At 38.0% G+C, this 72,089-nt stretch overlaps 1 pseudogene; it reads right to left on the reverse strand.

Annotated features, from left to right (window-relative positions):
• Positions 1-18,169: 18,169 nt before the first annotated feature.
• Positions 18,170-36,439, reverse strand: LOC149139532 (GATA transcription factor 12-like; annotated as a pseudogene).
• Between the last annotated feature and the right edge of the window lie 35,650 nt (positions 36,440-72,089).

A 72,089-nucleotide genomic window follows, 5' to 3' on the forward strand; every position in this document is an offset into this window, starting at 1 on the left:
TTCGCTTTCAATTTTTCTTGCCCATCTGAATTCCTTCTCCAATGAATTAGGTTCCCAAAGACGAACCTCATGTTGAATGTTTTCCTTTAAAGTACTTATGAAGACATCAATCCTTTGCTTCTCTAGAATATCATTTACCCTTATATTCAATTTTTGAAAGCCCTCAATGTGCTCTGTGATTGAACACTTTTGTTTGAGATTTATCAATTGGCTAAAGAAGGTGTTTCTCTTTGTATCCTCATAATGTGCTATCATTTCCTCTGTGAAAATTGACCACGTAACAAGTGGTTTACGAGAACAAAGCCCTTTATACCATAAAAATTTATCTGGTTATAAATATGAAGATACAATACCTACCTTTTGTAACAATTGCACCTCATGTAGATCAAAATATTGCTCCATCTGTAGTATCCAATTTAGCAGATCCTTGCCATCAAACTTCCTCATATCGTCTTTTCTTGATTTTAGGAGCTCGATCTTGAAACAACTATAACTCTGTAATTTTGGCTCTTCCAATCTGAAATTGTGACTTGTAGTAGCCCTCTGTGTCCTCTTTCTAATGCCACTAGTCTGATCGAAATTGGATTCTCCAAGAAAGAGTTATGCATAATCTCCCAAGATGACCTGATTATATAACTTTTCAGAAGAGTGAACTTTTATGAAGTGCCACGTGTCACTGTTTTGACCTTTGGATCTAAAAAATATACATAGGAAAATACAGTCTATCCTCTTTCTGCAACTTTTGATGAAAATTCAATCTGATGCTCAGAGTGAAAGTTATGACGATTTTCCCAAGCTAGCCTATTTAAGATGTAATTCGGGAGCTTGCAAAAACCCTAACTTCCTCAGATCATATATCTTAAAATATAGCGAGACAAGCTCTGAAATTTGGACCTAAGGTACAGACCGCTTCCTTCTCAACTGAGTTCTTTTTGTAACTTCTAAAACTTCATAGCAAAAATGTTATAGCGAAAATTCCACGATGGCCTATTTGGGGCAGTGAAACCCTAGAATCCACAACTCTCATACCAAATGTTATGAAACCAACTCACAAAAATATGGAAAATATAGATCAATTCCTTAGAAATAAGCCTCTTCGAGGGGGAAACCTCCTTTACATTACACAAATGAACAATTATCAGATGATACAAATGACAAGACCTCCTTTCTATATATAGGAGTCTAAGGGGTCATAATATAATCTGAGCTGACATAACAATAATAAGTAAGGGGACAATAATAACAATAGTGGGTTTCTATGGGGCACAATAATAAGAATATGGGGATTACATGGGCACAACAATATAATAACAGGGCTGTACTAATAACAATAAGGGGTTATACTAGTAGTATAGGGACCTGACACAATACCATGGGCCAATACCATGGCTTATAAATACCACATGCCAAAAAACCATAACTTATTTCAAAATTAAAATATTTTACAAGTAATTTATTTTGATTTAATTTATAACATTTTTAAACTAAATCTAAGAGAAAAAATGTTATAATTACTTTTGAGGTATATCTAAACCCCTCATCCTCACCACTACTAACAATATTCACATAGAGATTAAATGGAAATTTTAATAAATTAAAAAATGAGAATAATTTTATATATACAGATGTGAAGTTTATATAATATAAATAATATTATAAATAACTAGGATAGATGCATCTTAACCAAGGATCCAAGCGAAGTGAGAAAGAAAAGAGATTCATAATGATAGAGAAAAGATAGTGCATGATTCTTTTAAGTTTTTTATTATTGTATTTTCATTAACATGATTGATCCAAAATATAGGTTTAATATCTTACAACCAATTATGTTTGTTTTATTTATTTATAATTTAGATACTTTCTTAAATACAATAAAATGGGATCATATTTTAGAAAGAGAGTGAGATGGAAAGGGGAATAGAGAGGGGGAGAGAGACATAGAGGTGGGAGAGACACTGAAAGAGATAAAGGAGGAGAGAGAGGAGGGGGAGAGAGGGAGGGAGAGAGATGGATTTGGAGCAGGATAGAGAGGGAGTGGCAAGGGAGAGATGAAGACTGAATGAGGGAGAGAGGAGACGAGGGAAGAGAGAGAAAAAGAGAGGATAAAGATAGGGAAAGAACGGGAAGGGAGAGACAAGGAGACATAGATATGGAGGGAGGAGGGCGGGGGAGAGAGAGAATGAGAGAGGGAGGGAGATAGTGACAGAGTTGGAGGGTGGAGAGAGAGAGAGAGTGTATGATGGGGGAGAGATGGAGGGAGGTGGGAAAGAAGGGGAGAGAGAGGAAGGAAAAAGAGAGAGAGGACTTGAGAGAGAGGAGAGAAAGAGGGGGAGAGAGAGATGGAGAGTCAATGAAGGAAGGAGAAGAGCAAGAGAGAGAGAGAGAGATAGAGAAGGCAAAGAGAGAGAGGGATTGGAAGAGGGAGGGATGGAAAGATAGATAGATATGGAGAGAGAGTGTGTATGTTTTCAGGGTGAGAAGGAGAGATAGGGGGAGATAGAGATATAGATGGGGCAGGGGAGAGGGTAGAAGAGAGAGGAAAAGAGAGGGAGGGAAGAAGAGAGATAGATGGGAGATATAGATATAAATGGAGGGGGTAGAGAGAGAGAGGGAGAGAGAGAGAGAGAGAGATAAGGGGAAGAGATAGAGAGGGGGAGGAAGAGAGAGAGATAGATAGATATGGGGGGGCGAGAGAGAGAGAGAGAAAAAGAGAGAGAGAGAGAGAGAGATGTGTTTAGGGGGTTGAGATAGAAAGACAAATTAGGAGAGATGGAGGGAGTTATAGATATAGATGGTAGGGGGAGAGTGGAAAGAAGAAAAAGATAGAGAAATGGAGGGAGAGGCAGATAGAGAGAGATGGGAGAGAGAGGGAGGGGAAGAGAGAGAATGAGAGGGGAAGGGAGATAGACACATAATGGAAGGTGGAGAGGGAGGGAAGAAGAAAGAGACACATAGAGACAAATATAGAAGTTAGATCTAGAAAGTCATGAATATTTTGGATTTTCACTAGAATAGATGTATTGATTTCAATGTAGTTGTTGATTTCTAATCCTATTTGATCACATCACTATATGCATTGATTTCAGTGTAGATGTTGATTTATAATCCTATTTAATACCTCACACGAGATCCATTGATTTCAGTGTCGATGTTGATTTCTACTCCTATTTGATTGGTTGCACATGATGCATTGGTTTAAGTGTAGATATTGATTTCTAATCCTATATGATCGCTTGCACTAGATGCATTGATTTTAGTGTAGATGTCAATTTCTAATCCTATTTAATACCTTACACTAGATGCATTTATTTTCGCGTAGATGTTGATTTCTACTCATATTTGATTGCTTTCATTAGATGTATTGGCTTCAATGTAGATATTTATTTCTAATCCTATTTGATTGCATGAGCTAGATGCATTGATTTCGGTATAGATGTTGATTTATAATCCTATTTGATTGTTTGCACTAGATGCATTTATTTAAGTGTAGATGTTGATTTCTAATTTGATGCAACTAGATGTATGATATACATTAATTTCAGTGTAAGTAGATTAATAGTGTGCATTGATTTCAGGGTAATCACATCTCCTCCTCCTCCATTTATATCTCTATCTCCCATTGTCTCTCCTTGTCTATCTCACCCCCTAAATATGCACACACTCTCTCCATATCTATCTATTTCTCTCTCCCTTCCTCCCTTTCCCCTCCCTCTCTCTCTCTTTAACATTTCACTCTCCATATTTATATCTCTTCCTCCCTCCTTGTATGTGCCTCTCTCTTCTTCCTCTCCCCCCGCATCTATATCTCTATCTCCAGTTGTCTCTCCTTGTCACCCACAAATCATACACACTCTCTCTCTTAGTGTAAGCACATAAAAATTATTCATAACGTGAATTGACTTATGTGTTACAGTAATTCAACCATAAATACAATACTTGAATTTTCATCTTAAATAAAATATTCTAACTCAAAAAGTTTTCTTCTTGAAACTATAAACTATTTATAATTGGCTACATTCTTAGTATTCCCATTTTCCATCATTCAACATTGTTAATTACTTTACATTCAAAGACGGTAATAGAAAATAACTACCATTGAAAATTATTTGGGGTTTAACACTCCATAAGTCACAATGATTGACTTTGGAGAAAACTGCTATTAATATTGGAGAGCAACAAAGTGTTGCTCGAGTTAAATATTTGAAGTGTTGTTTGCTACAGTAGCTTGAGTTAAACATTTGAATGGTCTATGATTCCAACTACTCTTTTCATATGATCCATATGAGAAAATGAAAAAACTAATATGTGCGACAATATGAATAGTAGAAGAAAATAAAAAACTAATAGGTGTGAAAATATGAATAGTAGAAGAAAATAACTAATAGGTGTGACAATATGAACAGTAGAAGAAAATAGTTTCAGATTGATCGCAAAGATTGTTTGTAATTGAATATATTCTTATTATTCACATTTTCTATTGATCACAATGAACATGGTTTGTAATTTACCATATTTTTATTATTCACATTTTCTATCAATCAAAATTGTTACATTGATATTTGCACTCAAAAATTTTATTTCATCATTCAAGTTACTACATCTCTCTCATCTCAACAAACTGAGCTAACTAAGAAAATTTTAAATTAAATTGACCAAATTAATCTTAGACATATTTAGCATATTTAAAATGATCAAAATAATTAGATGTTCAACAAATTTTATATTACCACACACGACTGAAACCAACCTACATCCATATTAAAACCAAATCTATCATGCATCGAGAGGGATCAAGATTGATCTAGGCTAGTTAAAGAGACATTATATATTGTTTTGGTCGGCTTGACCCATAAAAGATTTGAAATTTGAACCTAATAATTTACATAATACTTCTTAACATGGTGATGGCCAATTAAGATGCCCCACTAGCTAAAAAAAATTATTGAATACTAAATAACATATAACTAAATTTTTACTAAAAAATCATAATTATTAAATAATGTTTAAACATCATTGCGGGGAGACGCTCTCTAGCCTAGCATGGTAGAGATTTGTAATGTCCTCTACTGTCATGTCTTGTCACATTTTGACTTAGTCAAATTACATAAAAAAATTAACCTCGCATTTTGACTTAGTCAAATTACATAAAAAAATTAACCTTACATGAAAACATTTTTACTTGGTCAATATAAAACGAAATTAATAAAAAAATAATTTCATGGTACTGACGCATGGTATTAATATGGAATCTAGCCTATTTTAAAGGAGGCAAATTAAATGAAGTTAGATCCATTTTCACTCAAAAAAAATGGTTTGCATCTCAATAAGTTTGATCTTCTTAACATTTGGTAGATTATTTCGAAATTAAGATAAATCTAAACCAATATATATTTATTTTTATATTAAAACCAAATATAAAATCAATCATATCTAAATATCAAAAACTATTTTTAAAATAAATATACACGTTTTATGTGTGGGGCTATGTAAATTTAATCCCGTAAAGCCATGAAAGCCAGTTGAATTTGACAACATTGTCTGCGACGCAGGCCGGTAATAAATGATTAAAAGAAAAGGTCATAATTTGCTGAAAATGATAAAAGAACCTAAGTCTACGATTTCTAGTTTTAATGCATTAGAGCAAAAGAAGCAATGAAATTATTACCCTATTTGATTTTTATTAGTGCCACGTCGGTTAGACACTTGAAAAGCTCTGACATGTGTGCTACCGTTAAATATCTAAAAAAAAGTCCGCTGGTGAAATCTACCCTAGGATTGCATTTGTAATCCCATCCCATCGTCAAACATGAATAATTTTCCCATGCAACGGTAAATTAGAATGGATCAATTTACAAGTTCGATCAATCTAGAGATGACGTGGATCGATTTTAAATTGTGGTAATTGCAGAGGGTTTAATACGTTTGACATATTTAGTTTGATATACACTATATAAGGAAACTCCTATTTCATAGACCATAGAAAAGTAAATGCTCCCTGACATGCCAGGCATTTAGCTCTTGCCCTCTCTCTCCAGGCTGCTATCTCGATTTGCGTGCTGTCACTCAGAGGGCGAAAGCTAAATGCCTGGCATGTCAGGGAGCATTTACTTTTCTATGGTCTATGAAATAAGAGTTGCCCACTATATAATAGTGGTAATTCCCATCCTCTAATTTTTGAACTCTGTTCTGATAAGGATGGGAATTACACGTGACGTTCAGAATTGTCAAGGGAGTGAAATTATGAGTTGTGTTATTGTTTTTCATGTATATATGTATGTGTTAAAAAAAATTAGTTAAAAGATAATGTGAGAGTAATATAGAATTTTAATTGTTTTTATTTAGATGTTTTTTTATTGATTTTTTTCTTAATTATTAATATATATTGGTTATAAACATAAAAAGAAAAAAAGAAAAATTAGTAATATATATTCACCATAAACATAAAAAAAATTAAAATTATCATAAGCATATAATGTTTCATTTTCAGAGCCCTTCCTAATTAAGCTTCCTTTGAGACCATGATTAATATAAAAATAATTGTGTTTTAGATTTTAAAAAATAGAAATCCATTAAACATTAAAATTTTTCCAATCTTTTAAGCTATCTATGAATATCCACCAAACTTCAAAGTTTTTCCCTCCAAATTATTTACTTAATTTAAAATGAATGCGCATCAATATAATGTGAGTTTAATGTGATTGACCATCATTATAATATTAAAGAACTTTAAATGAAATTTATTCTTTTTATCTTATCATTATCATTAAAATGTAATTCACTACCACCCTTAATCATCACTATTTTTTTTCCCTTACAACTTAGAACCAAATTTAAAATATTATCTTATAATAATTTAAAAAAAAATTACAAATGTCAATATTATTTCAAGAATTTTTAAATAAAATTAAAAATTTTATATCTTTGAAAATTATATTATTCTAAACTAATTATATATCCACATTTATAAAAATAAATGTAATTGATATAAATTTAATTTTTTATTATTTAAAAACAAAATTAAATAAAAAATAAGTCAAAACTTTGAATGATTTATCTCGAGCAAACCCACCCACTGACATACCCTCTTAAACCTCATGAGGACGAAATCTACCCTTCTAAATGTATCGTTCTTAGTCAACTTTGGCCAATTTTTTTGCAGCGAAAAATTTCAAGCAAATTGGCTCTAGTGATCCTAAGCACAGGGGGTCATTCAAGCAATCAGAATCCCCATGCAATGATATAGAAACAGAGACTTAAAATGATGAGAAAAGGACACACTCCAGAAACCTTAAAGGTGCAATGTTTGGAGAATCCACTAACATAGAGAAAACGGTGTGCAGAACACTCTAGTGTTAATAAAGTGGCCAATGTACATTGCACCCTTTAGATATTTTGCCATTCCAAAGTCCTTTCTGTTGCTTTTGCCCATTTTACTCTTAGGTTTAAAGCAAGTGTATCTTATTGATGAGCCAACAATGAGGTATGATTTGAAGTTATTTCAATTTATTTGAATCTAATGGAAATTATGTGCTTGGTACAGGAAAGCATGAAATGACCTGTTGGGTGGTTGAAACCAACTACAAGAATTAGCAATAGCAACAAAATGAATTGGAACATGCAGAAATATGCTAGTAAAGCACTTGTGGAGCAGGGCCATTGTGGGATATTGGTACCTAAAAGTGTCCATTGATTTCCATGAGCATGCTATGACCGGTATGATGGTTTGAGACATGTATATGCCTTGGTTGTTTGAATTTCTAATGCGAGGAAGCCTTTCCAAGGGATGGATTGCCCGAGATGAGGGTGCTAGTGGAACTTGGAAGGTGTGTGACTGCATGAAAGGGGTTGACCAAATTGTCTGAGGTGTTATGTAGTAGAGAAGGAAAGGTCGGGGATGGAATTATTTTGGTCATTAGCATTCCCAGATGGAATAATATGCACGTTGGGAGTGTGCGCTAGAACAATGAGCTAGTAAATGTTCACTGAGAGGACAAGTGGCACAAGATTGTAGCGCTGGACATTAGATGCAGTTTGAATTTGGCAATGGATTCTGGACTTCCTGGAAAGGAGGTGAATCCTAGTATCACATTGAGGGTGGAGGTGTGAGCCTCTAGATTCCCTTGTTGTAGATGGAGGCATCACATCATTTTATTTGTTGGTTGAGCAAATGTGCATATGTGTATATTATTGTAAACACTGTATCGAGTTGGTTTATAAAGCTCCACGGACAATATGGTTATTGGATAGTTGAGAAAATGTGTATGTGTGTATATGTGGTTATTATTGTAAATACCATAATAAGTTGTGTTATAAAGATCTAGTAAACGGTATGTTTGTCATGTTTTAATAGATGATCATTTTAAATACTACAACGAGCTTCATTACAAAGCTCCATAGGAAGTATGTTTTGTTTTCAGCTGTCTTGCTAGTTATAGGTGTCATTGAACACCAAGGATGGTGTTACCAAAGGGGGAGGGTTTTGTAACAACCTTGGTTAAAAATCCACGTAAAAATATATAAGGCCACGGCCATGGGAAACGTATTCCAAGCTGAATGGTGGGAAAAACATCCTAGTGGATTTTCATTTAGTTATTATGGCTAAGAAACTTAGCAAAGGCAATGGAAAAGGCTTTGGAAAGGCATGAGGCATTAATTAACATTTTATTTATGAAAATAATGGAAACTAGGAGAAAAGGAAGGTGAAAGATCATAGGTTGCATGTGAGGAGGAAATTGAAAGAAAATAATAAAATAGAGGACTCATTTATCAAAATATTTATGAGGATCAGTGGGCAGGCTTGGTCAGAGTAACCTTTTGTTAGTTCAGTTTCGGAGCTCTCTCATTATTTTCTCTCTCATACTCATGGATACTTGGATTTTTCATGGAGCACTCTCGGATGGTGTGGAATACTTGGACTTTTAGAGTAAGAAGGCAAAGGAAGAGCAGGAAAGCACAAGAGGACATCAGGATCAACAACTACAACGTGTTTTTCTTGCAAGTACCGAGTTGCATGTATTTTTTCCTCACTAGTTTTGGCATGCATGAGATATGCATGTGGTTTGTTGGTCATGATTTATCATTGACATGGAGGATGGCCAAGATTGATAGTAGATTTTCCTAGCCTTGCCATTTCCTAGATAACTATGGAAATTGTGGATTCATTTTATTGTTTTGTTTTGGTTGGCTCTCATGTTTCCTTAGATATGGTTGAGTTACTAGTTCCTGGAGCCTTGGTTGGACAAACCCTTTGGAACCCTATAATAGCTTGGGTTGAGTTATTAGTCCTGGAGCCTTGGTTGGAAAAATGCTCTAGAGCCCTTGGTGGGTTGAGTTACTAGTCTTGAAGCCTTGGTTGGACAAATGCTCTAGAGCCCGCTAAAAGTTGTGGGTTGAGTTACCAGTCCTGGAGCCTTGGTTGGAACAAATGTTCTGGAGCACTGGAAGGATTGGATAGAAACCAATTTGAAAATGGTTTTATGATGTCCAACCATGAGGTGGAATCACTGTTTGATGGGTTGAGGTGGTTGGCCTCTAGAATCCCCAGATGTTTTTGGATTGATGTGTTCTATGAGATCCCACATTCATGCTTGGAATATGGCATGGGGGTGAATGAATGAAGAGATATTTGGCTCAGCCATTCTATGGTCGGGTGGAATGTGGTAGTCCCATACATGGTTGGTTTTTGCATCCTTAATATGAGGTTATTTCTGTTTGTTATCTCATGAGTATTATATTGGTTTATATGTGGGTTATATGGCTATTGTATCCTTGGAATTTTTGTTGTTATTATGCTGGTTATGAATATGTATTGTGACAGTGGCTATGTATGGATCCCATCATGTTTTCAGTTGTACATGAATGAACATTGTATCTATGGTATAATGGATAAAAATTAAACTAGTGTGACAAGGAAACAATGCGTCATAATGAATCTCAGATAAGTATGAGACCCCTATGCTTAGATATGTTATTTACACCTATAGATTACATATTCGTGATATGTTTGACAAAATGCCTGTCATGGCTAGTAGGGGTCCAATCAAGGTATTATTTAAGCAATTTCATTAGTAATGTTATTTCCATGCTATTTTACTGTTCCGAAGGTGTCATTTAATTATGGGCAATGACTTGGGCTTTGGGCTTGAAAATGTGGCTTAAATCTCGGTGATGCTGTCACAAAAATGAGAAAATTAGTCCATGGTCACTGGATTTTAGGCCTGTGAGAACGCCCATAGGTCCCTTATTAGGGGAATTTTGAGGTCTAAAATGGGCTTCCTAAGGAAATTATAAAATAATAGTGGAAATACTAAAATAATATTAGATTACATCATTAAATTTTAAAGGGGAAAAAGAAAAAACTATTTTTCCAACTCGTATTTTAAACTTATCTCCCTATGGGTTTACTCAAATATTAAGCGACAACACTCAGTGGATGCAGAATTTGATTCTCATCTAAGGAGTACCAATGTTGCATACTTTTGATGGACCTTGCTACACGAAAAGTGAGAAATATGTGAAAAACGTGATTACAATTACATTTTTTCATGTATTTCTCATTTTTCGTGTAGCAGGATCCATCGAAAGTATGCAACATGTGTACTCCTTGGATGATGAATTAAATTATATTTGCATCCAAAAAGCATTCCCACTCAAAATTTGTGTAAAACCTTGGAAATAAGTTGAAAATACGAGTTGAAAAAGTAGTTTTATTATTTTTACTTTTTTACTCCAAAAATGGTGAATCATCCCCCATGGTTGACATCATTATCTTGAATCCTATTGGTTCTTATAAAGTTTATTTTGGTTGTACATTTTTCTTAGGAGGCCCATTTTAGACCTCAAAATTCTCCTAATGGGATGCTGACATTCCCATATCATGAGAGTGTCCAAAGGTCAAGTGGTTCAAAATCTCAGTGGGTCCTAAGGGCTGGTTGGAAAAAAGGTTGGAATGGTTCTTGAGGGTCCTAATGTTTTTATTGAAGTTTTGTATGGTGTGTTTCCACCAGTTCCACTTCCTTAACACGACTTAGGAGGTTGAATCATATCATAGTGACCTATCGTTGCATGTTTACCCCAATTTGTCGGTTGCTTGGGTAGATGTGGGAGGAGCATGCTACAGTGGTGTTGTGGTTTCTTACTGCATTATGAATGACCAATCACTATAACAAACTAACACCTCAACTTACTAATTGGTATTATTACAATAAGGCACATGGTTAAACTAAGAAGCTAGATTCTCACTTCAATTTTCCATTTCTGTACAATTTGTTTCTAAGGGAAGTTCCTTCCCCTTTAGAAGCTATCATGATCCCTTTGGGGTCAAAGCCAAAATGACTAGCCCTAAGTTGATGCTCCTATATCATACTCTCCAGGTGGAAAAAGATACGACCTCCTTGTCATACGTCTCTATTTTCTTGATCGTCCTAGATCACACACAAAATGTTGTTGTTGGCTATGTGTCCTGTTATGTTGTTGCTCCATTCCTAACTTCAGGCTGCTAGGATATCTCAAAATTAATTTTGCAGTATGCCAGTTGCTTTGTTGAGGCAATCTTGCACAGTCAGTTGCACCTTGCTGCTGGCTGTCTTTTTCTTTTGGTCGTGCACTTGTTAGGTCCCTATACTACTAGTGTAACTGCTTATTGTTATTAGTACAACCCCCTTATTATATTGTTGTGCCCATGTAGTCCCCATATTGTTATTATTGTGCCCTTACATTATTATTATTAGGTAAGATCTGATTATATGATGACCCCTTAGACTCCTATATATAGAAAGGAGGTATTGTCATTTGTATCATCCAAGAATTGTTCATTTGTGTAATGTAAAGAAGGTTTCCCCCTCGAAGAGGCTTATTTTGAAGGTGTTTATCTATCTTTTCTATCTTTTTGTGAGCTGGTTTCATAACATTTGCTATTAGAACTTTGGATTCTAGGGTTTCGCTACTCCAAATAGGTCATCGTGGAATTTTTGCTATAACGTTTTTTTTTTTTTTTTTCCTGTGACGTTTTAGAAGCTAAAAAAAAATCCCATTTGAGACCTAATCTCTCTGAATCTTGGGTATAAATTTTAGATCCTGTCTCACTATATTTACGACAATATGACCTGAGGAAGTTAGGGTTTTGGTAAGCTCCAGAATTCCATCTCAAACAAGTCATTGTGGAATTTTCTATATAATTGTTTTTCTACATAGTTTCAGAATCTAAAATTAGAACCCATTTGATCTGAAAACGTGGTGAATCTCGGGCCCAAATTTCAGGTCTTGTTTCGCTATATTTGTGGAGATACAGTCCAAGACATTTAGGGTTTCTGCAGGCTCCCAAATTACATACCAAACAGGTGACCTTGGGAAAATCGTCATAACTCTCTCTCTGAGCATCTGATTCAAATTTCGTAAAAATTCATAGAAAGACGATGGACTTTAGTTTGTTGGGTATCAGTTTCAAAACCTAAGGTCAAAAAAGTGACATGTGGAATGTCGTACAAGTTTGCTCTACTAAACCAATCTATAATTAAGTCATCTCGAGAAATTGGGCATAACGCTTTCTTTGGGAATCCAATTGCGATCAAACTTGCCGGTTTAGAAAGAGGACTCATAGGGATATCACAGGCCGATATTTCAGAACTTAAAGATATGAAATTACAGAGTTACAATGGTTTCAAGATCAAGCTCATAAAATCAAGAAAAGGCGATATGAGGAAGTTTGATGGCAAAGATCCGTTAAATTGGATATTACAGATGGATAAATATTTTGATCTACATGAGGTGAAATTGTTACAAAAGGTACATATGACATCTTTATATTTAGAACCGAATCAATTTTTTTGTTATAAAGGGCTTTGCTCTCATAAACCACTTGTCACGCGGTCAATTTTCACGGAGGAAATGATAGCACATTATGAGGATACAAAGAGAAACACCTTCTTTAGCTAGTTGATAAATCTTAAACAAAAGGGTTCAATGGAAGAGCACATTGAGGACTTTCAAAAATTGAATATAAGGGTAAATGATATTCTAGAGAAGCAAAGGATTGATGTCTTCATAGGAACTTTAAAGGATAACATTCAACATGAGGTTCGTCTTTGGGAACCTGATTCATTGGAGAAGGCATTCCGGTTGGCAAGAAAAATTGAATTTTTTTTTTATGGAAATAAGGAATCCCACCAATCACGACTATAATTATGGAAGTGTTTTTTATCCTAGCCTTCCACAACCTACAAGGTTTACACCACAACAATTGGAAGAAAAAAGAGAAAAAGGTCTTTGTTACAATTGTGATAGAAAATACACTAAAGGTCATAAGTGTGCTGAGAAGAAATTATTTTACATAGATTATGAAGAGGAGGAAGAAAAGGATCAAGAAACATCAAAATAAGAGGATATACACCAGGAACCAACCCCAGAGAGAGAAGAAATGAATCCGACCATATCTTGTAAAACATTGGCAAGAATTACCACTCCTCAAACTCTCAAGATAGAAGGACATATCAAGAAGAAAAAGGTTCAAGAAGTGAAAGATCACATTGAGAAAGAAGAAATGAATCCGGCCATATCTTGTAATGCATTGGCTGGATTTACCACTCCTTAAACTATCAAGATAGATGGACATATCAAGAAGAAAAATTTTCAAGAAGTGAAAGATCACATCGACCATCAAGAAATGAATCTGACCATATCTTGTGATGCATTGGAAGAAATTTCCGCTCCTCAAACTCTCAAGATAGAAGGACATATCAGGAAGGGAAAGATTCAATTAGTGAAAGATCACATCGAGAATCAACAACAAGTTCTCCAACTTTTAAAGGATAATGCCACTTTGGTGCGGAATCGAATGAAACAACAGGCAGATCAACATTGTAGTGAATGAAGTTTTGATGTAGACAATTGTGTATTTTTACAGCTACATCTCAAGCAAGCTATTTATGAAAAGGAAATGTTGGTAATACTACATGCACTTAAGAAATGGCGACCTTACCTAATCAGAATACACTTCAAGGTAAAAATGGATCATGATAGTCTTAAATACTTTTTAGAACAAATATTATCTTTAGAAGAACAGAAAAAATGGGTCACAAATATGTTGGGTTATGACTTTGAAATCATCTACAAAAAAGGGAAACAAAATGTTGTTGCAGATGCACTCTCAAGAAAGGATAAGGATGTGGAAGCATTGTTTTGTGTTATTTCTATTATCCAACCAGATTGGACAAATGAAGCAAGGGATGAATGGAAGAAGGGTGAATAAGTGTGGTCACTCATTCAAAAGCTGCAGAAGATCCCAGTTCAAACAATATTGCCAGAACATGACGAGGAAGGAAAAATCGTATTGGAACCTGAAGCAGTCACAGAAACAAGAACCCGGCAGCTACAAAATCGATCAATTTCAAAGTATCTCATCAAGTGGAAGAACTTACCCACTGAAGATTCCACATGGGAGGACAAGCATTTTATATAGAAGCATCAAGAACCACTCAAGCATTGAGGACAACTTTTTGAAGGAGAGGGGCATGGTAGGTCCCTATACTACTAGTGTAACCCCTTATTCTTATTAGTACAACCCCCTTATTATATTGTTGTGCCCATGTAGTCCCCATATTGTTATTATTGTGCCCCATAGAAGCCCATTATTGTTATTATTGTTCTCTTACACTATTATTGTTAGGTCAGCTCTGATTATATTATGACCCCTTAGACTCCTATATATAGAAAGGAGGTCTTGTCATTTGTATCATCCAAGAATTGTTCATTTGTGTACTATAAAGGAGGTTGCTCCCTTGAAGAGGCTTATTTTGAAGGCGTTTATCTATGTTTTCTATCTTTTTGTGAGCTGGTTTCATAACAACACTCTTATGGGCACTTTTTTGCATCAACATTCTTATCTCCTCAACCTCCATGTCTAATATTCCCTCTTGGTGGAACATGATGTTTCTTATTTGATGGTTCAAACATTTGGTACCAGATTCTTCAAATATTGCAAGGCTTCATTCTCCACCTCATCATATGGCTTCCATTCTTCAATGTAAAAAATGGCAGTCTTTCCTATAGATACACCATGGAAAATAGATTTCCATCTTTTGTACATTGAATGAATCCATATCAAGAGGGGGAGGGGTATTCTATGGCTCGGAGAAGGACAAAGTGTTTAGGTACTCATGGGGTCTTCATCATATGACAACTAATCAAGCAAAGATATATGGTCTCTATTAGGGACTTTTGTTAGTCAAAGAACATTGGGTGGACACACATATGGTTATGGGATATTCTCTCCTAATCGTGCATCATGTAGTCAAAGGCTGCCTCCCAAAGTAGAAACCTATGGAAAACATTATGAAAAGAAAAAGGAAAATTACAAAAGATCCATCTTATCTCTTGATATACCAAGCCGCAAAAGGGATCACTCTAAAAGAGGTTTGCATCACAATAGATGTGATCCCTCTAGGCATCTGGTATATGGTATTATAACAAAGGATAATCACTTTTTCCTTTACCTCAATTTTTTTAATTATTAATTTAATTTTATCTGTGTAGGTATGTCCATATTCAACATAGAGTTTACACTTCTTCTTTCAAAAAAAATAGAAATAAAATTATTTAAATAAATAAAATATTAATATAATAAAACAAAAAACAATATAAGTGTTTGGTTTGTTTAAATAAAAGTATAATAAAACATCAATAATCTCACTCTGAGTGTGCATACTAAGAGAATGATAAAAATATTTCACCCTCACACTCAACATAATCTTATATCTACTTTATAGAGGAATAAAGTAGTTAAAAGTTTTAAAAGAGCTATATAATACATTATATAAAGCAATTGAAAAATTACAAGTGGTATCTCTATATATATTCCAATGATCAAATATGTTAACATTTTATTCAAATTTTGCACTCTAAAAGAAATTTTCATCCCTAGTCAAAATGTTTAAATAATAAAACAAAACAGGATACGACAACATCTCTTCCATACTAGCTAGAAAGTACCTCTAGGTGCAACAAAAACATCTTTAATTATAACTTTTTTAAAATTATTTTTACAAAATTAGAAAAAAAAATATTGCTTAATATTAAATATTTATAACTATTTTATTAAAATTTCATAATTATAAAATTTAAAAAAACCTATATATTTACTTTTATATTGAAACAAGATATAAAATTGGTGATATATAAATATCAAAAACTATTTTTGAAATAAATATACATGTGTGATGTGTGTGGATGTGAATTTAATTCCATAAAATCCAGTGAGAAATTCATGCTTACTATAATAAGCATGTAAGAGTTGAGTTTAATACTTTTGTCTACCCCGTAGGACTGGCGTGGATGTGAATTTAATTCCATAAAGCCAGTGAAGAAATTCACTCTTACTATAATAAGCATGTAAGAGTTGAGTTTAATACTTTTGTCTGCCCCATAGGCCATCCCTATCTGATTAAAGGAAAAAAAGAAAAGGCAATAATTTATTTAAAACAAGATGGGTTGCACAGCAACAAGTCCTTGCCCTAGTTATTTATTTTAAATTGCTAATTGTCCTAGTTATTTTAATTGCTAAAAGAAAAAATGGGATGGGGTCTCAAGTCCCTTCCATAGTTATTTATTTTAAATTGCTAATTGTTCTAGTTATTTTAATTGCTAAAAGAACAAAGGGGATGGGGTCTCAAGAAATCTATGTTTTTAGGCAAGCCTTAGCTAACTGTTGCCACTGGCACTCTGCATTTAAACAAGTTGTCTGTTGCCACTGGCACTCTATGTTTAAACAAGCTGACTGTTGCCACTGGTACTCTGCGTTTAAAACCAATCAGATAAAACTCTACGTTTAAAACCAATAAGATAAAACCTGAAAAGGTGTGTAATGATAACAAATAATGCATAGCTTACAATAATGCACACTAATCCCTATTGTTAAGCATTCATGGTAAGTAGGAGCTCATTTTATTTACTCACCACCTCCTATTACATGCTCTATTAATGCATTTGCAAGCATGGTCCAAGCAAAGAATGATACTTCCAGAGCTTAAACAGAGTATTTGATATTTGAAAGAAATTAGACAATGATTAGAAATTAGTGGAAATGTTGATTACATATCTAGGCAACTACATTTTTTTCGTAGAAACTTCCAAACTATTTGTATTTATTCGAGCCTGGTTCACATGCCAATTGATAAGAGGTGTTCCAATGTTACATGTGGGAAAAGTATGAAGCCCAGGTACTCTTGAGCATTGTATGAATCAATGGATTATCCCTGGGAATCCCCACACTCCTAGTGAAATCACTAATCTTGCAAAGGGCTTTTGTGTAGAAAGAAAATGTATCTTGAAACGCACAGAGTTGGAGTGGATTGGTAATAACTAAATGACATCGACAGGATTGCAGTTTCATCCAAAATATAGCTCTTTCAAACTTTGATCATAAATGTTAAATTAATAAGTTGTCCTTTCGAATTTGGAGTATAACTTAATACATGGCATAGTATAATCATAATTCAAATTGCCACGTTGAATTGATCCTTACTGCTTAATTGGGAGCCTTACTATCATTAAGATATTTTTTGTTTTTACTTATAATGTTCAAGGTGATAGAAAAATAGGGAGCATTCTCTTGTCAATTATCAGTTGGCTCATTAGGCAATGGCACTGGACAGATACCCATTTCAAAAATGTCTATTTCTTAGTCTCATTTGAAAATACTAGCTTTAACATGAAATATTGTATGTATCTCATATTGAAATCAAATGCATAAATGTATTACAAGGTGTCGCTGCCCCATTATTTATAGCTGGTAAAATATGGACAGCAAGTGCTTTGTTAAGGTTCTGCTACTATTCTGGGGCTCAAAGAACATCTAGAAAGATTCTATTTTCTTTAAAGGCAGTCATTAGCCACATTGTAAGGTTGTAAGGTGAGTAACTAGGTGGCAGAACAACAATATTCTACGACAGAACAATAGGAGAATACTATTCAGGCTGAGAAAAATTAGATCTTGCTCAAATCCTGAAGGTAGGAGTTGTAGCAGGCTTAGGATCTACTATCAACATATGCTCAAAATCATTTGGTTGTGCATATCCTACATCAGTTGTAGCATGACGGTCATGTCAATCATTTGTAGCATGACATTCATGTCAATCTTGGGACCAAAATTGTCAAATGGTAGACCTAAGAGAGACGATTAGCAATGCTGCAAGACGCCCATAGCTCCAAGGTAGCAGGGCATTTCGGAGTACACAAGACATTGATTCATCTGCAACGTCACTACTACTGGCTGAAGATGGAGATGGAGCATGATTTCAGTCGTTTCGTCAAAGGTTGCATACTCTCTGTGGCTAACATATAAATCAAGGGCCCGATGGAACCGAATTCGAAAAGGTAACAATTTTCTCCATTGAGGTGTCTGTGTTCTATCACAGTGCATACATTTCCTGATTTGAGTCTGTTGATCTTGCTCTCTTCTTGTTTTCTTAACTAATCTTGGCAGGTTTCTTTGCAGGGAAGTAGGATTCTGCAAAGAATTCTGAATCTGAAGATAGCATAGAAGAAGTGGGTCCATTCTCTAATGCACTGGTTGATGAAGCAGGTGAGACTATGCGGGAAGACCAGTTACAAGCAGGGGCTCTTGACCTTTTTCTTCATGCACGCCCTGGCACTGGAGTTTCTAGAATGAATCTTGGGGTTTTCCATGAGCTAGAGCTAGTGTCCAAGCCAGACAATGTACTGGTGCTCCGAATTGGGTTTGTTGTATGGGTCTTCTCTTCTTCTTTGTCTGTTCTGACATCTCCAAAGTTCGGAGGAAAGATTTTTTTGGGCAGTTGTTCGGTTGAAAATGAGTCCTCCCCGAAATTGCAAAGCCATTCTAGCTCTGCCGAAGAAGGGGTTGAATCGACAGCGACAGATGTTTGAGGAGCAAGACTCTCCGAACTGGTTGCAGATGGAACTCGTTAAGTAACACAAGTGTTTGCTCTCAGACTAGGATCAGTATCACCGTCCCTCTGTGGCTGTTCAACTTCTTCTGTAGAGGCAGGGTTTCCAGAAATGTTTGGAGTAACCGGAATCTCGGATGTTGTTGGAACACTTGTTCTAACTTTAATAGGAGATTTCGAACCGGTTAAACGAGTTCGCTTTGTCCGTACTGTTTTCGATTCCGGAGACAAAGACGGTTGACTCGTAAGCCTCCGCGAACGACGGGGTTTCAATTGACTTTCTTCCACGATTGCGGATTACTCGATCAACTAAAATACAAAAGGGGAAAGTGTGTTTCCGAATTAAATGAATTTTTAGACGCTTTAGACACAACTTGTTTTTTCAATTTTAAAGAGTCGAGAAAAAACAAAAGATGACTCTAGTTTCCTTCGATGTTTTAACGAGCCCGAAGTGACAAATTCTCGGATGGAACTTTTCCGTTAAGGAGTCTAAAAAGGAACGAAAGGGACTGCTCTGGAGTTCTAGGTAGAGGGTGTGCCAAACCAATCGCAAAACCGCAGAATACTTTTTAGGGTACGGGCAGTCAATCTTCCCGAATGCTGTGTTCAGTGCATTGCGATCAGTAGGGCAGCCGACACGGTTTCCTATGGATAAAGGTTTTATGCCTATAGGGGTCTCCCAATATATACTCGACGGTACGTGGGAGCACAATCCGTACTGGCACTTATTGTCTCTCAGGAGGAATCACCCAACCATCAGTGAGGCAACAGTTACCAGGTTTTACGACGCCGGAACACGTCTCTAGCCTAAACCACTATGTTGTGCGTTAAGTTACAAAGCGTTGTTAAGTTCATTCAATTTATTTTAGGTTGATCTTTCTTAGAAGTTTGCCTTTTTGAATCACCACAAGATGTAGATACAATTCCTAAATGCAGTCTAAAGATGATAAGCAAGCTTTTATATCTTTTCAACAATGAAAATCCTAGCTACAAGGGGAAAAGAAAGACACAATCTTTTCTCAAAGAGCATAGAGAACACTGTAAATGCACTTTTCCTAAATCAATCCATACAAACTGTCAAAATGCAAATGCACATATGCATGTATTTGTTTTCACTTTCTTAATATTGATGCCTAAAAAGAAAGCTGTTGTACAAATTTGAATTCGATTTCAAGTGAAAACACAAACAAGTTTCTTTTTGAAATCAAAAAGACGATTACGACACTTTATGATTTTGAAGTAAACACTTGTTTCGACACTAGAAATTCATAAATTCAAACCAAAAGACAAAAGTAAAAGCGTAATCAACTATGAACAACAAACAAACTCACTCCTAAGATCAAAACGACACTTACGACAGGTCTAGATCTAAGGGCGACAGTATGACTAGTTTACTTTTGTAATGGGAAACTAAAAATGATGTAACAAATACAAAAAAACAAATACAGTTTCTTTTATACAACTGAGGCGGAATTAAGGCAAAGAAAAGGGGTTTCAGATAGGTACACACACTGATAACAGGCTGCAAAAAACAGAGATAAAACTGAGCAAAAAGAAGCAAAGAACCACAGCTGCACAAGGCAAAGGCTGATCAGTGCACCCCTTGCACAGAGAAACTGAATTGCAGTGCAGGTAGCCCTCTCGGGACTTGCGTTGAAATGCAGAACCTCTTCACAGAGCCTGCGCTGAAGCAGAAACGAGAATTGTCTCCGGGTTCTGGGTCACGGTTTGCAGTTTGATCTAAGGTTTTTGGCCGGATAAAAGCTATCAATAAGGTACAATTAGAGGGATGATTTAAAGGAGGACTAAGAGCTATCACAAAGGGCAATTAGCACATTTGTGGATCAGCTGTTCAGATCATAAATAGGCCTAGTGAATGGACTAGAGTAGCAGATCTCTACTTTGCATTTGTAAATGGCAAATGCAGTTCGATTCGGCACTCCTAAGTTTATGAGAAGAACAACAATAGAAATACAAATAAACTAACTAGATACGTTCCCCAGTGGAGTCGCCAATTTGTTGTTGGGAAAAGTATCCATTCAGAATGCCCCTATCCCACTCTAAGGTGTGATAGTGCCTTAGCAACAAACAAGGAAAACTACTTGAGTATTCTTCTTTATGAAATGTAAATGAAGAGGAAGGACGTAACTAACCTGTGTCTTTCGCTAGTTTGTTGATCCAATCACTCCTCTCTTCACTAGCTCCCAGCTCCCTGCTCCCTTACCGGCCCAGCTTCACCGAATTCCTGCAAGATCACAGAAGAGAGAAACTACACGAAGATATAGATTTACATTCATAAAAAGCTTAGGATCAGATTAAGCTAAACATGCAAATATAACAAAACATCATTGATACACAACATGTAGGAGAAACTCAAATAGTTTTATTGATATGATAAGAAAGTCCAAGAGGAGATACAACCAAGTGAGTCCCGATCCAGCATCTACCTCCCAGCAAAGGAATCCCTTCCTCACCTCCAACAAAGCATAAATCACCCAATGCACTAATCTTAATCTCAAACCAACAGCAATTCTCTGCAAAGTACAAAATTCTAGCCTCTGGATCTCTGGGATGAGGGATCCATATATAGATGTAAGCAGAGAGGATGAGTCAGCTTACGTTTTGACTTGTGGCTTCTCTCTATCAGTTCTTGCTTCCACTTGGAGGCTGAGAGCCTCTTACTCATCACTGGTTGAATTCATTGAGGCAAGTGTCATTGAGGAAGATTCTGGAAGCTTCCAGTGTCTGTACACCTCGCGGAATGACACTGCCATTTGGCATTTCTCGCTCAGCACACCCTGGTAGTGCATTTAGGTGCGTTGCAACGCACCTAGCTAGTGTACTGGGGTGCATTGCAACGCAGGCAGCTAGTAGAGCATCTGAATTGATCCTGATTTGACTAGTTCTGAGTGGTTTTTGGTGGAGAACTTCTGGGTGAAGCTGTCATTGGTTGACCTTGTTCCTTTAGGGGTAGGAACAACACTTTTAGGGATGTTGGATCCCTTGGATTATGGACATTTCATGCTCAATGCTATAAGGCACAAAAATGTCTATAACAGTTGCCCCCTAAAGTATGAGGCCGTTTATCGGGTGAAATGCTTTATTAGGAGGATCCGAAGTTCTTTCAATGCTGGGAGGAGACCTGTAATAAGATACAGTACAATACATTATTTTTCATACTGTTTTCATGATCTAGCTGAGGCGGGCATTCCCATGCTTAGCTTTATAAATTCATTTTTGTGTACATAGGACAGACAATCGTCTGATGGTAGACTGATGATCTTGATGAAATCATCATCCTTTTGGTAGGATGATTATCTGTTCTGTAATGCTGTACATTTCCATGTCTTTATTTTTCCTGAATATATATCACAGCCCGGATGGATGAAACTAGATCCGGGGTCTTCAATCTCGTCCGATCTTCACTCTAAGTACAAGTCGATCCATGTGAGAAATGTTCTGAAGTCGAACATGGAAAGACATCGCTTGATTACCAGTCAATGATGTAAACTGTTAACAAGCGCGAGAGGAATCACCGATAATGATAATGACCCTCAAGGTACTGCATTACAATTCACGTGGTGTGAATAAAGGACTTGGCGTTGAACACCACGCAAAATCTTCCGGTCGAAGGTCATTGATGTATACCTGTTGCCGGAAGTGAGAAACTTGCCATTAAGGCATGCAAGCTTCAAAGTACTGAAGGGGGTGTTCCTAGATCAACTTCTTGGATAATGAGCTGATGTCGACAAGAAGTGATCCGTCAAAGGAGGGCCTTGGTGTATCCCACATCAATGACACGGAACGGAGCAAATGATTTTGATGGAGGTGAAAACGATCTGATGATATATGGTTCAGGGTGGCGGTCATGAAAGGATGAAGTATAATGTATGGTAGTGGATGGGACACGGTTGACTTCTCTGGATGACTTCTCTTGAACATATCGGTGACACTTGTGTGATGGATTGGTAGCATTTACCCCAAAGGTGGATGGTATGGCGAGACCATGGTGATGTGACCGGTGAATGAAACAACCCAACCCGACTCAGGCACGGAGTGGAAGTGTCATGTTCAAGAGCGACTTGCTACCAATAAAGGTTCTTTGAGTTTCTTCCCAATTTTTCCCCAGTCATTGCTGACCAGTACCTCTTTATTTTTGTCAAGCTTGAGGAGGATAACATATGCTTGTTCTATAATTTGCCCTTCGGGCAAACCCATCGCTATGTTTTAATGAGCCTAGCGATAGTGAAACTTGTTCTCGTCTAAAGACAAGTTTGTCGCTATTAATCTTTTTAACGAGTCTAACGACAAAGATAACTCGGTCCTTTTCATTTTTAGAGAGTCTGAAAAGGTACGTAAAGATAACTCCGGAAGTCCTTTATCATCATCTAATCCCTTAAGTCCGAAAAAGTATAAAACAATACAGAAGGGATGAATTTTCGATAGTTTTAACGAGCCGAACAAAGCAAGCGCTCGATCTTTTTGTGCAATAATCCCTCAGGTCCAAAAAGATTAAAATCTAGAGGAGGGATAGCACTTCCGGTCGCTTTAACGAGCTGGAAGGCCAAAACTTGGCAATCTTTTCATATTTTACGAGTCAGATGAAAAGAGCTTAAAGAAGACTCGTCTTTTGAGGAACGAGTGATAAGACGAGTAGCAGCTGATTCCAGGTAAGGGTTGGAATTTCTCAATCACGGCAGTGTCACAAGGATGGCTTAGTGAAATCACTCTTCGCAGTTGTTCCTCAAAATGGGTAAACAATCAAATGGAGGTGAATGATCGGCCAATGGAAAAGTGGAGGTGACGGTGCAAACACGACCAAGGCTTTAATGGCTGATAATGTTACATTCACGGTGGTTATTTACCAGAGGATAGTTCATTTTTTAACGAGCTTAAACGCGGGTTGAAACACTTGCTCGGTCTTATGTTTATTTTTTAACGAGCATGAACTATGTGCTAAAACTGCTCGATAACATGGTCTAGTTTTGATTTTTTACCATAAATAGCTTTTCCTTTTCAAAGATAGTACTGTACCCTCAATTGCTGCATCAAACTAGTTAGAAATGAATAACATTTGCTTGAAAATGAGATTAAAACACTAATATTTCACTTTGAACTACGTAAAAAGCTATTAAAAAGTGTTTTTATCTCTCATTTTACCATTTCATTTGGACTTGGTTTGTTGGAGCTTTGGAGGTGCCTCTTCCCCCTTGATTTTCATCAGCTGATTTCGGGAGATTTTGTGGACGATTATCGGTGCCGTCTGGACCAGGTAGGAGCTAAACCTGAGCTCTTTCATTTCATGGTTTCCTTTCTGCATTCTGTGCTTCATTCCCTGTTTTTCTGAGCCCCTGGGGTTTGATGGGGTCGCTCTGCCATCAGCGCACCTTGGGCACTCGAAACCTGCGCTGAATGTCAAGCAGTATGAAGGCAGTTTGACTTTCAACGCAGGTGGAACACTGTGCAGGTGTGCTGGGCGCAGAAAAGGATTTTGTTGCACAGTTTTTGATGAAAATGTTTGCCTGTTTCTCATCAAAACCAGGATCTAACTCCTCTCATGTTTGTTTTTCAGAGATCTTGGAGCAAAATGACCCTTACATGGCGAGAACGAGAACATGAAGAAGAGGACATGATTGCCCTACATGATCCGGTTACGGTGAACGCGCTGCGGAACTGTGGTCTGCTGAAGTTCTTCCGCATCTCTAGCATGAGACAGCAGATCAACCTACTGCAGTATTTGCTCGATGCTTGGGATCCTATCAATAAAGTTTTCCAGATTAGGGGCAAATCTATCCCCTTGACCACAGTAGACATTTACTTCTTGACTGGCTTGTCGAGGTGGGGTGCCCCCATCTCTTTGTCAGGTTCGGCCCGAGGGAGTGACTCCGTGAGAGATTATGTCTGCCAGTATTGCAGGGAAGGATCTCAGCCAAGTAAAGATGGCAAGATCATCATCCGTGATGTTACTGACAGGTCCCTTAGGTCTATCCTGTATACTTTTGGTAGGATGGCTGGTAGTGCGTCTCTTCATGTAGCCAACAGATCCTATATGCAGCATGCCTTGGAGTGCCTCCAACCGAAAATATTCAACTGGTGTGATGCAGTACTTCTTGTGATGAAGAGTCAATTGACCAAGGTAAAGGACGGGAGGTTGAAGAACTTTGGGTTCGGTTCTATTTTGACTGCCTTTGCCTTGGAGAAGATACCACTGATGCAGCCGCAGTACATTGCTCTTGACTTACCTTCTCCTACTGAACCACGCATGCAGAGATGGGTTGACCATATGTCTAGGCATGCTGGTCAATCTCAGATTTCTTTTTCTGATACCTTCTTCAGGTGGTTTGATCGTTAGGAGATGGTCTATTCCGAGTATCCATATGCTGGCATGGACTTCCGGGGTGATCCGGATTTAGTACTGCCGGATGGCGAGCAGTGGGGCGCTATTGGTAAAATCTTCGACCAAATCATTGTTTACTGTTTTTATTTATAATGTCCTTGTCCTTTATTCTATCAATATTTTAATCAAACTCATGTGTACATGCAGATGTTGGTCCTGTTCGTCCAGTAGTTCGCCTGAGAGTGCCAGCCGCTGCCCCAGCAGGAGAGGCTACCGGGAGGGTTATTCTTCATGACCTTGATGTGGCCGAGACCCTCACAGCTGTGCAGGAGCAGGTTGAGAGCCTTACTCTCGGTATTCCAGATGTGAGGATCGACGAGCTACCTTTACAGTCGCAGCGGCATACTACTGGTGTGCCTAGACGATGGACTCGTCTCTTACGCATGATTGCACAGGTTGTGACGTGCTATCATGAGCATCACTAGACTAGGGTGCCCCCTAGCATTTTGAGTTTTTGGGTCATATGACCGATTTTGTCTTGGTTACAGGACATAATATGTAAACCATAAACAGCTATATATATATATTTTGATTTTCGGGGTTTTATTCTGGTTGAGTTATATGATCCACATGTAAAACATTGATGATGTGTTTCTTTTTATAATGTCGCAAATGTCTATCTAACACATAGTTTGCTAATGAGTCAGTTAATGTGTTTAAGTTTCTGGAAATATGTTGGTATTGAATTAAATCAAATTGTCTTTCCAAAATCTTAACCCTTAGGAACATGCGATAAATGGCTGGATTTCGGATGGAATATATACCATTGAGTTGTAGTATTACAAGTTGTGAGTCTAGCCTGACGATTAGTCGGCGTATACCATGGGTGATGGCATCAGAGAGCAGTTTTATCAACGCGCTATACTCGGCGATGTTATTCGTTGATTGACCAATACATACACCTCTGAAACTTACTAACTCGCCGCTTGGATCAAAAATGGCCCAGGCTGCGGAGGACAGGTTCCGCGAACTACAACTCGCTCCATCGGCATATCCAACACATGTCTCCAAAAGGTTTGACATATGCAATAAATGTAAAAAGGTGGATTACTCGACCAAAACAAACACTTTAGCGAAAACAAAATACAACAAAAGCATATTGGTTACTATTTAAGCATAGTAACGCTTGAGGTACAACCCATTACGAGGTTGCGCCAGTGGAATTCCGTCATAATCCATTAACTCGTAGGCTCCTTTTGCTAACACTCGTTTAACAATATAGGGGCCCATCCATAAAGAATTAAACTTACCTGCTCCCAATTTATCGGATTCTTGGTCGTAAAGCAAGACCAAGTCACCTTCTGAGAAGACACGGGGTTTGACATTTTTGTCGAACTGCGCCTTGACTCATTTCTTATGAGCTTCGTTAGCCAAAGCGGCATCACGACGGGTTTCATCCAATTGGATTAATTCCAAGAAACGGGCCTCTTCTTCTGAAGTTCCGAGGAGGAGATCAATTGCGAGTTTAAGAGACGAGATTTAGCACTGGACTGGTAAGATTGCTTCCAGGCCATATACCAGTTGAAAGGGTGTGAACCCGGTCGCATTCCTTACCGATGTTCGGTAAGCCCACAATGCTGAGCACAGGATTAGGTGCCACCTTCTTTTGTGAACTCCGATCATCCTTTGCAACATACGCTTCAGGACCTTGTTGATCGCTTCAACTTGTCCGTTGGCTTGCAGATAATACGGAGTAGAGCTGTCGTGAGATAGCCCTAGCTTGGCAGTTAATTCAACCATCATGTGATTGCGAAAATGCGATCCATGATCTGTGACTATAGTTTGTGGTACGCCGAATCTGGCGACTACATGATTAAAAAAGAAAAGGGCAGTTGTTTCACTAGTGTTATCTAATGTAGGCATCGCCTCGGCCCATTTGGTAAAATAGTCCATGGCGACTATAATATACCCATGCCCCCTGGTCGAGGTGGGGTTACATGTCATGAAATCGATGCCCCATTTGGCGAAAGGCCCAACAGCAACAATCGGCTGTAATGGTGCGGGTGGTCTTCTGGTTTTGCTATCAAAAATTTGACAAGCATGGCAACTTCTGACTGCGGTTATGCAATCTTTGAACATGGTTGGCCAGAAGTATCCTGCTCGTAAGATTTTTTGTGCTGTAGCATATCCAGATTGACGCCCCCCACACGCGCCTGAATGACACTCATTCAGGGCTTTTTCGGCCTCCTCATGGGTGAGGCACCTTCTCAGAACTGTATCAATACCACGACGGTAAAGCGTATCATCGACGATCATGTAGTCTTTTGCTTGGTATCGTATACGTTTTTGTTCAGAGTGAGAGGTACTTGGCCTGAATTTTTGGGTCTGGAGATAAATTATGATATCTCCATACCACTCATTGCTTGTAGATATCAGAAACAAATTTTCATCCACGATTGATTCTTCGGATGTTTCATCGTTGGACGACGATGGGAGATCACACAATAATTCTGCAAAAACTAGAGCTTTCTTTGATTTGGATTTTACAAATTCCAGATCAAACTCTTGAAGGATCGCTATACATTTTGAATATTTGCCCCCCAGCAACTGTCGTGACAATATATAAGTCATGGGGTTGCAATTTGACAGAATGGTAGTTTTCCGAAAGAGGACATAGTGTCGAAACCTTTGTATCGCTTGAACAGCTGCAAGTGCTAGCTTTTCCACATAAGAATATTTGCTTTCTGTATCATTTAAGTTTCTACTTAAATAATATATAGGGTGTTCAATTCCATCGACTTCTTGAACTAAAACCATTGTGATGGTTGTATCTGCTGCAGCCAGATACAGGTTAAAATCTCTTTGATAATCGGGGGCGTACATTAATGATGCTTTTATTAAGGAATATTTTAAAGCATCAAAAGAAGCTTGCGCAACCTGATCCCAGACGAAGGGTACCTCCTTTTTCAAAAGACGTGTATAACCTTTAGCTAGTTCGGCGTAATTTGGAATGAACCTCCTCAGAAAGTTTGCTTTCCCTTGGAGTTTCTGAATCTGAAGCAAATTTGAAGGTGGAGGCAAATTTATGATTGCCTGGACCTTGCACGGGTCGAGAAGAATCCTATCCTTGGAGACTACAAAGCCAAGTAAACGACCAGAACCGACACAAAAAACACATTTGTGCGGATTGAGTCGTATCTTGTAGTGTCCAAGGAACCGGGTAGAGGAACCGGGTAGATGAAACCAGCATGGAGAAGTTTTTCAACTTCTGCTTTAATGGCAACGGCTTTCTTGGGGTGCACCTGCCTGAGCCGCTGTCGTACTGGTTTGACATCTGGATACATCTTAATTTCGTGTTCAACGATACTCGAGTCAATGCCTAGAGTTTCATCATATGACCAAGCAAAGACATCTTTGAATTCGCGAAAAAGAGCCTCGTATATTTCTAGTTCTGAAGGAGAACAACCTTTGCCGACATAAATATTCTCTACAACATTTGTTTTGGTCGAGATATTTATGGCTATAGTCTCTTCAATGTTGGATAAGTTTCGCTCGGAATCCACCGTATTTACAGTATTTGATAGGAATTCAAAAACTGAAGGATGGTAAAGGTCATCTTGAGTATCATCTTCATAATCCGGAAGAAGGGAACGATGGTGGCAATCATTCCATGGTGTTCCTTCAATCAACATTGATTGTGCAATTCCTTCATCGGTTCCATGCACTCGCGACCAAGGATCTGAAGGGGTACCATATTCTCTAGACCTATCTACCCAAACGCTTGACGAGCATTGATTCGGGTTTGCCTCCCATGCTAGAAACATTGATTGCTACAATATTTCTATTGGGCTTGGGGGCAAAACCATTGCATGATCCATGTTGATATCGTTTTCTGAGATCTTTGTGGAAGATATCATATTGCAGGTTCCTATCGACGCTACTTCCGCCAAGTTGATTGGAGGTGGAAGAGCGAAAGTTCCCATTAGTATAGGATCTTTTAGTAGGCCTACTCCGATATTCTGAAGCGAATGGGTGCTCTCATGGATCATTGGAACGCTTCCTGTAACTTGAGAACCATTGGGGAGGAAGTTCTGCTGATCGACGATTGTAATCCCTCCTTGAAAGGGAAATGCAATCCTTCTAAAATAGGTCGACACAACAGCTGCCATGGCATATATCCACGGTCTTCCTAGTAGGATGTTGTAATCAAGATTCCCATCGATGACTTCAACATCTATTTCTACTATTTTTCCCCCTAGTTCAACCTTCAAGTTATTTAGGATACCACATGGGGTATATTTCCTTCCGTCGAATGCTTTTAATGTCGTCGAAGATCGCGACAAGGTTGGAGATCCTAAAGTTTTCCAGCAACTCATCGACATAATACATGTAGATGCCCCCTCATCAATAATTGTTCGATGAACAGTTTTGTTGAGGGCTTTCACTTGAATAAGGAAAGCTAGTTGAGCTGGTAACTAAGGATCGTATCCTTTGTGGTCAAAGGATACAAGATTGGAATCCTTAGGATCAACCCCACCAATGGCTGATAACAAAGCCTGCCTTTGGGATGGGCAATTTTGTAGTACTTCAAGAGTCGACATAGCGGATGGCGATTGGGCCAAATCTTCCACTATGTTATAATGCTGCGCCGCTCTAGCGCGAGGATTAAATGTCGACTTGTGTACTACTCCCTTCGGCGGTTTTATTGTTAATTCAGGAATGATGGGTGGTACAACTTCTGTCGAAGTTGTTGTCGAACTACTTGGTTGATCTTTACCTTTGTCGTTCGACAGCTGCGGATTCCCGTAATCTTTGTTCCTTGTTGAAATCAAAGCATCATTTTGCTATTTTGAAATCGACAACATTAGCACTTGCGACGGGGAAGCATTTCCACTATCAACCAGATTTGTTCCTGGATTTGGAAACGGATCAGTTAACACAGTTGGGGTTTTCAAACTCTTAAAGAATCTTTTAAGCTCAGCTCTGTACAGACATTCTGCTGTCCGATGATCCTCATCACATATTTGACATGGATATTTCAGTTTCCTATTTCCAGGAGGGTTTGAAGAAGTTTTTTTAGGAGATGATTCACCCTGTTTCTTCTTCTTCCCTTTGCTTTGTTTCTTCTTGCTTCCTGGTTGTTTGGTTTCTTTGCCTTTATCTGTCGATACGACATTTACTCCCGAAGCAAGAATTTCGTCTTTTGCATTTTGATCTGAAATCTTACGGGCCTTTTTGGATGTGGCCTTTGTTGATTTCGCGTTTGTTGTGCCAATCACACCATCGCCGGCATGAGAGTCATTGTTTGATTTAGGAGGAGGAGGAATTGAGAATTCCGGTCTAGGGGCGTCAGGTATTTTGTCGTAGAGTGTGCCAGACTGAGTATAGACCAAGTCTAGATATTGCGCACGAGCGATAACTTGCTCTTCTGTTACGACTCCCTCCTTTGCCACATCTTCCGTTATGGCAGGAAGTAACGACTTGATAAGCCATTCAGCTAATAGTTGATCGGGAACGTACGTTTTTACCATCCTACGATGTCGTCGCCACTCATGTATATGATCAGATATGTGAGTGGCCGTTGTCTGTTTGAAGTTGGTTAAGATTTCCATTCCCATTTCATACCTTATCGGTAACTGAAAATGGGTTAAAAAAGTCGTGGCTAAGGTGCTGAAATTGTCGAACGAAGCTCTAGGCAATTCAATATACCATTTTGCCGCTGGACCCGTTAACGTCCTCTGAAAGAGGCGAAGCCTTATCGAGTCATCGTTTAGGGTGTTTGATGAACACCATAGATGAAATGTCATCACGTGATTTGATGGGTCTTCACCTGGATTTCCATTAAATTTAGGAATATCTGATGGAAGTTTATGAGGAATCGCTGGCCACCAAGGGGCGTAAGCAATTGGATCATTTGTTAACCGGTGTAAATCGGGTAACTCTAAAGTTGCCATGAATGGTAACTGTTGATTCAGGTTAGGCGAAGCATACCTAGGATACGATGGAATTGCCTGAGCAGTTGGCCTTTGCATACCAGCATAATGTAGTTGATGCTGGTATGACTGGTACGGTTGGTGGACATGACCACTGTAAAGTGGTTGATTTTGACCATTTTGAATGTACGGCTGTCCACTGTTCGCAAAGATCTGCTGCTCAGAACCTTGGTACACTTGTTGGAATTGTGGTTGTTGGTATTGCACCAGCCACGGTTGTGAAGCCATGTTCTGTTGCGCTATACTAACCGTTGGACCAAGGTGTGGGGTAATTGTACCCGTTTGGACCTGTGTCGTCCCACCAGTTGGCGATTGTGGTTGAGTCACAGGGTCAAGGGGCTGTTGCATTACAACCTGAGAAATTTGAGGTTGACATACAGCAGGCAGCGTTTGAACTTGTGACACTGTTACAATAGCTGGTGTTGTCGGGATGTTTGACATAGGTACACATTGTTGCATAGAATACACAACTCTTGGTTGTTGGGGTAGTATAGGTACCCAACCACTTGACGTAACTCCAGTATAACCTGAATACTGTTGTGAACTCCCGTATGGATATCCTCCCGGAGGGGGTAATGAAAGGGCATACTGCCCCCCATACGGTGGTAATCCGGAACTCAAGGGGATTGTCTGCCCTTGGGGATTGGATTGCCCAAATTGACCTCCAAATGGATCAATTTGTCGAGTCTCAACATAAGAGTTGCCAGATATTATTCTGGAGGAACAAATAGGAACGGACCATACTGTCGAAATAGCCCCTGGATGGACTCCTTCTAGCGGTTGTGAGCTAGTTGGGACAGATGGTATGCCGGCAAACATTGTCGGAGTGACGGCAGGAAGTTCTGCTGTCGCTGTGTCAGTTGACATAGTCCTAGATGTTGACGGTTGTTCAGACATTTTGAGTCTATCCAAAAGATTACCTAGCGATTCTACAGGAACTTCCGCTGGTGATGGACTAACTTCTGATGCAGAAGGAAACAGAGTGACCCCGACTCCAAAATGTGTTGGAGTACTTGCTTGCAGATCTTCTACAATTTCCTCTATCACAATCAAACCAGGTGGAAGGGGAAGACCGTCAGGTCCATAAAATATTTCTGGTGCCGAAGAAGGGGTTGAATCGACAGTGACAGATGTTTGAGGAGCAAGACTCTCCGAACCGGTTGCAGATGGAACTCGTTCAGTAACACAAGTGTTTGCTCTCAGACTAGGATCAGTATCACCGTCCCTCTGTGGCTGTTGAACTTCTTCTGTAGAGGCAGGGTTTCCAGAAATGTTTGGAGTAACCGGAATCTCGGATGTTGTTGGAACACTTGTTCTAACTTTAATAGGAGATTTCGAACCGGTTAAACGAGTTCGCTTTGTCCGTACTGTTTTCGATTCCAGAGACAAAGACGGTTGACTCGTAAGCCTCCGCGAATGACGGGGTTTCAATTGACTTTCTTCCACGATTGCGGATTACTCGATCAACTAAAATACAAAAGGGGAAAGTGTGTTTCCGAATTAAATGAATTTTTAGACGCTTTAGACACAACTTGTTTTTTCAATTTTAAAGAGTCGAGAAAAAACAAAAGATGACTCTAGTCGCCTTCGATGTTTTAACGAGCCCGAAGTGACAAATTCTCGGATGGACCTTTTCCGTTAAGGAGTCTGAAAAGGAACGAAAGGGACTGCTCTGGAGTTCTAGGTAGAGGGTGTGCCAAACCAATCGCAAAACCGCAGAATACTTTTTAGGGTACGGGCGGTCAATCTTCCTGAATGCTGTGTTCAGTGCATTGCGATCAGTAGGGTGGCCGACACGGTTTCCTATGGATAAAGGTTTTATGCCTATAGGGGTCTCTCAATATATACTCGACGGTACGTGGGAGCACAATCCGTACTGGCACTTATTTTCTCTCAGGAGGAATCACCCAACCATCAGTGAGGCAATAGTTACCAGGTTTTACGACGCCGAAACACGTCTCTAGCCTAGACCACTATGTTGTGCGTTAAGTTACAAAGCGTTGTTAAGTTCATTCAATTTATTTTAGGTTGATCTTTCTTAGAAGTTTGCCTTTTTGGATCACCACAAGATGTAGATACAATTCCTAAATGCAGTCTAAAGATGATAAGCAAGCTTTTATATCTTTTCAACAATGAAAATCCTAGCTACAAGGGGAAAAGAAAGACACAATCTTTTCTCAAAGAGCATAGAGCACACTGTAAATGCACTTTTCCTAAATCAATCCATACAAACTGTCAAAATGCAAATGCACATATGCATGTATTTGTTTTCACTTTCTTAATATTGATGCCTAGAAAGAAAGCTGTTGTACAAATTTGAATTCGATTTCAAGTGAAAACACAAACAAGCTTCTTTTTGAAATCAAAAAGACGATTACGACACTTTATGATTTTGAAGTAAACACTTGTTTCGACACTAGAAATTCATAAATTCAAACCAAAAGACAAAAGTAAAAGCGTAATCAACTATGAACAACAAACAAACTCACTCCTAAGATCAAAATGACACTTACGACAGGTCTAGATCTAAGGGCGACAGTATGACTAGTTTACTTTTGTAATGGGAAACTGCAAATGATGTAACAAATACACAAAAACAAATACAGTTTCTTTTATACAACTGAGGCGGAATTAAGGCAAAGAAAAGGGGTTTCAGATAGGTACACACACTAATAACAGGCTGCAAAAAACAGAGATAAAACTGAGCAAAAAGAAGCAAAGAACCACAGCTGCACAAGGCAAAGGCTGATCAGCGCACCCCTTGCAAAGAGAAACTGAATTGTAGCGCAGGTAGCCCTCTCGGGACCTGCGTTGAAATGCATAACCTCTTCACAGAGCCTGCGTTGAAGCAGAAACGAGAATTGTCTCCGGGTTCTGGGTCACGGTTTGCAAGTTGATCTAAGGTTTTTGGCCGGATAAAAGCTATCAATAAGGTACAATTACAGGGATGATTTAAAGGAGGACTAAGAGCTATCACAAAGGGAAATTAGCACATTTGTGGATCAGCTGTTCAGATCATAAACAGGCCCAACGAATGGACTAGAGTAGCAGATCTCTACTTTGCATTTGTAAATGGAAAATGCAGTTCGATTCGACACTCCTAAGTTTATGAGAAGAACAACAATAGAAACACAAATAAACTAACTAGATACGTTCCCTGGTGGAGTCGCCAATTTGTTGTTGGGAAAAGTATCCATTCAGAATGCCCCTATCCCACTCTAAGGTGTGATAGTGCCTTAGCAACAAACAAGGAAAACTACTTGAGTATTCTTCTTTATGAAATGTAAATGAAGAGGAAGGATGTAACTAACTTGTGTCTTTCGCTAGTTTGTTGATCCAATCACTCCTCTCTTCACTAGCTCCCAGCTCCCTGCTCCCTTACCGGCCCAGCTTCACCGAATTCCTGCAAGATCACAGAAGAGAGAAACTACACGAAGATATAGATTTACATTCATAAAAAGCTTAGGATCAGATTAAGCTAAACATGCAAATATAACAAAACATCATTGATACACAGCATGTAGGAGAAACTCAAATAGTTTTATTGATATGATAAGAAAGTCCAAGAGGAGATACAACCAAGTGAGTCCCGATCTAGCATCTACCTCCCAGCAAAGGAATCCCTTCCTCACCTCCAACAAAGCATAAATCACCCAATGCACTAATCTTAATCTCAAACCAACAGCAATTCTCTGCAAAGTACAAAATTCCAGCCTCTGGATCTCTGGGATGAGGGATCCATATATAGATGTAAGCAGAGAGGATGAGTCAGCTTACGTTTTGACTTGTGGCTTCTCTCTGTCAGTTCTTGCTTCCACTTGGAGGCTGAGAGCCTCTTACTCATCACTGGTCAAATTCATTGAGGCAAGTGTCATTGAGGAAGATTCTGGAAGCTTCCAGTGTCTATACACCTCGCGGAATGACACTGCCATTTGGCATTTCTCACTCAGCGCACCCTGGTAGTGCATTTAGGTGCATTGCAACGCACCTAGCTAGTGTACTGGGGTGCATTGCAACGCAGGCAGCTAGTAGAGCATCTGAAGTGATCCTGATTTGACTAGTTCTGAGTGGTTTTTGGTGGAGAACTTCTGGGAGAAGCTGTCATTGTTTGACCTTGTTCCTTTAGGGGAAGGAACAACACTTTTAGGGACTTTGGATCCCTTGGATTATGGACATTTCATGCTCAATGCTGTAAAGCACAAAAATGTCTATAAAAATCATCATCCAAGAAAATAAATTCCCAAAACATAAAACCCTCTCATTTGGTGATTTATTAGAAATTAGATATAAAATGCACTCAAGCCCATGAACTATTCTTTGTCCAATTCATCTAGAATCCTCGTAATTTACTATTTTATTGAAAATCGATGCTTAGTAACCATAAATATAGAAAACTACGCCCAACCTATGAACATGGTTCACAATGTGTAACAAACCATATCCATTGTAGGCAATATAATTTAATTAAAGAAACCCATCTTAATCCACGAAAAGTTGGAATGCACCTTAAACAGAAGAAACCCATTCAAAATTCCTCAAAGAGAATTGAATTGACAAGTTGGAATAAACCTTAAACAGAAAAAACGCATTCCATATTTTTCAAGAAGAGGATTCTACTAAAAAGTTGAAATGCACATTAAACAGAAGAAAGTTAAAACCCATTCCAGATTCCTCAAGAAAAGGATTGGATTGAAATACACTTTAAACATATTAAACCCAGTCCAAATTCTTCAAGAAGAGTTTTGAGAGAAAAAACAAATGGCAAGGCTAACATCATGCATTACCCAAAGTTAAACTAAATACTATATGCAGAAATGAAGTTAGTAATTCGTACTTACCAGAACACAGAGATGACCATTATTGTTTGCATTAGTTTCCAGAACATTGTACGCTCTGAAGCTCTTTCCGTCTAGAGAGGAATTGCAGCTGACAGTCTCTGCCAAGGTTATGGTAGAGGAATCTGCTACTACTACTGTTGCAGCAGTGGTAGTAGTGCAGCTTGCCCAATTATTGTCATCGTCTCCAATGGGTCCAACTATCTCTTCATTGGAGAAGTCCAAGAGGTCATCAATGTGGAAAAAATCTTGTAACTGCACACCATTCTTGAGCTCTGTGAATTTCCCACTGGACTTCTTCCCGTCTAAGAAGGGAGTGCCATAGTTTGTACCATAAAGGTAATCAACAGCTTCCATTCCTTATCCACTTGTACTCACAATACAAAGTCAAGTCCGTGGAGTCTTTAGATATCTGCATACAACCCAAAACAAAAATCAGAAACACTAGAGAAACCCAACTGATATATATACATACCAATATTAATAATCAGAGTTTCAATAGAATTACGGGCATTTTCCCAAAAGAGAGAATTTAACAAAGTTGAAATGTGTTGCCCATCCTCTACAAAGAAACCAAATTAGAAAATGGAACCTTCGCCTTGGAATAACAAACAGGAACCTACTGAAGATGCTCAATGCTGAAATTCTACGGTCGGGGAAGAAGATTCAACAAAGTTTAGCTATGTAATTAGGCATAAATAACAACAAATTTTAGCTATGTAATTAGGCATAAATAACAAAAACAGAGTATAAAGAACTAACCTTCTGCAAATCAGAGAGGGTAAAGAAACATTGTTATGGAAGTAGGAAGAAAACTGATTATCCAGCGTCAATCTCAGTGTAAAGTCCAGCCACACAGAGAAGCATAATCTAGTTGTGATCAACACACAGATAAGGAAGAATGAGGAAGGGATCAGGAAAATCAAGACACAAGCCACATCCATAAAAAAAATACAAGAAGAAACATCCCTTGGAACTACCTACAGCTGCACGTGTCATCCATGCACACCCGCTCTCACATCTCTCATTATTAAATGCACCACATCCATAAAGAAATACAAGAAAATACCTCCATTGGAACTTCCTAGAGCTGCATGCTGTCATCATGCACATCGAATTTCACATTTCTCATTTTAATAATTGAAATAAAAATTATATATTTTAATAAAAAAAAAATAGTGTTAATAATAAATAAAATTAGATATCGACACGCTAAAGTTTGCATGCAGCCCACTTGCTTCTCTAACACCATTTTAAATCTCAACTTCCAACACTGGAGGCTTATTTGCTTCATGATTATCTGCACGTCCAGAAGAGAAGCTACGGTTATGAAGTACTTGAGCTTTGCCATCCACAGTTATGTACAATCCTCGAACAATGTTGAAATGAGAACTGGTTGGCACCTTACCAGTTTTGTTCATATTAACATATGCTATTGGAACAGATTAACATATGCTGCTGGAAGCTTCAAGTGCTTGTGTAGTGTTTACAATAAATAGGTATGCTCTCTCGAATCTTTGAACCATAGGGAATGTTCAGATACGATCCAAACAACAGAGCCATTCACTAGCAACATCCTGATTCGTATGTTGTCAAAAGAGTAGAGTTCAATTTTAAGTTGTTAGTTAGTTGTCTGTGTTTCCATGGTTGTATTCTGTAACATTGAACGTTGCTAGGGTTGTACGAAGAGGTAAGGAGTGCTCTTCCTATCAGTCTAAAGGCCATTACCTATACTTTAGGTAGCTAATTAGCTCACCTATCATAGAGGAAGCAATACTTTATGCCCAGAACTTTATACTTGACCCATCCTTGAAAAAAAAATACCACCCCAAAAGCTAGGATTACAGCCTTTAAGCATTTATCCTCGATAGTTTCATTTAGCGAGAGTGAGGAAAATCCCACACCTTTGCCAACATCAAGCTTTACTTACTCTGAAGAGCTTACCCTTCCTACCTAAGCTATAACGCTTTACAAGGGAGAAACACAGCTTCATACCCTTTTCCCACTCCTTTCAGTGACGAGGTCTCACATAAAGTGGTAGGGAAATTAATTTCAATGCCATAATTATAGCCAAAATTAAGAAATTTTTCTTTAAATTAATTTCATAATTATAGGCAAGAAAAAATTGGAGCTCTATTCAATAACCATTATTTTCTAAGAAATTTCAGAATTAAGAAATTTTTCTTTAAATTAATTTCATAATTATAGGCAAGAAAAAATTGGAGCTCTATTCAATAACCATTATTTTATGAGAAATTCCTTGATGGATTGAATTACTCATTACCAAAATTATTTATTTCCAAAACTAAGAAATTATTGCTTGATTTCAGAATTATACCTCTAGGCCAGCAACTGGCACAACTGGTTCAGGTTGGCATTGTTCATTCTGAACGTGGCTTGTAACCACCTTTTCACTTATTAAGCTACTTATTAAGGTTGAAGAGGAAGCCTCACTATTGCAAAATCAACTGAGTTCCGAAATGCGAAAGCTTAAGAGGAGGTGACAGCTCGGCTGCAAAACGTGGAGAGGAAGCCTCACTATTGCAAAATCAACCGAGTTCTGAAATGCGAAAGGTTAAGATGAGGTGACAGTTCGGCTACAAATTGTGGAGGCATTGAAAAAAAAGGCACTCAATCTGAATATTGAAGGAGCCTAACGAGGTGTTGCCACGTGTAAAACAAGGAAGACCAAGTGTTGCTAGGTGTAAAACAAGAAGACTAAGTGTTGCTAAGTGTAAAACAAGAAGACCAGATGCCCTAAAATTCATAGGGTGGTGTAAAGTTAAAGTTCACAGGGCTGTGGAAAGTTAAAGTTTTGAAACGTGGTAGACTGAAAACATTAAATGTTACAAAATATTAAGAATTTGAACCCATCTACTACTTAAACTAAGTGATAGTTCCTCCCAATGTGTCTTCAACTAGTGCGAGGATTAGTTTACTGTTTTTGAAAATGGGATGAAAATGCAAAAATGCCAAGGGAAACAAATCAAAATAGCATATGCTTTTGGCCTTCGGCCTTGAGAAGAGGCTGAATAAGACTATGAAATGAAAAACTATGCATATTTAACCGCAAAGAGAAATAATAACCAACTTAAACAGCTTAAAAATAATGTTAACAACCCCATTTTGATTACTATAGTCCCATGCCATTGCCAAATGGCAGGGACTAATAATAAAATAGCCTAAGTGTACAATTATTACTTTTAATGCATAGGAGCAAAAGAAGAAGTGGAATGGTTAAGTTGTTTACTTTTTATGAATGATGTGGATCAATTCTAAATTGTGGCATGAATTGGTTCGCTTGTTTCTTTTGTGTTCACTCATATTATATATCTTTGATTTCGTTTGATTTTCATCGTGTTAAATTCAATTTCACATGAGGAAAGAAAATGAACTAGTTAGTTATTGATTTTGGCAGATTTCATTGAGTCGAGACTCCCATCGTACAGCCTAGTATGATGTGTAAGCATGTCCATCATCAAAGTGGAATGGTTAAGATGTTTACTTTTTATGAATGACGTGGATCAATTTTAAATTGTGGCATGAATTGGTTTGCTCGTTTCTTTTGTGTTCACTCACTCTTGTTTCTCAGTTGGGTAGGCCCTCAATTTGCACGAGTACTCTACATAGTTGTAGGTAGAGCACTGTGCGTATATTATATATCTTTGATTTCATTTGATTTTTACTGTGTTAAATTCAATTTCACATGACGAAGGAAAATGAACGAGTTAGTTTTTTGATTTTGGCAGATTTAATTGGGTCGAGACCCCCATTTTACAACCCACTATGATGTGTAAGCCTATCCATCATCAAGGTTGAAATTTTTCTGATGTTGACAAAAATAAAAACTTTAAAAAATTTAAAAATAAAAAAAATTAAATAACCATACAAAACATTTAAATAATGGTGGCTCATAAAAATATTTGCACATGAAGAAATTTGATCTCTCCCTATTTATCTTAAATCAGTATTTAAGATAAATCTATGATAGTTTATTACACAATAAAATGATAATAAAATTTCTTTTTTATCATTATTATTTTCTTCTTTTTCTTATTTAATTAATTTTATTTAATGTATTTTCCATTTGTCATTTAAAATTTAAATTTCCAATTTCTGAATTTTTATTATAATAATTCCGATCCTCTCCTGGTTCAATTGGTTCAATTATGTTCTCATACATTTTCAATGGCATCTCAATTTGTCCATTCAAATTAACTAGATTTTTGTTGCATGTGGCAAAGAGTCAAAGAGAGTTCATGGCTCAGCTACTTAGGTTTTTGATAAAGAAAATGAAATGGCCTGATTGTACACACTTCAGCTAATTAAAAAGAAAAAATCCATCTTTAAAAACACGTAGATTAATCTACAGTCTCCTTCTCATAGTTATAAATAACTTAAAAACAGGTAGATTAATCTATAGTGTCCTTTTCATAGTTATAAATAACCTTATGCAAAAACAAGTAGATTAATCTACAGTTTCGATTTCATAGTTATAAAAAACGTTTCCTTTTCTCATAGTTAGAAATAACTTAATACAACCGACGAAATCAAGGAAACCAGATTTATAAAATTATGAAATTAAAATAAGATTGATTGCAATGCAAAAGATTGGATTAAATTGTTGGAGGCTCCTGGGTTCTTTTGAGATGACGCTCTTACATGTTTAGTGTTTTCTAGGACGAAAAAGCATGATTGTATTTATATAAGAAATATAAACAAAGTATATATGGACAATCACATTAGATAATATATGTCTCATATAGATCTGGTGAGACAAAATCAAGGAGGAAACTATAAAAGGCGAGATATTGCCGAGAAACCATCACAAAAAAAACCATACTATCCACCATCATCAAAGTCTTCAAAGACAGCCATACTGTTAAACATCATCAAAGCCTTAAAAAAAAACCATATTGTCAACCATCATCAATGGATAGGCGAAACTGGAGTGTCCTGCGGCCACGGAAGTGAAGAACATCATCACAAAAGAAATGAAGAGTAGCATCATATAGGAACCAAAGACCAACATCATCTGAAAAACACAACAAACTGATAGGAAAATATGACCAAAAGGGAAATGGGGAGACCAAAGAAGCTGCAAAGAAGAGTTAAAAGTCGGGAGGAAAATAATCCTGAATGGAGAAGATTTTCCCTTCATGAGCAACCCGCAAATACCATAAACCTGGAACCGCCTGAAGGCCCTTTTTTGATAAAACATCTGCCTGCTGATTGAGTGCCCTGTTGATGTGATGAATAGAGGCTCCCACTGTTCTATTCCACAAGAACCTGATCCTGTCTAACCAACCTACAAGTTGAGGTTTGAGAATGTTATTCTTTCCAAGAACATAATCCACCATAACCTTCGAATCTCCAAAAATGGAGACATCCTGAATATTTAGAAAAAGACAGAAGTTTAGAAGGCTAGCGAGGGCCATTGCCTCAGCTTTAATGTTTGAGCCCCTACCTGTTATCGGGAAAACTAGTGTCTATGCAGAGCTGCTAGTCCCACTAAGGCTGGTAGCTACCTTAGAAACAAACAAACTAAAAAATACTTTCATTTTCCTTTATGAGAAATAGATAAGAGAAGAATAAGGAGACCAACCTCTGTCTTGCGCTTGGTTCCTTTCTCGATTCCTCTCTCTTCTGATAGGTCTTTGCCACTCGCTTCCTTGTCTACCTAGCTTCAAAGAGTACCTGCAGAATCAAAGCATCATAACACTATCCAAGAACATAGATCTATTATCATAAACAATATAGGACCAGATGTATATTGACCACACAAATGCATAAATCATCAATCATACAAGAATGTGGAGGAAAACTTGAATAGATTTATTGATAATCAAGAAAGAGCAAAGAGGATTACAACCAATTTTTCTGACCCAGCATCATCCTCTCAGCAAGAAATCCCTTCTTCACCTCATGAAAAGCTTAGATCACCCAACACTATGATATTGCACCAAGAAACCAACAACACTTCCTTACAAGATACAAAATTCCAGCCTCTGGATCTCTGGGATGAGGGATCCATATATAGATGTTTGCAAGGGGAATGAGTCAGCTTTTGAGATTTGATTAGTGTCCTCTCTCTGATAGTTCTTGATTCCACTTGGAGATTGATGATCTCTTACTCATCCCTGGTCGAATGCAGAGAGGCAAGTGTCACAAGAGAAGTTTCTGGAAGATTCCATGCTCCTCCACCTTGCGGATTGACCTTGCCATTTGTCCACTCTCACCCATCGCACCCCATAGAAGGGCTTTTCAACATGCATCACACCTACTGTGTGTATTCAGGTGGGATGCAACGCACTTTGACCATGGGGTAGGTGAAATGGTCCAGTTTTGACCAGTTCTGAGTAGTTTTTCATGGAGAACTTCTGGGAGATGCTGTAATCAGTTGACCTTGTTCTTTTAGGGGTTGGAACAACACCTTTAGGGACTTAGGAGCCCTTAGTTTATGGACATTTATGATTGGGGTTGCAGTGCCGAAAAATGTTTATAACAGTTGCCCCCTAAAGCATGAGGTCGTTAATCTTTTGATGTCGGGTGAAATGCTTTATCATGAGGATCCGAAGTTTTTTCAAGCTGGAAGGTGACCTGTAATAAGATACAACACAATACATTATCTTCATAATATTTTCATGATCTAGCTGAGGCGGGCATTCCCATGCTCAGCTTTATAAATTCATTTTCACGTACATAGGACAGACAATCGTCTGAGTGTAGACTGATGATTCTGGTAGAGCCATCATCCCTTAGATTGGATGATTATCTGTGCAGAAATGATGTACATTTGATGTCTTTATTTTCCTGAATATATATCGCAGCCTGGATGGATGAAACTAGATCCGGGGTCTTCAATCTCGTTCAATCTTCACTCAAAGTACAAGTCGATCCATGTGAGAGATGTTCTGGAGTCGAAAATGGAAAGACATCGCCTGATTACCAGCCAATGATGTAAGCTGTTAACAGGTGTGAGAGGAACCACCGATAATGATGATGACCCTCAAGGTACTACAGTACAATTCACGTGGTGTGAATAAGGGACTTGGCGTCGAACACCACGCAAAATCTTTCGGTCGAAGGCCATTGATGTAAACCTGTCTTCGGAAGTGAGAAACTTGCCATTAAGGCATGCAACCTTCAAAGTACTGAAAGGGTTGTTCCTAGACCAACTTCTTGGATAATGAGTTGATGTCGACAAGAAGCGATCCGTCATAGGAGGGCCTTATTGAATCCCACATCAATGACACGGAATAGAGCAAATGATTTTAATGGAGGTGAAAACGATCTGGAGATATAAGGTTTAGGGTGGTGGTCATGAAAGAATGGAGCGTAAATGTATTGCAGTGGGTGAGACACAGGTGAATTCTCTGAGCGACTTCTCTTGAACATATCGGCGACACTGACATGATGGATTGGTACCATTAACCCCAAATGTGGATGGTGTGACGGAACCATGGTGATGTGACCAGTGAATGGAACAACCCAACCCGACTCGGATGTGGAGTGAAAGTGTCATGTTCAAGAGCGACTTACTACCAACAAAGCTTTTTCAAGTTTTCTTCCCATTTTTCCCTAGTCATTGTTGACCAGTACCTCTTTATTTTTGTCAAGCTTGAGGAGGATAACATATGCTTGTTCTATAATTTGCCCTTCGGGCAAACCCATCGCTATGTTTTAACGAGCCTAGCGATAGTGAAACTCGTTCTTGTCTGTTATGGACAAGTTTGTTGCTATTTAGTTTTAACAAGTTTAACGACAAAGATAACTCGGTCCTTTTCAATTTTAGAGAGTCTGAAAAGGGACGTAAAGGAAACTCCAAAGATCCTTTTTCGTCATCTAATCCCTTAAGTCCGAAAAAGTATAAAATAATACGAAAGGGATGAGTTTTCGGTAATTTTAACGAGTCGAACAAAACAAGCGCTTGATCTTTTTGTGTAATAATCCCTCAGGTCCAAAAAGATTAAAATCTAAAGGAGGGATAGCACTTCCGGTCCCTTTAACGATCTAGAGAGGCCAATGGCTCGACAATCTTTTCATATTTTATGAGTCAGTTGAAAAGAGCTTAAAGGAGACTCGTCTTTGAGGAACGAGTGATAGATACGGGTAGCAGCTGATTCCAGGTAAGGGTTGGAATTTTCCAATCATGGCAGTGTCACAAGGATGGCTAACAGGATCACTCTTTGCAGTTGTTCCTCAAAAGGGGTAAACAATCAAGTGGAGGTGAATGATCGGCCAATACAGAGTGGAGGTGATGATGAGAACATGACCAAGGCTTCAAAGGCTGATGATAATACATTCACGATGGTTATTTACCAGAAATTGGTTCATTTTTTAATGAGCTTAAATGTTGGGGGAAACACTTGCTCATTGCTTATGTTTATTTTTTAACGAGCTTGAATTCCGCGTTAAAACTGCTCGATCCAGTCGTATAATAAGGATGTCTCATCTAAGATTCCATTTTTAAGAAGCTTGCACCTTACAAAGCTTTGCTCCGCATCCTTTCTTTATGCAAGTTAGGAAACGACCAATCCTATGAGTTTAAAGGGTTAGAGGACCTATAAATTTAAAAAATAAATGATCGCTCTTTGCTTGCATGCCAAAAGGTTTGCATGCCCCCAGGTATAGCGAAAAATTTCCAGGTTACCAAAGATTGTTCCATCTGTGTCACAGACAAAACACTTCCTCGGCGATGTCTACTGAAATAGACAAAGGTGAGTGGCACAGATGCCTCCACTCACATAACTTTGACGAGGGAATCTTATTCTAGCCTAATCCCATTTTCCTAAATGGACGGGTGTGTCAAACTAGTCATATATCCTCCGCGGAAACCTACACTATACCCAAGGTTTTCCTGCCGAAGAAGACCAGGGTGCATGCCCCCTGGGTTTCAGTCATGTCCTCCGAATCACTCGCGCTCATCAGGAGGACGGACTGGGGATTGATGAGACATTTTTTGCGTGAAAAGACCATTCAGGGTTGGTATATGACTATTTGCTATGTGTGAACCAGGGAATGAAAGCTGGTATACGAGCTTGACCACTCTTCCTTCGTGTGAAAAACACATTACTCTAAAGAGTGAGGAGACGACGACTCCCATGCAATAAATATAGTCTCGTCCAAGGAGTAGATTATAATCCAGGGGTCCTTGGACTACCATTACGTTCATGTGAACGGTTTTCCTTCTCAATGTTATCGGCATATCGGGAAGGATCCCTAACGGTCGACTGGTTCCTTTATCAAAGCCTGTTAGATTTCTCATCTCAGGCAAAAGCGATGGCGAACCAAGCGCTTTCCAAGCAGTTGAGGAAAGGATACTCACAGAAGCCCCTTCATCTATGATGGTACCGGCCATGACCATTCTATATATTTGAGTAATGATTCGAAATGGTACACTAGCCGGTAAACGGGGTCTGCCTAGTAGATTCCAGTCAAAGGAAACAACCAGGTTTCTTGGAGGTGGGACCGAATAGACGGCTGGATACGACTCTGACGAACTTCCTTCCTGCGGTAAAGGAACGGGTAGACTGCCCCCATGTTCATCGGAGTCTGTGCTTACAAAGAGAATTTGAACGGTGTCGTTCTTGTTCTCTTCGGTGACTGTATCATCTAAAGATTGATCCTCTGAAGGCACAACCAGGTCAACTGCTGCCTCGACCTTTTGACTTTCGTCTGGTGTGGATTCAGATGGTTTATCTTCAATGATAGATGCTTCGACCGACCACAAGGGCGTGTCAGCCGGATTTTCAACTAGTGACGGACTCGGCAAGAGTTTCTTATATCCAGGAGGAAGTCGTAACAGTGAAACCGGACGGTCGTCCAAAACTATTTTAGCTTCGTCTAAGAAGGGACAACGGTGGACGGTGTGATTGCCTTCACACAATTTACAAGGAAATTTATATTTTCCTTTTTGTCCAGGGGCTTCACTTTCACTAGTTGACGGTGTATGCTCAACATGATCGTCAGAGGTTGATGACACCGGATTGTGCAAACGAGGAGACCAGTCCCTTAAGATCCGAGGGATGCAAGGACAATCTCGATGATAGTGGTCTCCTTTGCAAATGACACATGGCGATTTAGGCTTGGTCGGTGCAGTGTGTGGATTTACACTAGACGATGCTTGGTTGCCCCTTTTCGCCTTTGGCTCCTTCTTCTTCTTCTTCTCCTTCTTCTTCTCAGTTACTTGATTTTTGGCTTTACCAACTTCATCAAGTGAAGAGGAAGGAGGAGAGGAAGAATTGGATGAAGTAGAGGGTTGGGGAGTAACTCTGGTATCGTTTAGTTGCTGACTTGATTGTTCAGGAATCACAGTGTTCTGAATGACAGAAGTTGAGAAGAGCCATACGGGCAAGCCGATTGTCGATCCTGGAAGAGACAATGTGGCCATATGCAGTGCACCAACATCTCCCCAAGAGGAGAAGGGACTAGGATTTCCTCTAAGGGGAACTCCTTGGTTGGTGGACTCCATTTTTCTCAACCTAAGACCAACGTATGAAAGGTGATGTTTATTCCGTTTAAAATAAATTTTAGATGCTTTGACACAACTTGTTTTTTCAATTTTTAAGAGTCGAGAAAAAACAAAAGATGACTCTAGTCGCCTTCGATTTTTAATGAGCCTGAAGTGACAAGTGCTCAGATGGACCTTTTCCATTAAGGAGTCTGAAAAGGAATGAAAGGGACTTCTCTGGAAATCTAGATAGAGGGATTACCAAACCAATCGCAAAACTGCAGAATGCTTTTTACGGTACGACAGTCAATCTTCCCGAATGCTCTGTTCAGTGCATTGCGATCGATAGGGCGGCAGACATGGCTTCCTATGGATAAAGGATTAAGCCTATTGTGGTCTCCCAAAATATACTCGACGGTACGTGGGAGCACAAGTCCGTACTGGCACTTATCATCTCAAAGTGGAGGAATCACCCAACCAACAGTGAAAACAACAGTTACCAGGCTTTACGACGCCGGAATACATCTCTAGCCTAGAATTCTAGATGTTGTGCGTTAGGTTCCAAAGCGTTTTTAGATTCATTAAATTTATTTTACAGTTGATCTTGCTTAAGAAATTTTCCTTTCAGGTTCACCGCATGATGTAGATGTACAATTCCTAAAATGCAATCTAAGATGATAAACAGTCGTTTAATCTTCTTTTTGCAATGAAAATCCTAGCTACTAAGGAAAGAGAGATGATTTTCTTTCAACAAAGAGCAGAGAGCACACACTATATGCACTGTCCTAAATCAAACCAACAAACAGTCTAAATGCAAATGCACATGCATGTATTTTTTTTCAGCCTTCTTAATGTGTGAATGATAAAAAGAAAGTGCAAATCTGAATTATTTTTCAAAGTGACAATTACTAACAAGCTTCTTTTCAAAACAAAATGAGGACAATGACGACACTTTGTTATTTGGAATTGAAAACTTGCTTTCGACACATGAAAAACTACTAATTCAAATATAATACAAGAGTAACAGTGTAATCGACTATCAAGAACAATCAGACTCTCTTCTATGACTGAAAACGACACTTGCGACACTTTCAAATCAAGAAACAACAGTACAATTACGCTACTTCTTTGTAAAAGAGAACTGAAAATGACTCAAAAATACATAAAAGCATTTACAGTTCTTTGCACAATGGAGGCGGAATAACAGCAAGGAAAGGGGTTTCAAACAGAGGTGTACTGACTATAGGCAGCAAAACTCCTGAATAGAGCTGAAAAGTATGAACACAGAAGCCAAAATCTAAGAGCAGAGGAGGTCTGATCAGCACACCTGTAGCACAGGGAAACTGAAATGCAACGCACCTACTACACTCGGGAAGTGTGATGCATTCAGGTTTCAAAGAAGACACAGTGTGATGGACCAGGGACGAGACTTTAGCTGGGTTCCGGGTCACAGTTTGCAGCTTAGTTCAAGGATTTAGGCCAAGTAAGTGGTAATCAGTAAATCAATCACAGGGGTGGATCAAAGGAGGTTACTAGAGCCACCACAAGGGCAATTAGAGAGCTTGTAAATCAATCGTTTAATTCATAAACAAAACCCGGAGATAGACTGAAGTAGCATTGATCTACTTTGCACTTACATAGCAAATGCAGTTCGAAGGCTAGCTGGCTTGACTTCAGGCTCCGTCTGTAAGTTTATAAAGTAAACAAATGTAGATAAACAAACAATCTATTCGCTCCCCAGTGGAGTCGCCATTTTGTTATCGGGAAAACTAGTGTCTATGCAGAGCTGCTAGTCCCACTAAGGCTGGTAGCTACCTTAGAAACAAACAAACTAAAAACTACTTTCGTTTTCCTTTATGAGAAATAGATAAGAGAAGAATAAGGAGACCAACCTCTGTCTTGTGCTTGGTTCCTTGCTCGATTCCTCTCTCTTCTGATAGGTCTTTGCCACTCGCTTCCTTGTCTACCCAACTTCAAAGAGTACCTGCAGAATCAAAGCAGCATAACACTATCCATGAACATAGATCTATTGTCATAAACAATATAGGACCAGATGTATATTGACCACACAAATGCATAAATCATCAATCATACAAGAATGTGGAGGAAAACTTGAATAGCTTTATTGATAATCAAGAAAGAGCAAAGAGGATTACAACCAATTGTTCTGACCCAGCATCATCCTCTCAGCAAGAAAGCCCTTCTTCACCTCATGAAAAGCTTAGATCACCCAACACTATGATATTGCACCAAGAAACCAATAACAATTCCTTACAAGATACAAAATTCCAGCCTCTGGATCTCTGGGATGAGGGATCCATATATAGATGTTTGCAAGGGGAATGAGTCAACTTTTGAGATTTGATTAGTGTCCTCTCTCTGATAGTTCTTGATTCCACTTGGAGATTGATGATCTCTTACTCATCCCTGGTCAAATGCAGAGAGGCAAGTGTCACAGGAGAAGTTTCTGGAAGATTCCATGCTCCTCCACCTTGCAGATTGACCCTGCCATTTGTCCACTCTCGCCCATCGCACCCCATAGAAGGGATTTTCAACATGCATCGCACCTACTGTGTGTATTCAGGTGGGATGCAACGCACTTTGACCATGGGGCAGGTGAAATGGTCCAGTTTTGACCAGTTCTGAGTAGTGTTTCATGGAGAACTTCTAGGAGATGCTGTAATCAGTTGACCTTGTTCTTTTAGGGGTTGGAACAACACCTTTAGGGACTTAGGAGCCCTTAGTTTATGGACATTTATGATTGGGGTTGCAGTGCCCAAAAATGTCTATAACACTACCCCCATTCTAGTGAATGAAAAAATGACTATTTTCATTTACCAAAATGTGAACTCCACAGCCACAAGACCCATTCTGTTTAGCTCCATCGAAGAAAGCCCTTGGCAGAGAAGAAAGCTTCTGTGGGGGTTCATTACAATCCTGATTCAACTACTTGGAAGGTCTCTGCGGGATTGATTCATAGACAGAAATAATGTTGGAGAAAATTTCCATAAAAGGGGATAAATTGCCATTGAAAATAAAACTGTTGCACCACTTCCAGATACTCCAAAAGGTGATAATGAAAACTGCTCTCCATGACTCCTTTTGATTGCTGCACCATAGAAACGCTTCGATAATTGAAGCGTGGGACATATGCTGGATTCCATAGCAGTCCTCCAATGATTTCCACAGTTGCTGTGATTTTTTGCAATTTAGAAATAGGTGATAGTTGTTTTCCTCTGCTGACCTGCAGATAGGACAAAAGCCAGGACCCTGCCATCCTCGCTTCCTTAAGTTTTCCCAAGAAATATTTCTATTATGGAAAGAAAACCATGAGAATAAGATCATTTTTGAAGGGCAACTAGATTTCCAAAAGATGGGCGGGAATGAAGGGCTGAGATGAGATTGCTTTGGGCCATTCAAATCTTGGTAAACATCTTTTACCCGAATGGATGATATCCCTTTCGAGTTTCTCCACATGAGGCAGTCATGTTCCGCCAAGCGAAAGATGCCACAATTTCTGATTTGATTCCTGATATGGTCCCATTGATGAGCAATATCAACCAGCATCCCCAGACTTCCTGCTTCCTTCCAGAGAGGGATCGGACCCTGCCAACCTGCGATTAAGCTATCCCAATAGAAAAAACCTTTTCTGTGAAGAAAAATCAATAAAGGTTCAGGAACATGCGTCACTCATAAATTGATATTTTCCAATGAGGATCTTTTTGCCGGTTTGGAATCGCCAGATTAAATTCTTCAGGAAATAGCTTTCGATCTTTCGGAGGCTTAACCATATTAAAGAGCCAAATGAGGATCCGATCCTTCCTTTTCTGAACCAGAAAGATAGGTCCTTCTTACCCAAGTATTTCTTTCAAATTATATTGCTCGAAGGACCTTCTTCATAAATCCCTCTCCACAGGGATTTTCATAACAGTGCCTTCCCGAAATTCCTCAAATCTAAAAGACCCCAGCCTCCCCTGCTCTTCGGCATAGAGATATTGGACAATTTTGAGAGGTGATATTTCCTCTTTCCCGCTTGTTCGCCCCAAATAAAATTTGAACTAAGCTTATTCATTGACTGTATTATGCTCGCTGGAAGGAACTATAAATGACCCCAATAAACTGCAAGTTGGTTTAGAATAGATTGTGCCAGGATCACTCTTCCTACTAGAGTAAGACATCTATACTCCCAAACAGATATCCTCTTTTAGTATCTATCTAGAATCCACTGCGAGTCCGCCTCTGAATACCCAGTTGCTTTTAACTAAAAGCCCAAATATTTAATTCCAAGACTGATAGGTTGTGCCTTAATTCCAAAGAGAGCTGATAACCAATCAACCTCATCCTGGCAGATATCATTGTGATAGATGATTGACTTTGCACTGTTTATCTGAAGTCCTGTTGCCCTTTGAAAATTGTTAAGAATTTCATAGAAACATAACCATGTGAGTCTGCATAGAATTCCAAACATTATAATATCATCAACAAATAGATTATGAGAAATCAAAATACTCCTACAAATTTTTAGTGGATGACACCTATTTTCCTCTACGGCCTTGTTGATATGGAGACTGAGAGAATTCATTGCCAGTATGAATAAGAGCGGAGATAAGGGACAACCTTGATGAAGTCCTCTGGAGGCAAGAAAAAAGGAAGATGGGATCCCGTTTATGATGATTGCATAATTCACCTTCTGTACGCATGCCATGATCCAATTTGTCATGCTAATTCTTAAACCAACCTTTGCAAGTAAACACCTTATGAATCCCCAGTTGATGCTGTCATACGCCTTGCGAAGGTCAATTTTAAGAATGATTGCATCCCTTTTTTTGGAATGAATAGCAAAAATACCTTCCTGTGTACTTGCAACCACATCTAGGATGTTTCTCCCTTGTAAAAAACCATGCTGCTCTTTAGTTAAGAATTTGGACAGAGTTGCTTTAATTCTTTCTGTGATAATTTTCACAATAATTTTGTAAGAAATATTGCATAGAGAAATCAGTCAGAAGTCCATGAATGACTCTGCCTTTACTTTCTTTGGAATGAGTGCTATATTAGTGGAGGAGGTCTTCTGGTTGATACTGCCTGATATCCTTGAACCTTCTACCATTCTTAACAGATCAGCTTTGATGAGGTCGAAGAAGTGAATGAAAAACTCTATTGTCCAGTCATCCGGCCCTGGACATTTATCTCTTTTAAAAGATTTCATAGTTCTTAGCAACTCCTCCTCAGAGACTGGCTGGAATATTTGATCGTTTGTATCCTCATCGAACATTTGAGGAAATACTTCAATGCCCCATAGAATGTCCTGGAACCTGCATTCCTCAGATCTTTGGTACTATTTTCCAAAAAAGTTAACTGCCTCATTTGATATTTCCTGTTGAGAATATAGGAAACCACCTCTTCCATCACTTATTTTCCATATGGAGTTCTTTTCACGCCTGGCATTTGCAAAATTATGGAAAAATTTTGTGTTCTTATCCCCTTCTTTTAACCATATCGCCCTACTTTTCAACCTCCAAAAAGATTCCTCCTGTTCTAAGATTTTTATTTTCTTCTTTTGTAACTCCTTTATGTGACACCTCAATTTGAAGGGTAGATGATGAGCAGCCATAGCTTTCGAAGCACTGTCCAAAGCCTTCTGAATTTTCCTGAGATCATTTCTGTTGGATTGCCTTTTCTCATATTGCCACTCTTTTACCACCTTTCGCATATGATCCATTTTGTCTCTGAATGTCATCAAAAGCGGACAGGGATTAGAGGACGCCATCTCACTCCATGTTTTTTTTATAAGGTCGTTAAAAGCCGGATCCTCCAGGAATGATCTATTGAATTTGAAGGAATATCCTTTTCTGAATCCCTTCTCCTTCCAGCCTAATAAAATCGGCCTATGATCTGAAATGAAGACATTCTCAATCGATGTGAAAGGCATGCCCAAACTGTCAATCAAACTAGCATGAAGAATAAACCTGTCAAGTCGCTTGGCCACATAAGCTTTTTCGATTCTGCCATTTTCCCATGTTGGGAGCATTTGGGGAGGGAGAATGTCGACAAAATTCCTCCTCAGCAGTTCATTTTTGATTCTTTTAGCGAGTGGGTCCTTCTTCTTGTTGCTGCCCCAGATTTCATCCATATTTAAAGTGACATTTAAGTCCCCTGCAATCAATAACTTTTCAACATCAAGAATTTCAGAAGAAAAAAGGTTCTCCCAGAATAGCAGTCTATTCTTGTAGGGAGCGTATACATTCAAGATATTTATTGGAAATTTATGTCCTCTCATTTGTGCTGAGATCAGTATCCCTGCCAAACAGCTATATGTTTTTGCCTTGATCCAGATTGGATCCCACAAGACCACTAACCCCCCCGAAAGGCCGATAGCTTCCAGAGCAGAGATATGCCAGGAAGGAAACATCTTCCTGAAGTAAGAGATAGCAACAGAAGAGGCATGCATAGTTTCCTGTACTAGAATAATTCTGGGGCTTGCTGAGTGAAAGAGGTTCTTTAAGGCCAAAAATTTTGGACCTGCCCCCAGACCCCTTATGTTCATGGAAATAATGAAATTCATTTTGGAGGCTTTCCGGCCATGCTTGCTCTAAGAGGCCTATCTTTTGTCATGTCAATGATGGGAACATCTATGAGGGATAAATTACGGACTCCTCTGCCCGCGCCATCCCCTCTCCCCCTGAAATGCCTGCTTCCTCCTTTGATTTTCCTCCTCACCGTAATATTACTAGCGGAATTTGGACTAATTTGAGGGGAGTTTTGGATTCCAGGTTTATGAATAGTGAGAGCCTTGAGTTGTAAAGATTTCTTGCTTAATAAGAAATCCAAGTCACTGCCTATTGAATTTGAAGGTGAGGATGTAGGAGAGTTAACAGGAGTGGCTGTTATTAAAATCTCTTTTCCTCTTTCGGGTGAAGAACTGATTTTATTTGGCGTCAAAGATGAGGAGCGGATGGTGTGAATTTCGTTACAGAGATTTTTAAAGGGGTGCAGAATTGGGAGAGGATTTGGAACCTCGTGATCAGAGGCTGGCTCCAGAGGGGGCATAGATGGAGATATGGGCGGATTAGGAACCTCGCGGTCAGAGGCAGGCTCCAAAGGGGGCAGAGAGGGGGATGTAGGCTCCATGGGGTTAGGGGTTTCAAGCAGTGGTGGAGAATGCTGATGGTCTTCATAAAAGAATTTTCATTGTTCTTCTGACCCTAAGGGAGACTGACTCTTTGAGGATGAGGACCGCACCGGATCCTGGTATGAAGATTTCACTTTGAAGGGCTTTTCCGCAAAACGATGGGATCCATGATGCTTTCGGTTATTTATAAGGCATCTTAAATAGTTCTTTATTAGATGCCCAGTACAATGACATGCTGAGCATCTAAAGGGAATCCCCCAGAAATCTAGCCTTTGCCGAATTTTTAATTCCCTCCAGTGTATGTCAATATGGTCCGGAAATCCTCCTCTGAAGGCTTTGTCTATCAAAATCCATGCTACTCGCTTGTATTTCTCTCCTAAAACCCATGGATCCACATAAACACATCTTCCAATGGCATTCCCGATTTCAGCTAAAATTTCCTTTGACCATAACTCTAATGGCGGACCGGGAAGTTTGACCCAAATCAAATTGTTAGATGGAATATTATTTAATGGATTATAGCCCATATACCATCTGTGAAAAGCTAGAAAACTTCTTTTATATACCCATTCTTGCTTCAGAATGATTTCCAGGCCACTGGGGCTAAGGAAATGAAAGCAGTACCATTCTTTCAGTAATCTGGCAACAATTGGAACATATCCAATTAACGGCTTCCATTGCTGCTCTAGCCAGCACCTCATCTTTGAGTCATCCAATTCTGGAAAATGCCACCTCCCGACCAGGGCATTTACTTGGAGACTTTCTATGCATTCTGCCAGATGAATACTATCTATTTTAATAGCTGCGGGAGGGGGGACAGTGTTTACAGGTTTTTGGTTTTTCTGAGTATATCCTTCCTGCCAGGCCTTCCCTATTTGATCTTTTTCGGATTGGCTAATAGTGCGTATAGATCTTTCCTTTGATCGGACAAGACCTTCCACATCATTCTGTGGGACCGAGGGGTGAACCAGCATTTCCTCCAGAGTGGACTGCCATTCACTTGACAGCTTGGCATTTTCGTGGACAGATTCTGCTTGGATGGCCGCTTGTATCATAGCCTCCAAGTCAGATGTGTCAGACATTCTTAAAGCGGTCACCTAACTCTTAGCTCATAGGAATCATAAAAATCCCGGAAAGATATGAGTCGGACACTACGGTCAAAGGAAACAATTGATTTCTGAACAAGATTCCCAGAGGAGGAAGGTTTTAAATTCTATTTTACTGAGCGGAGTACTGTTAGAGGAAGCCTCGGGAAGAAGTTTACCCTTATTCCAAAAGGTAAGGTATTAATTATGAGGCCATCTGTCCATCTGATTTAAAACGGGATGACTAAATCATGATCTGAACTCTCACAGACACAAAGAAATTTGAAAAATGACGGCTTTACTTAAATCAGAAGTCTTGATCCCATCTCAAGGATAACTTAAAATCTAAGATATTACCTTACTTGACTCTGTCCGAGGATGTCCTGGCCAGTAGAAGAAATTAAGGCTTGTACTCTTGATTAAAATCCGGCTTCCAGGAGAGAAAACCAGCTCGGAAAAACCAGGAGGGTTCGAAAACGTGGCAACAATGAGCCAAAGGTTTCAGAGATCAGGAGGCTTCACCAGACTAAATCTTCATGAAGATTCCTCAGGACAAACTATACAACAGCAGAAAAACACACAGACACACCACCAGGGTCCTACCTTAACGCGAAAATCCGAGCATGGCTTGGAGATGACAAAGTATTTCTTAATCTTGAGAAACGATATCCATTGCCAGCTTAAAAAAGTTTCCTCGGACATGTGAAAGCCACAAGAATTCTACAGAAATCCTTTAAGAGATAACGAATACATCTATGCTATATCAACGTGACTTCCAGATCACTCCATCCTTTCTCATTTTAACAAAAACTAAAATCAAACTTCATGCTATCATAAATATTGCAATGTCTAAATAGAATTCAACTGCTTTGAAACTGCTGGAACCTTTCCCTTTAGCGACATCCTTTTAACAGAAAAGAAAAACACATAGAATTTTAGACCAAAAATACTGACCTGGAGACGCAGGCGAGCTGAGGGCAGAGTGCAAGAGAGAAAAGCGAAAATCGAGTCCCGACCAATGAAGAAAATGATGCCCAGAGAACAGAAAAGAAAAACCAAAGTGGTCCTCTTCTGCAGAAAATAGAGCCCTCAAAACAGCATAATCTTAGGAGTTCAGGGCGGGAAGAAAGCTTGCCAAAATGTCAGCCAGAATAATATGAAGCGAGGATACGCGAAGAAGCATGCAAGATTATGGACCGACAGGAGTCATGGCTTACGTTGAGCGGAGGCCAAGTGTCATGAATGAGCTGGTGCAACGGGTCGTGGCTTGGAATCAGGGAGAATCAAGTGTAACAACAAGGAGACTACATGCATTGGCTACTGTTACGCACCTGTGCCGAGCTCATAGGTCCTACCTCCATCGCGTTCTCTGGTTGGGCGAATTTTCCTGCACCCCTCCACTCAGCTGCTGCGCTCCCTGGTTTCTTCACAATATCAAAAAACTTATAAAAGGTTGAGGCGACATGTCTCCTTCTCTTCACTTCTCTTCTCCTCTTAGATGTTTAGTGTTAGGGTTATTTAGGATTATTTTTCTTCTTTATGATTTTAGAGTGCGTTTTGCATTTATGATTAGGGTTAGAGGTATTGGGATAGTTGTGGATAAGCATGAGTCGAGTGCATTAAGAATTTAGGTTTTGGTTTTTTTTTTCAACCTTTCTAATTGGTTACAAGTGTATTTTGGATTTATGTTTGTTTATGGTTTTTCTTATTTTTTTTTACAAAGCATAAATTTTTTAATTTGGTGCTCTGTTATTTAAAGACAATTTTTTTTAATATTTTACATATATATTGTTAATAAATTCAGTGTTAAAAGTGTATTTGGTTTTAAAGGTGTATTTTGAAGTAAATTATTGCAAATGAAAACAATTTTGAAAGTAGATTATTCTAAATAAAAACAAGTAACATACTCGATGCATTAGTTTGTGTGGGCTTACTCTTAATTGAGAGTTGGAGTGGAGTGAGTAATGGGTACTAATACTATTGATTTCTAGAAAATGGTGAAATTGTCTAAAATTGTTTAGAGGAAGTCAAAGGAGGAGTGGTGTCATTGTTTTTCATTTACACATGGCAGAAATATAATAATTTTCTAGAAAATAGTGAATCTGTCTAGAATTGTTAGGAGGTAGTGAAAGAATGAGGAGTGTCATTGTTCTTTATGTACACATGTCTGTGTGTTCAAAAAGTAAGGATGTAGACATACTTGATGTGAGAGTAATCTATAAAATTTTGATTATTTTTAATTACATGCTTTCTTTATTGAGAATTTTTTATTCACATTATTATATAATTAGTTTTATATGTTCATTATAAACATAAAAAACAAAAAAACAGTAATGAGCTCATAACATTTAATTTTCACATCCCCAATTAAATGATCTGATATTCACCTTATGAGTGCCATCAGTTAAAGATTTATTAAACTAAAGGTATTACAGACTCATGTGTTGGTGTGTGTGTGTTCTGTGTTATTGAAACAACGGATCGATCAGATTGCCAATACACAAAAAATAAAATGGAAAGACCGCAGAGAAATACAATAAGCAACACAAAGACACAAATAGTTTTTAATAAGGATTTTCACCCTATTCTCCAGGGCTACGTCTCTGGTCCAGCTTCAGTGGTAGCCTTGTTTTATTGTGTCTTTCAGCAGAGAAATTACAATACAAGGACTCAATATGAGTTCTCTTAAAGCAGATTTTGCTTGGCAGGGTGGTTCTCGGATTCCCAAAGCCACTTGGAGGACACAGACTCTTCTTCTCCTACCAACCCTGTGACCCTTGGTCTACAGTGGAAAGAGCCAAATTTGATGCTCAGTCCGGACAGATTCCTTTATGGGAAGGCTTGAATCTTCAAGCTCTCTGGTGCTCGACACTGCGTGTGGTCAGCTCGGCCCTTTGTCTCTTCTTCTTGGCTTTACTGTTCTCTATGTTTAGTTCTCCTCTCAGGGTTCACTGTTCACTGTCTCTCTTGGTTGCTTGGACTCTTCTCAATTCTGATTCTAAAAAAACTCTTTCTGGTTCGATTGTCTCTGTTCATGGCTTTTAGCCATTCGATCCCTATGCCTATTCGGTTCCTCTTCCGCCTGTGCTGATTCACCTTCTGCAGCTGCGTTTGGAGTTCCCTGCGTTTGGCATCATCATGAATGCTCAGGGAGTGGCCACTTGTCCTCCTCTAAATGGTGCCAGCATGCTTCGTCGGTTCGTTTCTTCAGTTACATAGTGGATGCGTTCTTCCTCCACCATGGCGGTCAAACAGATTCCAAATCCCTTTAGAATGTGGCTTGATTCCCTATTGATTCTCTTTCTTTCCATTGGGCGCAATCTCAGCCGTTCGATCTGGGCCCTCCAGATCTGACGCCATACACACGTTTCGCACGGTTGACTTGTTCGACCAATAGCACGCGATCAACGGCAGTTTTCTCTCACCTCCGCCTGCCATGCATTGATCGGTATATGGAATCGCTTCGCTCTTCTCTAAAACCTCTTATCGTTCAAGGGCGCCCCAATCAAAACCACCGGATTTTAGAGCACGGGTCCCACCTCTGTACTTTAGCGCTTTTACCTTTTCCTTCCCACGGTCCTCCGGTTCCCCCACGCGACCAGGTGCTTGGGCTTTCCCATTTTGGCCCTGTTTTCTTAGCGCTAATCGTGCATCAAAAACCTCACCCTTTTTCCATTCCGAGGCTCCCAGGGGCTATTTTGGCCTCCAGCGCAGTCTCCATGGGCCTCGGTTAGCGTGCTTTGAACAAGGTCCTCGTTGTTCCATGTCAGCTGCCATGGCCACTAGTTCAGGGTGTTTTGATACTGTTTTGGATTTCATTAGAGATTTGTTCGACCTGATTTATTCATGGTTCTTGAAATTCTTTCTATGGATCCAATTTGGATCACAGCCTCCCTACTGAAAAAGCTTTTGGACCACCAAAAGTTGGTTTTCAAGCATTGACTAAGTGAGGACACTGTTTCTTCACTTGTCAAATCTCAATCCATTTTGCGCTACTCGGTTTTGAACCTTTGAGCCCAATCTTGAGGTACTCAACTTCTCCCCCGCACGTTGTCCTCACCTTCCTGTCCAGCATTGTGTCTTCTTGCAACTCATTGAGGTGTTCAGGTAGTAGGTCATAAATAGAAGGCAATTGACTTTTCTCTTCAGGGTCCTCAATCATTGAAGGTTCAAACGATCTCAAACAATCTTCATTTACGACTGAGTAGATGTGCATGTAAGCTGGTAGATCAAGGCGAAACACATTTTCACCAATCTTCTCAAGTATCCTTAAAGGTCCATACCTGGTAGGCTTTAGCTTTTTACCTTCACCTTGCATTCTGTCCTTGCTGATATACATCTAGACTTGGTCTCCAACTTGAAAACTATGCTCCATCCGATGCTTCTCATGCCTAGCCTTATACTTGGCCTGGCTCTTTTCCCACTGTTCCTCTACTCCCTGATGGATCTCCTGGATCTGTTCAATGAACCTGGTTGCCTTATCCACATCACTGTGCTCATCAACCATGGTATCTTTACCAAAGACAAAATCCAAAGGAGACCTTGGTGTGAAACCAAAGCAGGTCTCAAAAGGAGATCTCTGTGTAGAAGAGTGTTTGGCTCTATTGTAAGCATGCTGCACATAACACAAGTGTTCATCCCAGAGCATAGGATGTTTACTGCAATATCCTCTCAGTAACTAGATCGCAGTCCTATTTACTACTTTGGTCTGGCCATCTGTTTGTGGATGAAAAGTTGTGTTTTTCTTTAACTTGGTGTCCATCAGTTCCCACAAACTAGACCAAAACTTCCCCACAAATTGGGTGTCTCGATCAGATACAATGGAAGTGGGTAATCCGAAATGAACCCATACATGTTCAAAGAACAATTTTGTAGTTTGTTCAGCTGTGACCTGTTTACTACAAGGTATCAAAATGCACATTTTGTTGAACCTATCCACAACAACGTATAGATAATCATGACCTTTCCTAGATTTAGGCAATCCTCCTACAAAATCCATGGAAACGCTTTCCCAAGGGTGAGAAGGAACTAGCAATGGAGTGTACAAGCCTAGTTTTCTATTGTTGGGCTTGCTTTTAGCACACATGGCACACCCTCTTACATATCTAGAAACTGTCTCATTCATTTTCGGCCAATAGTAGAATCTTTGCAGCTATGCGACTGCTTTGCTTACCCCAAAGTGACCTGACATCAGAGAAGTGTGTGCTTCCCTAATTATCTTTATCCTCTCAGTTTGTGGAATGCATAGTTTCCCACAACGGTATAAGAGTCAGTGCTTTATATGATAGTCCAATTCTTCTACTCTTTTGCCTTGACTCAAAGTTGCATATACATCTGTAAAATCCATATCCTGAGCATATTGTTCTATGTAGCTTTCATGTAGTATAGAATTATGCTGAAGTATGGTAGATGCATTTATAATGGGTCTAGATAACATGTCTGCAACCTTGTTATGTATGACCTTTTTATATCTGATGACTAAGTGAAACTGTTGTAGAAAACCCATCCACCTGTAATGTCTCGATTGTTGCAACTTCGTTTGGGAGTGTAGATATTGGAGTGGCTGGTGATCAGTACGTATTACTGTCTCCTTGCCCATTAAGTAATGTTTCCACTTTTTCACACTCTAAACTAATGCATACAATTCTTTATCATATGTAGGATAGTTAACTACTGCATGATTAAAAGTCTCAAAATGATAACATATGGGTTTGCCATGCTGTGTCAACACTGTTCCCGTGGCATAGTCACTGGCATCAATTTGGATCTCAAATGGTCCTTGCAAATCTGGTAGTGCTAGTACAGGTGTTGTACTTATTTTGTCTTTCAAGGTGTCGAAGGCTTTCTGATGTTTGCCTCCCCACTGAAACACCTTATTCAATCCTGTTAAAGCATGTAAGGGAGCTACAATCATGGAGAAGTTAGAGATGAACTTCCTCCAATATTGTGTTGCTCCTAAGAAGCTTCTCACTTCTGTAGCAGACCTGGGTTTAGGCCAGTTTACAATGATTGCCACTTTAGAGGGATCTATTTTCAATTCACCCCCCCTACTATGTGACCCAAGTAGTTTAGAGATGTTTTTCCGAATTCACATTTTGAGAGTTTAACATAAAGTTTTTCTCTTTTCAAAACATCTAATGTCTGCTTAACATGCTTTAAATTTTCTTCCCACGTTTTACTAAAAATCAGAATGTCATTCAGATACACAATAATAAAATCATCAAGAAAAGGTCTGAGTACATCATTCATTAATCTCATGAAAGTAGCAGGAGCATTAGTTAAGCCAAAAGGCATAACTAGCCATTCATATAATCCCTGCTTTGTTTTGAAAGTAGTCTTCCATGCATCTTGCTCTGCAACTCTGACTTGATGGTATCCACTATGCAAATCTTGCTTGGTGAAATAAACGACTTCTTTTAATTGATCTAAGAGATCATCTATGCAAGGAAGGGGATAACGATTCTTGATTGTTATCTTATTTAGTGCTCGGTAATCAATGCACATTCTCCACGAGCCATCTTTCTTTCTCACCAAAACGATTGTTGACCCACATGGTGATGTGCTAGGCCTAATGAAGCCCTTCTCGAGCAACTCCTGCACCTGCTTCTTGATTTCAGCATTCTCTAAAGTAGACAACTTGTACATCCCAATGTCAGGCAAGGGAACATCTTGTTACAAAATAATATCATGTATTATTCCCTTTTTGGGTGGGAGACCTTTAGGTTCTTGAAACAAGACATCATACTCTGAAACAACCTTTTCTATATCAGCTTGCTGTTCAGCATTACAGCCCTCAAATACATTGGTTTTATCGGGTTTCTTTTCCTTTACAACCATCAGTAAGAATTGTTTGCATGAATTAATCATTCTTTTCATCTGCCTTGAGTTTATGAGAGTATAGTTATTCTTGAGCTTATGAGCTCTTACAAAGTATTCGATTCCATCTTTAACCAGTAGATACTTGTTCTCAGCTCTATAGAAAATAGCCTTTCTATCATACAAGTAAGGACTTCCTAAAACAATTCCACATATATCCAAAGGAATTATGTCTAACTCAACTTCATCTACAAATGCTGACCCAAAAGAAAACTTGCATTTGCACTATCTAGTCACTTGTAGTTGTGCTTTATCATTCAACCATCCTAATGGGTATGGTTTCTTGTGAGGTGTAGTTGCTAACCCCAATTTCTTTACAATTGCTTTAGAAATCAAATTTACTTGAGAGCCACTATCAAACAAAGTATCAATCTTTTGATTTTTGGAAATAACTCGAATATGGAAAAGCTCATGTCTTTTTCTCTCATTTTCTTCATCAATAACAGATTGAGCAGAATTACTAGTAGATGCTTAAGAATTCTTACATTTTATACCTGTGGCTGCTATCATGGTTGTTTCATCTCCCGAGTCTAATCCCAAATCTCTCTGAATAGCTGTAGATGTCTTCTTCTTCTTACCCTCGGACTTCTTAGGTTTCAGCTCTGGATGCAGAATACAACAATGCTCATCATCATGCCCCTCCTTTTTACAGTGAGTGCATGAAGCTTTGCCTTTCTGTGCAGTGTTAGCCTTCCTTGCTTTCCATTTCTGTTTTCTTTTCTCCTTGCTCTTGCTTACAGTGGGTTGGGATGGTCCCCCAACTTCTGGATTGCCATTCTTTCCTCTAGCCTCTAGATGAGTAGCTTGTACATACACCTCATCTATACTAGTGGGATTAAACATGAGGATGGTATGACTCATGTAGCTGTGTAGACCACCAATGTACTTCAAAAGAGTCTCTGGTGAGTCTAGTGAGATACCCAATGTCAATGCTCTCTTTTTGAACTCTTGAGTATACCCTTGTACACTTTGCCCCTTCAACTGCCGAAGAGTTTGCCAACTCATCATGGCATGTTGCATGTAGGCCAATGGATAAAACTGTTCCCTGATTGCAGAAACGAAGTCACTCCAAACAGAGATGGTCTTACCATGGATTTTCATTTCAGCTTGGGTTCTACCTTCCCACCAAACCAAGGCAGTGCATCCTAGGCATAGGCTTGCCAGCTGAATCTTACTCTTGTTTGAGTTTATGTTCTGTACCCTGCAATACACATCAATTTGTATAATCCAATTGTCCAACTTTTCAGCATTTGGCTCTCCATCATATATAGGCAAATCAAATTTAACATCTAACTTAATCAAAGATGCTTTCTTATTATGTACAGGGCTATTAGGAGGTGTGGGAAAGTTTTCCTCTTTCCCCTTTCCTTTGGAGTTGTCATGGAAATGAGACTCATCTTCTTCTTTCTCTTGCTTAGAGCCTGATGCATCTTCCACCTTTTGCTTTCTAAAGTCTTGGTACATTTCTTCAACCATGGACTTCATAGCTAGGAAACTCTCTATGAATTGAGGGTCTGGGCCCATAGAACTTTCTTCTGACATGGTCTTTCGAGGATAGACTCTCCCAATTTCAGGATTAGTTTCCACAAACTCTCCTTCTCCTAATTTGAGCTTTGATCTTGTGAGCATTCACAGCTTGTCTAACCTTACAACCTTACCCTCTGATACCACTTGATCTGATATTCACCTTATGAGTGCCATCAGTTAAAGATTTATTAAACTAAAGGTATTACAGACTCATGTGCTAGTGTGTGTGTTCTGTGTTATTGAAACAACGGATCGATCAGATTGCCAATACACAGAAAATAAAATGGAAAGACAACAAAGAAATACAGTAAGCAACACAAAGACACAAACAATTTTTAATAAGGACTTCACCCTATTCTCCAGGGCTATGTCTCCGGTCCAACTTCAGTGGTGGCCTTGTTTTATTGTGTCTTTCAGTAGAGAAATTACAATACAAGGACTCAATATGAGTTCTCTTGAAGCAGATTTTGCTTGGGAGGGTGGTTCTTGGATTCCCCAAGCCACTTGGAGTACATAGACTCTTCTTCTCCTACCAGCCCTGTGACCCTTGGTCTACAGTGGAAAGAGCCAAATGTGATGCTCAGTCCGGACATATTCCTTTATGGGAAGGCTTGAATCTTCAAGCTCTCTGGTGCTCAATGCTGCCTGTGGTCAGCTCAGCCCTCCATCTCTTCTGCTTGGCTTTACTGTTCTTTGTGTTCAGTCCTCCTCTTAGGGTTCATTATTCACTGTCTCTCTTGGTCGCTTGGACACTTTTCAATTCTGATTCCAAAAAAACTCTTTCCGGTTCGACTGTCTTTATTCATGGCTTTTAGCCATTCTATCCCTATGCCTGTTTGGTTCCTCTTCCGCTTGTGTCGATTCACCTTCTGCAACTGTGCTTGGAGTTCCTTGCATTCGACGTCATTATGAACGCTCAGGGAGTGGCCACTTGTCCTCCTCTAAATGGTGCTAGCATGCTTCGTCGGTTCGTTTCTTCAATTACGTTGTGGATGCATTTTTCTTCCACCGTGGCAGTCAAACGGATTCCAAATCCCTTTAGAATGCGGCTTAATTCCCTGTTGATTTTGCTTCTTTCCATTAGGCGCAATCTCAGCCGTCCGATCTAGGCCCTCCAGATTCGATGCCATACGCACGTTTCGCGCGGTTGACTTGCTCGACCAATAGCGTGCGATCAACGGTGGTTTTCTCTCACCTCTGCCTACCACGTATCGATCGGTGTATGGAATCGCTCCGCTCCTGTCCAAAACCTCTTACCGTTCAAGGGTGCCCCGATCAAAACTGCCGGTTTCCATAGCATGGGTCCCACCTTTGTACTTTAGCGCTTTTACCTTTTCCCGCCCGCGGGCCTCTAGTTCCCTCGCGCGACCGAGTGCTTGGGCTTTCCCATTTTGGCCCTGTTCGCTTAGTGAAATGCGATTAGTGCATCAAAAACCTCGCCCTTTTTCCATTCCGGGGCTCCTAGGGGCTACTTTGGCCTCCTGCGCGGTCTCCATGGGCCTTAGTCAGCGCGCTTTGATCGAAGTCCTCGTCGTTCCACATTAGCTGCCATGGTCATTGGTTCAGGGTATTTTTGATACTGTTTTAGATTTCATTAGAGATTTGTTCGACCTGATTTATTCATGGTTTTTGACAGTCTTTCTATGGATTCAATTCGGATCATTAAACTATCCCATGGAACTATGATTAACATAAAAATGATTTTGTTTTAGATTTAAATAAATTCAAATCCATCCAACATTAAAAATTTTCCAATCCTTTGAGTCAGCTATGAATGTCCACTGAACTTCAAAGTTGTCATCCAAATGATTTACTTAATTTAAAATGAATGTTAGATAGCTCAACATCAATATCATGTGAATCTAATGTGATTGAACAATCAATATAATACTAAAAAACTTTAAATGAAATTTATTTTTCTTATCTTTATCATTAAAATGTTTGTTATTAAAATTATTTCTCTTGTTGCACAATTCTTTTAGACCATGGCCACAAGCCTTTACTACCACCATGTCAATCATCACTATTTTTTTTCTTGCAACTTCAGACTAAATTTAAAATATCATCTTAAAATAATTAAAAACTAATTACAAATTTCAATATTATTTCAGTTTTTTTAAATTAAAATAAAATTTATTATATTTTTTAATATTATATTATTTTAAATATTACCACCACCATGTCAATCATCACTAATTTTTTTTTTTTTCATTACAACTTCAAATTAAATTTAAAATATCATCTTAAAATAATTAAAAACTAATTACAAATTTCTATTTTTATATTTTTATATTATATTATTTTAAAATATTTATAAATTCACAATTTTTTTTTGCTAAAGCAAGAGCAGATTTTTCTATTCAATTAAAAAAAAAATAGTATACAAAAGGGGACAGCGGCGATGAGTCCACCAAAATGACAAACCTACCCCGGTTATAATTAAAATAAAATTAAATAAAAAATTAATCAAAACTTTGAATGGCAAGCCCACCCACTGACGTACCCTCTTAAACCTCATGAGGACAACATCTACCATGCTAAATGTATCACTCTTCGTCAACTTTGGCTAAAAAATTGGAAGCTAAAAACTTCAAGCAAATTGGCTCTCGTGGTCCCTAGGCAGAGGGGGCATTCAAGCAATCAGGATCCGCGCGCAGTGTTAGAGAAACAGAGACTTAAAATGTTGAAAAAAGGACACCCCAGAAAGCTTAAAGGTGCCATGTTTGGAGAATCCAGGGCACAGAGAAAACGGTGTGCAGAACACTCAAAATAATGTTAAAAAGGTGGTCAGTGTACATGCCCCCCTTCAGATATTTTGCCGTTCCAAGATCCTTTCCGTCGCTTTACCCATTTTACTCTGGTGTTTAAAGCGTGCGGTGATTCCTTTTAACTTTATACGGTATTTACTGCGTGTGCCTTTCCCGGTAAAAAGTCAAAATAGTTAGAGTGCTTATAAAAACAAAAATTTGCAGCTCCATTAGCTAAGACAAAATGGCGATGGACTTAGCAATTTGTTCGATAACCTGTATAATTTAAATGACACGTGCCCATCCACAATAGTGACGGTGGGGAACCACTGACAATACTCCAAAAACCGGAGATATTGGTTGATCAGTTTATTGGTCGACAAATATTGTACAAAAAATTTGCCCTAAAGTTGCATAATTAAGGTTTCGTAATCTTGGGTTGAGATCGTAATGTTCTAATTGTGGATTTTCGGTGCCCTTTATTCTTAATCCGTAGAAAAATCTTTTTGTTTTTAAGCGATAGATTTTTATTTTTATCTTAATTCTACTCATTATTAATTTTATTTTTATTTTTATATAATTTTATAGTTCAGGACAATACAATCTCTCTTTCGTATGGAACATCGAATCCTTTCTTCCCTATTATGCTAGAAAATCTCTCTCTGCACAACAAAAATATCCTAATTATAATTTATTTTTTGAAATTTATTTTTACAAATTTAATTTAAAAATTATTATTTAATATTAAATAATTTATAACTATTTTATTAAAATTTTCCATATTATATTAGAAAATCTCTCTCTGCACAACAAAAATATCTTTAATTATATTTTGTTTTTTAAAATTGTTTTAACAAAATTAATTTAAAAATATTATTTAATATTAAATAATTTACAATTATTTTATTAAAATTTTATAATTATAAAAGGTAAACATCATATATATTTACTTTTATATTAAAACAAGATATAAAATTGGTGATATCTAAATATCAAAAACTATTTTGAAATACATATACATGTATGATGAGTGTGGATGTGAATTTAAGACACTCGTGTAAGCTAAATGATTAAAAGAAAAGGGAATAATTTATTTAAAATACTAAAATAACGAAGCATACAATTTTTAGTTTTAATGCATCAGAGCAAAAGAAGCAACGAAATTATTACCATATTTGATTTTTCTACACACTTAAAAGCTCCACGTTTGCTACCTTAGATATCTAGAAAAACACATGGCAAAATCTACCATTGTATTGCAGCTGTAATCCATCCAATCGCTCAACATGAATGATTTTTCGTTGCTTTCATGGGATCGTAAATAATACCATCCAACGGATAAATTTGAATTTATACAGTTGTCATCTCACGGTGGATCAATATAACAGTTGAATCAATCTAGACCTGACGTGGATCGATTTTAAATTGTAGTATGAATTGGCTCGCTCGCTTCTCTCTTTCTCCTCTATTCACTCACTCCTTGCTTTCATGGATCAATATAACCGTTGGATCAATCTAGACCTGACGTGGATCGATAATTTGAATTTATACAGTTGTCATGCCACGGTGGATCAATATAATCAATATAACCGTTGGATCAATCTAGACCTGACGTGGATCGATTCTAAATTGTAGTATGGATTGGATCGCTCGCGTCTCTCTTTCTCTTCTGTTCACTCACTCCCTTCTTTGGCAGTGTAGTGCTGCTGTGAAGCGTTCAATTTGTAGGAGGATATGATTTTATTTGACTTTTACTGTGTTAAATTCAACTTCACAGGAGAGAGCAACGAATTAGTTACTGCTTTTGGCAGATCCAATTTATTACACGATAAAATGGTGATAAAATCTCTTCTATCGTTATTGTTTCCTTCCTCTTCTTGATTTAGTTTAATTTTATCGGATGCATTTTCAATTTGCCATTTGAAATTTAATTTTCCAGTTCCTGAATTTTTGTTGTTAATTTTTTTTCACAGGTGGAAAAAAATTGCAAAGGGTTTAATGCGTTTGGAAGATTTAATTTGATATACACTTTAATATGATACATTTTCAATGCCATATGTTTGTCCACTAAAATTTAAATTTAATTTTTCTTGCATATGGCAAAGAATTACAGAGGAGTTCGATATGTCAGCTACCTAACTTTCTTATCAAGAAAAGTAAATACACTTTCAAAAGCCAATAGAGATAAAAATGAACCTTTGAATCCTAAAAACAGGTAGAATAATCTGCAGTCTCCCTCACATTGTTAGCAATAACTTAATGAAACAGAAAAAAGGCAGGAAACCAGATTTATAAAATTACGAAACTAAAATCAGATTGATTGCAATAGGTTGGATTAAATTGTTCGACGATCTAATCTTATTTTTGAGATGACGCTCTTACATGTTTAGGATTAGGGTTAGTTAGGATTATTTCAATAGTTATAAATAATCTTGTTTTTACTTTATGATCTTAGAGTGGATTTGGCATTTACGCTCTTACATGTTTAGAGTTAGGGTTATTTGGATAGTTATACGTAAACTTGAGCCTTAGTGTATTTAGAATTTATGCCTTTCATGCATGGCACTCTTACATAGAGTTAGGGTTATTTGGATAGTTATATAGGTAACACTGAGTTTGAGTGTATTCAGAATTTATTTTTTCATGGTTTTTTTTTCTTCTAACCTTTTCAAGATGAGTGTGTATCTCTAAAATGGATGCTTTCAATGTTATTTTTATTTTTTTAATCTAATTAATAAAACATAACCTTTTATGCTATGCTATTCAATGACAAAAATTCTTAATATTTTACTTATATACATTGGTTGAGTTTTAAACTCAACTTTAAAGGTGTATTGTGAGATAAATTATTGTGGATGAGAATAAATTTGAAGATAGATTATTATAAACGAAAACAAATAATTTACTAAATATTGTAATTTGGGTGAGCTTATTCAATATTATAGATTTTTAGTAAATAGTGAAACTGCCAAAACTATTAGAAGGAAACACTTCATTTATTACAAATTTCAATATTATTTCACCAAATTAAAAAAAAAAATGTTTTTTTTTTTAATGTTTTAATATTATATTATTTTAAAATAATTAAAAATTCACATTTTATAAAAAATAAATGTAATTTAAATAAATTAAAAAAAATAAAAATAAAATAATTTATTTAAAAGTAATTTTAAATTAAATAGTTAATCAAAACTTTGAATGGTTATTATGTCACATCTCTACGAGGTTATTATGTCATATTTTTACTAAGCCCATCCACTTACATACCTTCTTAAACCACATTTCGAACTTCAAGAGGACAGTATCTACATTACTAAATGTATTGTTCTTAGTCAAATTTGGCTCTATTTTTTACAATGAAGAACTTTAACCAAATTGGCTCTTGTGATCCCGAGGAACGGGAGCTAATCAAGCAATCAAATCTGTGCTCAATGCTAGAGAAATGGAGACTTAAAATGTTTAAAAATAAGAACCACTCTAGACACCTTAAAAGTGTCATGTTTGGAGAATCCACCAACAAAGCGAAAACAATGTGCAGAACCTTCAAAAGAGTCTTAATAAGGTGGCCAATGTACATTGGCCCCTTCAGATATTTTTCCGTCCCAAGATCCTTTCTAGTGCTTCCTTTAACTTTTTATGACATTTTCTACGTGTTCCTTTTTGATTATCTCATCGTTATTTTGTCGAGAGGCGATCTCTAGCGCAAAGTGTAAGAGGTGTTGTCATGTCCTGTTATGCTATGTAAACTTTTTGACTGGGTCAACAAAAAACAAAATAAAATAAAAATAACTCTATTTTAAAATAAAAAATTTAGGTTGTTATTATTTTTAATCAATTTTTGTTGGGTAGTTAAATTAAATTGGAAACAAAAATGAAAAGAACCATGTTAAAATATAATTTTAAGTTATTATTCATGTGGAATATAGCCTACTTTTAGTGGAGAATTAAACCAACCTAGATCCATCTTTACTTAACTTCGGATCTACAAATCCCCTAGATGGATCAAATCTCTTAAGATGTGAAGATGCTAAGATGCATAAATAATCGATCTCTTTGCGTTTGGTAGATCCAGAGTTAAGATGGATCTAGACTCAAGAGAATTGATCCCTCTAGGGGCTTCGTAGATCCTGAATTAAGATAGATATAGATTCGTGACTGCTGGTGACCTTCCATTTGTAACATACCCTGATAGCCTTACATGAAAATGCAGGGAGTTAGAGTTTTTTGCACAAATTACCCACTGGTAATTATCCAAACCACTATTCCACATTCCTCATTAACCATTAAATAGAATGTTCATCAATACATAAAGTAACTTTAGTAGAGGAATAGTAAGTTTCATAACCATTAACTACCACTCTTGTAGTATATTAACATAAACTATATGATGTAATCTTGCAACCATTTCATGATTCCCTTAACCACATTAATTAATCACATACTTGACATTATCAACATCACATTATGTAAGGAATCACATCATCAAACTGACATAATAAGCAATCACATCATAGAACATCGATATACCCTGGAAACCCTGTAGGGTGAAAACCAGCAAACGTTTAATCTTATTATTAATCGCTTGTGAGGGTGCTCACCTCTCACTCAATGGATTATAAGGGAGTCCATCCCTTATCCATTGTTATAAAAGATTATAATGAAATATAATTAAAATACCACATACCTAGCTAAAAGCTATTACAATTGTCATGAAACCATTTACCCACATATCACCTCTCTGTACATTCTTGTAGCACGATTGCTCCATCAGTGGATCATCCTGCAACTCGTAATCATTAGCATGGACCATTAGTTCTTATCTGTCACAATGTTAACATAATTTGTCTTTTGCACAAATCACCATGATTTTCTCATTGCTGTTGTCAACAATCTTTGGTAATAGGATTAGATAAAGTATTAATCAATCAATAATAATTCTTTAAAATCAATCTTTTAACATATATTCATGTGCATACATGAGATGTAAATATAATATCACAACATGCTTCTTCTAACAACATTGTGCATGTATAAACAAATAATTATCCAGCATGTCAAAATAATTACACCATTACTATGATCATTCTTGCACCAGCACACATCCATATAAAGGAAACCACTGTAACCATCCATTTCACTTAAAGGATACTAGAAACTTATTTTTGTTTCTCATCCATGTAATTCGATAAAACCTTATTCGAAGAGAGCTAGCCCCTTAGCTTCTTTCTTGTGCATGTAACTAAGTAATATTCCCAATATATTAGATGTTACCTTCTAAGGGGATGCTAACATGATAGACATTATTATCATGCATGTAAATATAAGTCCCTTTTTGAAAAACATCTTTTCCAAGATAGAGATATTTACAAAATCTACTATATGCACAAATACATGCATTGTTCTAAACCAGAACTAATGTGTTAGTCATTTTATTTCTTGTATGCAAATATATGTATTTTACAAAGGAAATCTAGTACATTTATTTCAAGTAACTACTTATTTTACTTTCCATAATACTTACTCTTTTCTGCACACAAATCCATATTTCTCTTTAAAAGATCTAACATGATAGTTCTACAAATTCATGTTTCTCTTTAAAATATCTAACACAATAGTTATATCTTCATACATGTAATCAACTATTGTTTTTATGCTTCTGCATATGTGTTCTTTTCACATAGTTATTTTCAAGAACCCAACATAGTTTCTCTATCATTTATGTACAAAGTTATTATGCATTTGTTCCCAAGAAAGTATCATAACAAAGTTCTTGGGAATTTGTTTTCAAGAAAATATCATAATCAACCTTTCTTTTGGGCATAAGAACTAAGATAATAATAATGGTAACCTTTTAGGCATTAAACCATGCAATTAAATCAAACTATCCAATATGCAACACACAAATCGTTTACCTTTTTACTCACCAAAACATGTAAATTTTGCAAATATTGCAAATGAATTAACACCATTAACTTATCTTTCACGCACAAAGGAAAACATATTCTTTCCAAAGAAGATTGCTATGACTTATATTATCTCTGTTCATTTCATCTATGCATAGGTTATTATACTTTCTCATAACTAAGTATTCTTTTTCAAAAGAACTCTCTTACCCATGAGAATATTTCACAAATTACCCTCTTTAATTTATATTTGGATTAGTTATTATTTCATATAGCAGTACGAAATC

The sequence above is a fragment of the Pinus tabuliformis genome, chromosome X, assembly GCF_031772625.1.
Source record: "Pinus tabuliformis cultivar Carrire ecotype Pingquan chromosome X, CPIR1, whole genome shotgun sequence".
In the NCBI taxonomy this organism is placed as follows: domain Eukaryota; kingdom Viridiplantae; phylum Streptophyta; class Pinopsida; order Pinales; family Pinaceae; genus Pinus; species Pinus tabuliformis.